This window comes from Hylobates moloch, unplaced genomic scaffold (assembly GCF_009828535.3).
Source record: "Hylobates moloch isolate HMO894 unplaced genomic scaffold, HMol_V3 SCAFFOLD_4, whole genome shotgun sequence".
NCBI classification, from domain to species: Eukaryota; Metazoa; Chordata; class Mammalia; order Primates; family Hylobatidae; genus Hylobates; species Hylobates moloch.
The window spans coordinates 40958379-41030467 of record NW_026652279.1 but is presented as its reverse complement, the minus strand read 5'-3'; the positions used below and the strand labels follow the sequence as shown (position 1 = coordinate 41030467).

General features: G+C 39.5%; 3 protein-coding genes across 5 annotated transcripts in view; 2 read left to right on the top strand and 1 right to left on the bottom strand.

Moving 5' to 3' along the window:
• Positions 1–16922, top strand: part of GTF2E1 (general transcription factor IIE subunit 1) — a 37958-nt gene extending 21036 nt beyond the window's left edge. For all 3 annotated transcript variants that reach the window (XM_032150073.2, XM_058437440.1, XM_058437441.1), the window contains exons 3-5: positions 4557–4758; positions 10249–10490; positions 14907–16922. In XM_032150073.2, coding sequence (XP_032005964.1) covers positions 4557–4758; positions 10249–10490; positions 14907–15334 — 872 coding nt within the window. In that variant the 3' untranslated portion in view covers positions 15335–16922. The remainder of the gene's footprint in view (positions 1–4556; positions 4759–10248; positions 10491–14906) is intronic.
• Positions 16923–25743: 8821 nt separating this feature from the next.
• LOC116467415 (nucleosome assembly protein 1-like 1) lies at positions 25744–40512 on the top strand. The gene is given in 3 exon segments (XM_058438152.1): positions 25744–25875; positions 39614–40042; positions 40045–40512. Coding segments are annotated over 3 exon segments (1005 nt in total). The 3' UTR covers positions 40489–40512.
• A 5504-nt stretch (positions 40513–46016) lies between these two features.
• LOC131383361 (uncharacterized) lies at positions 46017–56656 on the bottom strand. The gene is made up of 5 exons (XM_058438151.1): positions 56621–56656; positions 53345–53399; positions 48371–49380; positions 47202–48279; positions 46017–46388 (listed from the first exon to the last, which is right to left on the bottom strand). The coding sequence occupies exons 1-5, from the start codon at positions 56654–56656 to the stop codon at positions 46249–46251; spliced, it is 2319 nt and encodes a 772-aa protein (XP_058294134.1). The 3' UTR covers positions 46017–46248.
• Positions 56657–72089: the final 15433 nt, after the last annotated feature.

The window sequence follows — 72089 nt, the reverse complement described above, 5'->3', positions numbered from 1 at the left end:
GGCCATCTCAAGCCACTCAGGCAGATCAATATATGTAAATATTAGTTTTTGTGACCTCAGTGTCTTCCCTAACACCCTTCTGTGGCTTTCCTATTACTAAAGAATAAAGTAAAAATGAAGCTTATCATTCAAGACCAATTTATGGTCACCCCAGTTTATCTTGTTAATTCTGTTTTTTTTTATCATTCGTTTTGATAACTGTTTTCCTATCAGACTGAAATTGCAGTCAATAAAAAACAGAATTAACAAGATAAACTTATGGTGACCATAAGTTTGGTCACCCCAGTTTATCTTGTTAATTCTGTTTTTTATCATTCTTTTTGATAACTGTTTTCCTATCAGACTGAAATTGCAGTCTAGCATCATTTTTCAACCACCCTACTTCTCTTATGATGATCTAGAATGTCCTGTTTCCTTACCTGTTCATCTTCTTCTTCATCTTTTATCTTCTAAACTATCTCAAAAAGGTTTACCTTCTCGGTAAGCTTTTCCTAGTGTCCTCAGCTAGAAGTCACGTTCCTTCTTTGAACTCCAAAACATTTGTGTACTTTAGTTTTTGCACTGATCCCTGATTGTTTTATCTCCAGACATCTTTCTTCCCTACTAAAGCTTCTTGCTGACCGCTTCTGTCTGTGTATGCCACCACCACTCTTTCAGTAGCATGGGTGCTTGCTTGGTACATAGTATGTGCTGGGTTTCCGTGTCCTCCTGCCCCTTGCCACTTGCCCCTTCTGATTTCAGGAAAACTGATTTGCATTTTTACAATGCGTAGTGAAATGTATAAAAAATGCTGCTGGTATACTAAACTGGTCTTAAGTCATTTTCCATAAAATGTCAAATTTCTTACTTTTCTTGCATTTTTTAGGGTCCAAGAAGAAAAATAAGAAATTCTACATTTGGCTTTGACAGGCTTCTCATTTACAACTAACGTTTTTGTGATAAACACAGGAGGACTCAGATGTCAGGCTAGCTTTTCCTTTTGTAGTATTTGCTAGATGTGGTAATTATTGGGAGACTATTCTCCATGGGTCTCTCACATGTTATGCATGTCTTGGCAAGCAGAGATACAGACTGACTGCTTTTTTCCTGGACTATCATTTTCAAGAATGTTTATATAACGAGCAGCCTTGGAAGACAGAGATAGTATTTCTCTTCAGAGCAAAGAGCAGGTTTGCTTATGGTCCAGTATAAAAAGTGTCTCCTTCCAGAGCATGTTTATATAGAGTTTATAGTAAGTAAGGATAATGCCACCCTCCAGTGCAAAGAATGGGCATGCTTATGCCCATTATAAAATATTTGAGTTCCTTTTAAGCTCAGGCTCTTTTTCCTGTAACACAGCCCATTGCATGTATAATTGTTACCTGGCCCTTCTATCGCACCCCATGGAAATTGGGGCATGGGGAACTGGCTTAAATACTGACACTGGCTACTGCTATTTCCTTGAGTAGTAAAGTTCTTTGTCTCTGACCTAGGGTCTTGTGTCTTCTGCCAGTATCCATGAAACTGGCAGAATAACTTGTTAGCTTACAAGTAGGGTAAAATCTCAGACCCTTCACAGTTCTTAGTAATAATGTTAAAGCTGCTCTTTTCATACCTGCAAAGTCAGCCCTTCTGTAAGTAACTTGTTAAGTTTGGTTGAGATTAGAATTTAGGTGCCTTATGACTATACACTTTGTTTATTTTTCCCCCTATTCTTTTTCATGAAAATAAATTACTCGAGTTAAAGGACTGTCATTCTGAGATTGTCCTTCTGTGAAATAATGGTATTAGTAGTGTTCTCTTTCTCTCTTTTCCCCAAATAAAAGCACTCCTGTTTTATGAGGATGAGCTACACTGACAAGCGTGTTGATTTGTTTACTTAAAGCTGAAGTTTGGAGTACATATTGTCTTAAAATGAGAAATGGGGTATTTGGGAGGACATTTTTTTAAAATTCAGGTATAACATGACTTTTTAATGATAAATTAGATAAATAATAAAGCATGTTGCATAATGATAATGCTAAGGGAAAAGAAAATGAAAGAGGATAAGATTGTTTGGGTGGACAAGACAGTATTGAAATTTTAGATAATGTTGGCTACGGAAGGCCTTACGGTGGCTTCTGAGTAAAGAACTGAAGTAAGTTTGGAGATGAGCCATGTGATTTTCTGGAGGGAAGGCATCTGGGTAGAGGGCACAGCAGTGCAAAGGCTCTGCAGCAGAGTGTGCCTGATGGGAAGCATTGAGGAGGCCACTTTGTGATGCTTTGAAAACAGATAATGAGAGGGTTGGAGTATTGACCTTTGTCTTAGCTGTGTTTCTGTACTTTACCCCAGAGCATTTGCTTTTATGTTTATATATTAAGCACCTTTCCATTTGAGAAATGGGATTCCTTTCTTCAAAAACATATTTGAAAACTACAGAACTAGATAACTCATCTTCCAAACTATTCTTAGTTCTCGTTGACAGTCTCTGTAGGTCCTTATTTTTCAACAGTCAATTTAAGTCCCAGTCTCACATTGGTGTGTTTTTTAATTCAGCAGGTATTCGAGAGCTATATTCAACCCTACTTTATGTGATTTATTTTTAAGCCCCCACATGATTATATTCCTTGCTTCTGTTGAAGAGAAGAGGCTGAGACAGCTTGGAACAGTTGGAGAATAATATAAGATAACATTCTACCTAAAACCTTTCTAGCCAAGGTTGCTTCTTACCCTTTGTTACCAAATATAAAAGCTAGTTTTCAACTCTTGTTGGCCTTTTAATATTAGGACCATACATTTCCTTGAAACATCATCCTATCACTCTGGTTGCACCATTTCTCTTTCTCAAGGATTCCTTATTCCTTGAGTTTATGCCTTAACTGCTTCTTCTCACTCTCCTTAATCTCTTCGGATGCTCCTATCTAGTATATGGCTTCAGTTACCACCTATAGGTTGATTCTCATATCTAAATTTGTAGTCCAAACCCCTCTCTTGAGCTGAATTGTTAGCATTTGTAATAAGTTGGCTTTTTACATGTTCATTTTTATATTTAAAGCAATTTGATATCTTTTACCTAAAAAAAAAAAAAAACAAAAACTTGTTCTTCATCTCTTTACTTTGGTATAATAGTATTCTTGTCCAGTTGATTAAGTTATAATCTTTATGTTGGTGGCCATTAGTCAAAGACTATCAGGTACACACCTGTAGTAAACAAAGTTAGGTTTATTGATGCTTTCTGCAGCAAGGGAAGCCACATACCATGGGGAAACCATGAAATGTTGGTAAGATGATGTTGGACAGACTTAGAGAATGTGGGCTTTTGTTGGGTAATTTTGGGGAGGATTCAGGGAAGTGATGAAGGTTTCCTTTGGATTGGATGCTGTGAAGAAGTGGGGATAATTCTATGATTGGGTATCTTAATCTTATCTAGGAGATGACAAGAACAGGGTGACGCTAAAACTAAGTGGTAAAGAAGCAGCAGTCACTTGTGCAAGATGGGACTTTTTTGTGGTTTGCATGGAGTCCTTGCTTTTGTCTGTTCTCAGACACAATTCCACAGTGGCTTGGGTTTGCCTCACTTTCATCATAGTCTGATGTTGGTGATCTGTGAGATCTTGTTTGACAGAAAAATGCCACACTCTAGCTGTGAGTGCTGAGCCACCTCCTAGCTGTGAAGGGCTGCATTTCTCTCTCTTTCTCACTTATTTGGGATAAATGTAGATTAGGTGGCATTTAGACAATAGGAAGATGTATTTTAGGGTATTTGAACAAATAATTTACATGCTATTGGCTATGTGTGAGGGCCAGTAAAGAAAATTATTATACTGGTAATGTATCAGTAGGATCTAGTGTTATGTTGAAGTAGAGATCACTTGGTTGTTTATTCTTTATGTATCAATCATGCATGGGGCCTTTTATAGCTAAATGTTTGAGTACTTAACTATTTGCCAGACACTAAGTACTTACATGTTCCCTTTTAATCTTTCAAGTAAGCTGAGTCAGAAAGGAAGGATGCATATTCCTGTCTTTGGGAATAAGAACCAAACTGAAAATCCAGGTGTGGCTAGTGGTGTAGACTGTTAAGTAATGTTTAAGAGTGTGAGTTTTAGCATAATAGATTGAATTGATTAGATACAAATGGTTAATAAATTTTAAAAAATAGCCTGTGACAATGTTCAGGATGACCAGAAACTCTTGGTTTTCCCCATAATGTAGGCCCAAATGTGTAATGTGAAAAAAAAAAAAAAAGAGAAAAGCTGCCGGGAAAGGGTACAAGTTGTGGTGGTAAGCGCTAAAGAATTTGGCTTTAAGTTAAAATAAATACATGTTAGAAATATTGTGATTAAAAACTATGCTGAAGTTAGGGATGAAATTACTTTGAAATACATCAAAAAGGATAGATGGATAGATATGTGATGAATAGCAAAATGCTAATTGTAGAATCTAAATGGTGGTCGCATGGCTGTTCACTGTGAAATTCTTTCAACCTTTGTGTATATTTGAAAGTTTTAATAATAAGATATTGGGAGAGAGTGGAGGTATAAACTGTCTGCTAAAGTCTTCTCTCTGACCTGAGATACTTGTTTCCTCTGTAGGAACTTTCCGCTGTACTTTTTGCCATACAGAGGTAGAAGAGGATGAATCAGCAATGCCCAAAAAAGATGCACGCACACTTTTGGCAAGGTTTAATGAACAAATTGAGCCCATTTATGCATTGCTTCGGGAGACAGAGGATGTGAACTTGGCCTATGAAATACTTGAGCCAGAACCCACAGAAATCCCAGCCCTGAAACAGAGGTGAGTGTAGGCCCTGTGCTCTTACTAAGAATGCTTTACAACCTGTTTTTGTTTTAACTACCTGTACCTCGGAGAACAAGAGTGGGTAATTTACTAGGAGACTCAAGACTGTAATGTTACATAGGTTTTCACTTGTGCCACATTTGTCTTATTAACATGTGCCTGTGATGAAATTTGTTTGTTCTAAATGCAGAACACTGTGGACTTTAGGCAAAAATCTTTAAATATTTAGGTTTGACTTCAAGTACTCATTCTGCTTGGGCCTGCAGCAACTCAGCCAATTGTTAGCTCATCCTAAATTAGTTGTGCTGCTTGGGGATATTTGAATTTTCCTAGCCAGCTTCTGAAGGCTGAAGTCCTTTAAGGAATTCAGCATTTTCTTTTTTGTTTTTGAAGCATTTTAACCACCTTTCTTTCTAAGTTGTAATTGCAACTTCCTTGAAAGTAAAGTATAGCTGGTGTTACCTATGGGTTAATACTCCTAACAGTGGCTCCCTATTTTTATCAGTGTTCCCTAATGTTTGAATTTCAGAGGTAGCCTTAGTTTTGCCATGCCAGAAAAAGTGGTTTATATTCTTTCTTGAAAAGCATAAATGAAAATTGGGGTCAGGGAGTGCTCTCCTACTCTACCCTTTTTTTTTCTCTCCCTCTTCCCAGCATCAATTAAGGGATATCTTTATTTAACCTTCACTTCACCCACTCCCTTCCATAAAGCTCAACAATCAGGCTCTATTTGTATAGTTTTTAGGAGCATTCTTAGTATTTTATTTCCTGTGGTACTGATGTTACAGAATAGCCAGTCCTGAGTAAATTGGGCTTCTTTTAGATGGTTCAAAGCAATCCAATTCTACAGAAAATTTTGCATCTGTAAGAGTTATGGATTTTCTAATCCAGTACCATGCGTCAGTTAGGATGCCTTTGCCTATGATAACAGAATATCCAACTCTAGTTGGAATTAGAATCCAGTCTAGAAGTAGATTGAACAATAAGAAAATTTGTCTTGCATGACTAGAAGTCTTGAAGTAGTATAGTTCAAAACTGGTTAATTTCACAGCTCAATTATATCTTCAGGGATCTAGATTTGTTCCATCTTTATACTCTGCTGAACTCAGCCTGTTGATTATCCTCTTGGGACCATGAGGGGAGCTAGCCTAAGATGGCCATGTATTTCTAGGTGTCACATGCAGATGAAAATGTCCAAATGCAGAAAAAGGGACTGTCCCTTCCTTGTGTCCTATTTTAAAACTGAAGAAAGGTTTCCCAGAGGGCCCCCTAGGATACTCTTATTTATCCCCCGATGTCTCACTGGCTACAATTGTTTTATATGCATATTTCTAAACCAGCAGCTGGCAAAGGAAATGGGATCACATGACTGGTACTTAGACTAGTTAAGGTACCTTCTAGGAGTGGGGAAGGTCCCAGAGCTCTTTGGAGCAAATTGCCATTGGTATTTTAATAAAACCAATAAGCAAAGAAAGAAAGGAGCCACAGTTGATAGGAAACTAATAACATCTGTATCACAGATAGCCTTAACTTTTGGTACCGGTTATTTATTTCTTTTTGTATAAGAAAAGGAATTCCTCTTTTGAAAAAGAAATTTATTTCTTTTTTTATCTTTTTCAGTCCTTTTAAGTTATATTGTAGCTCTAACATACAAGCTTATGAGAGAAATTGATTTTACAAAAATACAAAATTTTCTAAGCTTATGGATTATTTCATGTTGAAGTATGCATCAGTGTACTATCTGATTGCTTCCTACACAATATACTATCTGAATTATTCTGATGTTTCCTCTCCTACCTGTAGTTATTTGTCCTGTTTATCAAGATGCTGCCGCACTACAATAGCATTCAGTCACCACCACCACTGGCTTCCTGTCTCTAATGTTCTCCACCTACCACAATCCAGCTCCCCTTCCAGGATCTTTATTTCGATATCCCCCACTCACTGCAGGCCTGAGATGAGTCTTAGTGGTACAGTGACACCAGAGGCCCAACGGCAGCTCTCTGTATCAAGTCACCTTCTTCTTACCAGGAATGGTGGTGACTCCAGGGATGAAGAAGAACCAGGAAGTAGAGGAAATAAACTGATCAGGAAAAAAGGATACCAAACAATCTGGTCATTAAGAAAAAAGGGAGGAAATGGAGGCAGAGAAGAAAGACAGAATGGGGTTCCTAGAGCTGCCAGCCAGACCAAAGTAAAATCGTTTCCATGTGGTCAGAAAAAAAACCATTAGGTTAGAAGATGTTACCCAGGTTATAATATCCCCACCAAAGCATTTGACAAATTCCACTGCTTGGATATAACATCCTGGAGGTGGTATTGATTTGGCCTTTCTGTACTATATGAGTATGAAGTTTTGAAATGGCCCATCCTGCCCCAAGGATGTAATAGTCCATCCTGCCTCAGTACAAGAGAAGAGGCACCAATAGAATGGTATGGGAGCTCAGAGATGATAGGTTTTTTTTTTTTTTAAATAAGTGGCAATATTATTAGTTTGATTACTGATCTGTAATGGGTTAAATTCTAGCTTGTCCCTAGATCAGAAACCAGGGGCTACCTCTGCAGAACTATCAGTAGGCCTAACCCAAGAGTTGATAGACAATTGTATCCTTTCAGCAAGTCAACCTATTGATGATATATAAAAATCTTCCTGTCTTTCTAGAGTGGAATTCCTTGCTAGTAACCTTCCCTTATTCATCATGTCTTAACACTTACCTTAAAGATTTTTAAAAATTTAGTTTTGAAATAATATTCCCCTCTTATCTCTAAGTAAGAGTTATATCTTTTAAAAGTTCTAAAATTTCTTAAATAATATACAAAGATTCAAATATGAATTGTCATTTTTGTCATCTTCAATTAAAATTGTTCCAAATTTTAAAATTTGACTTATGGTCAAATGTCTGCTGCCTCAAACTGGAATAAAACCCATCTTGAATTTCTATGACAGAATACTGAAAACAAAAGACTTTTTAAAAGTACTCTTGTGTTAACATTTATTTTAATTCTGTTCTTTTCTGTCTAGCTTTCTTGTTTTTCTCAAAGTACTCCTCATACCTTCATAAGATAGTCTTTGTAGTCAATGCTAAAGATAGAGAATAGAGAAAAACTCTGTGTTCAGGATTATATATAAAGAGAAACAGTAACCTCAGAGTGAGTGAGTCATTTAAGTCTGGATCAAGGAAAGATAAGGATGTGGTTGGCCCGATCAGAGAAGTATGCCTATTCTGTCTCTCCCAGGTGGGGTTAGCTAACTCAGGGAGAAACATTTTTGGAGGTGGCAGATATATAGAGCAGGCTCAGCACATCAAGATGGGGATGTTGGCTGAGGATAGAAGAGGCGTTGAAAGGAGTCAGAGAGACAAATGGGTGCGGGAGGAGAGGCCAGAATGTAGAGTAAGCACAGAAACATAAAAAACCAGATCAGACCAAGAGAGAAGAGAAAGAAAAGTGAATGCCGAAGGAGGCAAAAGTTCAAAAAGCCAACCTATACAAAGTAAGCAGCATCATATTACAGTGAAGGCAGCCACATAGCCTTTAAAAGACCACACAGAACAAATAGAAGATAGAGAATGACTAGGGACAGTTAATGGTTAAACTGAGATGAACAAGAAATGATACACAAAGTAACATCAATGAATGCAGAAAGAAATAGCAGAGAGAAACCAGTTATTTGCAATTGTAGCATAAGACTTCAGAATGTAGCAAAAAAAAAAAAAAAAAAAAATAGATGGATTGGATATATTTACAGAGAGATGCCTCATAGGCCTAGACTTAGAGTGGAGAGCAAATAACTGGTAGAAAGTAGGAGCAGTGAGGAGGCAAAAGAAGTGATTGAGACGTGGAACAGGTAGAACAGGCACCAGGAAGAAAAAGGCTGTGGGAGAAAGTGGTTTACAAAGTAGCCCTGGGCACAGAGGTGGAATAATGAAAAGAATGCAAACGCAGTACCTGGAAGGCATGGATTAAATGACTGGATCAGTGTGGGTTAGGCAACTGGAGATAACATTATTTTTTTGTTGTGCAAGTAGCAGGGCCCTATAGATATCCAGAGGCAGGACAGGATAGGTGGGATAAGCTAAGCCCAAGTTTACCTCCAGAGGATGGTCAGAAACACAGTGTAATTAGGGAAAGATGTGATAGGCTAATCAGATACATGACACAGACCTCAGCCAAGTATGAGTTAGAAAACCCCAATAGATAAGAATTGGACCCAGAAAGAAGTGAAGAGTAAGGGAGTAAGCAGAGATGAAGTAAGACAAAAGTGAAGGCAAAATAGTGAATGGCTTAGGAGGAAAGACTAATGAAGTATTTATTAGATTCAGAATGAGTCGGGGCTCCACACGGGATAATTCAGGATCCATGGAAAAGAGTGAGAAAAACGGACAAAAAATAAAGGAGAAACATGAGGCCAGGTCAGTCATGGACACTGAAAGAAACACCCAAAAGGTTTGGAGTGAGCAGGCAGTTCAAGAAACATGAAGATGGTTACAGGATAAAAAATAGCTGGACAGAGAGGGAGGTGGAGAAGCATACATAGAAGTTGAAGTGGAAAGCATCAGTAGCAGGCAGAGAAAGGCATGAGCTCAGACAGAGAATTAGGCATATTCAAAAGAATTTGGAACAGATTGAGAGTGAAACAGGCAGGTAAAATGGGGAACCATCAGAAATACTGAAAACTTGGCCTAACACAGAGGTGGGGGGGAACATAAGTGACTAGAAGATAAGGAAATGATCAGACTTGGAACAGGCTAACAGACAAAGAAGATCATGGGTGGTAAAAGTAAAAAGCAAAATAAAATAGACTGAGAAAAACAGACCATTGTTACTGCAGAGTAGAATCAGTGGTTGGAGATGGATACAGAGTATCAGCACAGATGTGGAGATAGAAACATACAACTCCATAGAAAAGCAGCTAGTCTGTGCAGAGGGTTATACCTTACTGCTTGAGTGGTGGGAGAAGAACATTGGTTGAGGTCAGGCTTTGTAGAATAGTTTTCTAGCTTTTTCCATGATCAGCACACAAAAGAAAGGAAAAAGCACACAGAACCACTTTGAATTATTCTGGGTTGAGCTGAGATAACATTTTTAAAAATACAGTGTGTTTTGTTTTTGTTTTTTAAACAAAATACTGGGAGAGATTTTTGTCAGACTAGTGGCTTTAAGTAGATGATGTCACCATATCACTTTCTCCTTCTCCAAGTATTAATAGATTTATTGAAACATCTTAAATCTATAAAACCTCAGTCATTTACACCAGAGGATCCCATGTTTGAGGAACTTAAATATAAATATGATGTGTTTTTCTAACATATGCATCTTTTACCCTGAGGTATAGAAGCACTTTCTTGGAATTGTTAAAGCATGTGTGCATGATTGCTAGATAGCATTTACATGTAGTATTTCAGTAATTGCCTCCCTAGCTGCCCTTCTTTTCCAACACCAAGACATTAATTTTTCTTCTTCCTATACTCCTCTATTTTTATATAGCAAGGACCATGCAGCAACTACTGCTGGAGCTGCTAGCCTAGCAGGTGGGCACCACCGGGAAGCATGGGCCACCAAAGGTCCTTCCTATGAAGACTTATACACTCAGAATGTTGTCATTAATATGGATGACCAAGAAGATCTTCATCGAGCCTCACTGGAAGGGAAATCTGCCAAAGAGAGGCCCATTTGGTTGAGAGAAAGCACTGTCCAAGGGGCATATAGTTCTGAAGATATGAAAGAAGGTAAGAGTAGAAGTCAGTAAAATGGATGTGTCTTGGGTTCAGTAGAACATGAACTTGGCTTAGTGGGAAACTGCCTGGGCAATTCTGGATCTGTTCTACAGAACAATTAATTGTATTATATTAGGAAGTAAGAAATTGAGCAATAAGATAAAAGCCAACTGGTATACTTGCATTGCCCTTCAACTTAGTGAAAATAACAAATAGCCTTTTAAATTTTCATTTTTAGATTTGAAAAATTGTCATCTTTTTATCTTAATTTCTTGGAAACATGCTATCTATTGTTTTCAAGGTAGCCATACTCACTTTTCCTTTAATCTTATATTACCCTGACTTATATGCATTTAATGTTTCTGAATTGGGAGCCAAAACTATACACTACCCCAAACTTTATGTTGTCTCTTCATAAATACCAAGAAGTGTGTGCTACCTGAAATATATACAAAGAGACCACATGAATAAAGGATTGAGCATTCTCACAGTCCAAGATGGTTAGCAGAACTTTGTTCTAGAGGATTTTGGAAATTTCTGAGCCCTAAAGGGTTAAGAATTGCATACTAATCTTCAGAAGTTAGAGAACTGCAAGATTTTACTTTTTAAGTTTTAGTCTAAGTTACTGCTTTCAAGACTTTGAGTGATAATGGTTTAGGAGTATGTAGAAAATGGGAGGCAAAAATGGATGACGATGACGCAAGCTAGAAAGTAGAGAGGAGGGGTGTCTCTATTTCTGGCTGAATTTTATCAGTGTAACAATCTATGTGCCACTACTCCCAAGTTAATATATCGTTACTAACTTATCACCTGAGTTTGGTGATATGTTAGTGCCAAAGAATAATCAGTAACTGAAAACCACTTGTTTTTTGGCCTTTCTCCTAGCCTCTTTTCCCTTCATAATTAGCATTTAGTATATGTGTATACTAGAAATTGTGAAGGTAATGTGGAGTTTGGTAGTGATGGTAAAGCAGGTAATACCTCTACTGTGATTCTCTTTGATATATTAATTTTAATAAGAAAAAGTTTTCCAAGGCAACTGTACTTTACCCTCCTTCTTCCTCACTGATTAACCTGCCATGTTGGTATTTTTTGATGGAGTCTCGCTCTGTTGCCTAGGTTGGAGTACAGTGGTGCGATCTCGGCTCACTGAAACCTCTGCTTTCCGTGTTCTAGTGATTCTCTTGCCTCAGCCTCCTGAGTAGCTGGAATTGGGTGCAAGCCACCATGGCCAGCTAATTTTTGTATTTTTAGTAGAGATGGGGTTTTGCCATGTTGTCCAGGCTGTTCTCAAACTCCTGACCTCAAGTGATCTGCCCGCCTCGGCCTCCCAAAGTGCTGGGATTACAGGCATGAGCCACTGTGCCCAGCCTGTTGTGTTATTTAGATTGAAGTTGTTTTAGATTATACAGTAGTTAGGCTATACTACTATTTAATAAATTTGTTTTCCCCAACTTGGCTTCTTGCCGGTTCTTAAAGCAGCCTTCTTTTCTTTGAACTTAGGAAGAAAACTGAATAAAATAAAATTATTATTAACCAACATTATATATTAAGCTCATAAGTTTAACATTCTAGTTTACAGTTCCTAGAATGATAGAATATGAATCGTATGGGCCTTAAATAAGTTATCTGGTCTACTTAAGTTTTGTAAATATTTATTTCTACATAAAATAGGATAGTATGTTGTCATGTCTAAATTTGTCTTAAGTTTCTTGATAGTAGAGCAGACTCTATCCAGTGAATGTATGAAGTGGGTCTTACACTTGATTTTCTTCAAACTTCAAGTCATGTTAATATCTTTCACAATTGTATCGGCTTCAGTCATGTTCTCATTACTATACTGAAGAAAGTTCTAATTCCTTTTGATTCTGTTTTCCTTAAACAGTTCTCTTTTCTACTGCTGCCACCTCCTACAGTTTTTGTTTATTTTTGTCTTTTTCTGGACCATCTCTAATTGTGATATACTTTACTTGAGACATAATGACCAGAATGATACATGTTGTTCATGCATGGATTCACCATTGATTTGAGTTTTATTTCCAGTATCTTTCTGGTTTTTACTTGAGATTTTGTTTGTTGCTTTGGTTCTGGAAGCATTTTAAGACCAAAAACTTCTAGAAACATGTAGAGGTACTTTTTAGGTTCTTCTGTGCCTTGAATCCAATAGCTTGGATCATATCTTTCAGTATATTTTAGATTATTTTTCTGTAGGCTGATTTTCTTGCACTTGCTGAAATAGAAATAGATCTGCTACTTTTCTGCCCACGTATACAACCTTCAGCTCTTCTTATATTTTTTTCCTGCAACTTGGCCTTTCAGTACCCACAATTGCTTAGCATCAATTCCGTGAATACAGTTTCCCAGTATACATCTTCCTTGTAATTTATAACTCTGTTGAAAAAGACTGTTCCTAGAACCACTGTTTCTACTTTACCATCCAGAAATTTGCTCATTTATCCTTGTTTTTTGTTTTCTGACTTCATCTGTAACAGAGTAATTCTTTTTTTCTCCAAACCTCTCAAGACCCTTGTCAGAAATCTGTTACATGTGACTTAATTTAGTTTACAAAACTAATTTTCTTTTTCCCTAATTTTATATTTAAACATTAATCAAAATACTGTGTTGATATTATTGAACTATTTGGAACATTCTTTTAGAAGCAATTATTGTCTTAAAGGCTTGCATGCATTCATTACCTTCTTTTCTTTCTGTTGTAATGCTGCATTGGCAGTAAGCTCTAGGGAGGAGGTTCAGCCTTTGACAATATTTTGAAGTAGTTAAATTTGATTTTAACTCTCATTTTGACAGTCGTGTTATCAAAAGCCTCTTTTCTCTGACCTAAACTTTTAACTTGTCTGCTTCTGTTTCCCTTTTTGTCTCTTATCTGCCTAGTATCTCATTTTAGGAGTTCTATGCTTTCTAAAATGTCCAGGGATTTAGCTAATTCATTTTAATGTGTTAATGAGAAGATGCTTTCACTTTATCCATAGTCAGAATTGACCATTTCTGAGTCTTCTCTTGATGATGATGATGCCGATGATGATGATGATGCCGATGATGATGATGATGATAGATAACACTATTCTAAGTGCCAGGCCCATTTTAGACACTTCACAGATATTCACTTAATCCCCACAGTAATCTGGTGAAGTAAATACTATTTTCCCCCTTTCTGTACTTGAGAACATTGAAGCGGAGAGATGAAATAACTTGGCCAAAATCATACAGCTAAATAGTGTTAGGATTTGAATCAGGGAGTCAGGTTCCAAACAATACTTTAAATCTTTTTATATATTTTAAATGGCAGTATGTTTGGTAGTATTATCAGAATGCAGAATGCAGATGGTTTTCTTAAATATTTCATCCGCAGTATATCAGGTAAGATATGTACACAAAATGATAGGAGGTGTGTGGTGAGAGAAGCTTCATTCCTAAAATTAGATTCCTTTTTTAATAAAGAGTTTGAAGTATGCTTAGTTTGCTTCATGAAAATAAAACTCACATTTATTCACTCATTTGTCAAATGTTTATTCAGTGCCTAACAGAGTGGCAGGTACTATCTAGGTAAATGGGATATATCCATGAATAAACAAGACAAATATCTGTTCTGGTAGAACCTACATCCTTGGAAACGGGGTGACAAAGACAATAGATGTAAGTTATTCATTATGTTAGGAAATAAGTGCTATGGGGGAAAAATAGAGCATTGGGAATGTAGGGATGGGATACATTTAAAAGGTAACATTTGAATAAAGACATGAAAGATGGAAGGAAATTAGCTGTGTGAGTACCTAAAGGAAAAATATTCCAGGCAGCGGGAACAGGCAGTGCAAAGGCCCTGAGGTAGGAGTGTGTCTGATATGTACGAGGAATACCACAGAGGCTACTGTGGCTAGACAAGAATGAGCAGGGGAAAGAAGTAAGAGGTAGATGATCAGGAAGGATTCCAGATGATTTGGGACCCTATAGGCCATTGCAAAGCTTTTGGCTTTTACCTTGAGTGAGATAAAGAGCCATGTTTTGATTTTCTATTATGCCAGCTACTGTAGTCGATTCTTCATAGACATTATCTTACATGTTTTTGTCCAGAACCTTAGAAAGTAGATGCTTTTATCACCTCATTTTATAGAAAAAGGTATTGAAGTTTAGAGATTAAATAACTTGCCCAAGATGCTTGCATATAGAAGAACCAGGATTCAAATCTATGCTATAATACTCTTAAAGCCGGTGTACTTGACCATTATGCTACTTAAGCTCCAGTTTGTAAGAAATACTTTGAATATTTTATGGATAGCAGCTCAAAAATGGAACCAGTGAAGTCTGTTATTTTATCGTATTATTTAAATATATGTTAAAATATTGTTTATATGTTATAAAGAAATGCCATTTATATTTAAGGATATTGACTTTCTGAGTTTTACTCCCCAGGGGGCGTAGATATGGACGCATTTCAGGAGCGTGAGGAAGGCCGTGCTGGGCCTGATGACAACGAAGAGGTCATGCGAGCACTGCTCATTCATGAGAAAAAGACTTCCTCTGCCATGGCTGGTTCAGTGGGAGCAGCTGCTCCAGTGACCACTGCCAATGGCAGTGACTCGGAAAGCGAGACCAGTGAGTCAGATGATGATTCTCCACCCCGTCCGGCAGCTGTGGCTATGCATAAACGAGAAGAGGATGAAGAGGAAGATGACGAGTTTGAAGAAGTAGCAGATGACCCAATTGTCATGGTGGCTGGCCGTCCGTTCTCCTACAGTGAAGTGAGCCAACGGCCAGAGCTAGTGGCCCAGATGACACCAGAAGAAAAGGAAGCATATATAGCAATGGGACAACGCATGTTTGAGGACCTCTTTGAGTGAGCTTTCCCTACTTCTTTCTCCTTTCTCTAATGCTCAGTTCAAAAAGAAATGTCTCATTTTTGAAGAAAAGTATTTAAGTGGCTTTCTGCCCCTCTTGATGTAAACAACTGTCGATCCTTGTGCAAAGAATGATGGTAGAGAGTTTGACTTTTATGCCAGAAACTTTCCCAGCAAGGTAGGGTGCTGGGAATCCTACCCTTCCTTGCTGTCACTACAGTATTTATATTTTACTGTATTTTCTTTTTTTTTTTTGAGACGAAGTCTCACTCTTGTCCGCCAGGCTGCAGTGCAATGGTGCGATCTCGGCTCACTGCAACCTCTGCCTCCTGGGTTCAAGCGATTCTTCTGCCTCAGCCTCCTGAGTAGCTGGGATTACAGGCGCCCGCCACCACGCCTGGCTAATTTTTTGTATTTTTAGTAGAGCCAGGGTTTCCCCGTGTTAGCCAGGATGATCTCGATCTCCTGACCTCGTGATCCACCCGCCTCGGCCTCCCAAAGTGCTGTATTTTCTTATCTAATTTTTTTCTTGCCTTATTAAGACATAATTTTCTCCCTTCTGAAATGAGTGAGGGAAGTTCATAAGGTAAATCCTTCCCATCCATCTGTTCACTACAATGGGTTACAATAATTCACTGATCACATCCATTTTATCTGTTCTAGCCAGGCATTCCAAATAATTTCTTATACTGCTGCCCACCAAAGCAGCTTGCCAACAGTCAAATCATTGATTGGGGGAAAAATCCTGAAACTTGCTTAGAATTTGAGCATTTCCTCAAAATTAAGATGGGGCAATATGTAAGGGGAGGTGGGAGTGTGTGTGGAAGGGGGATAGATATACTTGAGTCTCATGATTAATGTCTAAACCAGAATTTGTGTCTTTAGAACTGACCAGACTGGTAGATTTTATTGTATTGCTTAATGTCTTTTGGTTTGGATTTAGGATGATAGAAAACAGAAAGTATAATTGGTAAACCCTTAGGAAGAAATTAGAAAAACATGGACATAAGACAAGAAGTCTGTGTAAAGGGTTGAAGAGTGACAAGCATTGGGAACAGTGCCTTAGAACTGTGTCAGTTAGTCTGATTTGGAAATCCTTTACATAAAGCTGAGACTGGTTCTGGTTTTGTTCCCTTTGGGTACAGACCTCTTGTCAGTGCTATAAATTGTTTAATGAGGCCATTCCAGCAGAAATAACAGAATAATTGATTACTCTTCTCTCTCTCTGTCACTCTCCCTCTTTCTAAACATCATTGAAGGCTGTCTCTCTTTTAATTCTTGTCAGACATGGTATTTTAGGGTGAATCCAGTATACCATTGAGCATTGTAACCTCAAGAAACAGTTTATTTTGGGTTCTGATATGTAGCATGGTATTTTCCCTAAGGCAGAACTTTAAAAATAAAGAACTTTCACACAAGGGTCTATAACAATTGTATATCTTACAATATTTTTCGTTGCATTGTAATTTTTAAGTATTTATCATTTTATAGTACACGTGTAAAGAATATATGAGCCTTGTATGGAGTGATGTTTCATTTACCTGGGTTGTATTAATGACTGAATGTTGACAATAAATCTGTTTTATACTGACTGAAGTTTATTCATTTTAAGCTCTGTAACATCTTGGGGCATATTAAAATGAATATTCTTCCCATTAAAAAAAGGACTTTTTTATTAGTCATATTTCAAATAATAGATGCATCATATGGGATCTAAACTTTTTGTGCAATAAGATGCCTTGTACCTTGTATATGTAAAGTGTTCAACTTTTACACTTGATCTTAGCCAAAAGGCCAAGAAGCAATGGTATTCAGCTTTTAAACATTGTTTTTTAAACTTTTATAGTTCTAGAAGTTAATTTAAATAAAATGGTAATCAGATGTTAATTTTTAAAATGTAGTTAATTTTTTAAACTATTTTTTGTAAGTGTGTTCGTGTATATGTAGAATTCATGTTATGGAAAAATGTCACAAGTGAATATGGAGGTAAGAATAAAGGTATTCATTGCAGCAGTATTTGAAATAGAATAGAAAGATAGATATACTCACTAAATCTGTATTTAGTCCTAAGTACTCAGGAGGCCAAGGCAGAGGATTGTTTGAGCCAGGAGTTCAAGGCTAGCCTGGGTAACATAATGAGATCTCATCCCTCCCCAAAAAAGAATGTATTGAGAGGAAAAGATATCCATAATGTGTTAAATATAGGATTCAGTTTTTCTAGGGGTGTGTGTGTGTGAAGAAGAAAGTAGCTAACATATAGTGAACTGTGTGCCAGACACTATTTTAAGTGCTTTATATATGTTAACTCATTCAATCTTTTATAATCTGTGAGGTAGGTATGCATATATAAATATATAAATTAGGGATGAGAATTACAGTGATCTTAATATATTATGAAAAAGATATTTTTATTTTGAAAAAGAATCAAACAGACATTTAATGAAAGAAATAGTAGAGTGTCAAAAGCAAGGTCTTTTTAGGTTGATGCTAGGATTTTGGGGTGAGTAGGCCCTCAAGTAAAATGAAAAAATCCAGAGTTTATCATTTTCTTGGATAAACATCTCTAAATTTATACTCAAAATCAATGGGAAGATATAATTTAATAGGTAACTACCCCCCTTTCAGTGACATCTAATAAAACTCAATAGAATTTATATTACTTTATCAGATAGGTTTGTCTCTTGAGTGGCACAATAATCTGGTGAGGAGAGACAGTCAGTGACAGAAGGACCAAAAATGGGAGCCCTGCCGATTAGCCTCTGAAGCTCTAGTAAGGGCAGGCTCACACCCAAGGTTGGTAGTTACATGTAGTCACTGTGTCTCTTGACCCCAGGAAAGCTAGAGTCATCACCACACACAACCCATAAACGATAATGGAGGAACTTGCTTTCCCTGAATGTGGTTGACTATGTTCGTGTATCTCTAGTGTCAGCTGAACAAGTGTCCCAACTTTCCCACTGTCCTTTAATATTTAAGTAGAACTTTTTATCCTAACATGTTGGACTACTTCTTCTAGTATCATTTCTTTTGGGAGATGACAGTTCTTTTTTGCAGGTGGTAAGGGACCAGGGAGAGTAGGCAGGGAGCTTGTATCCTCTGGCTTTGCCTTTCTGCTTCCCTGGCTTTTCCATCTCTCCTCTATACCACCTGTCCTTTATTCCCCCTAGTACCATCAACACAAGTTTGTGTAGCAGGTCTTCCCTGAAGTTTTTACGGTAGTGAGCAAAGGGAGCGGGGCAATGAGAGAGAGATTTTTGTTTCTGTGTTCCTTTTATTTTTAGTTGACACAATAATTGTACATATTTGTGGGATGCAGAGTGATTACGTCTTCCAACTTTTAGGCTCAGGGGTATATGACGTGCAGCTTTCTTATATAGGTAAATTGCGTGTCACAGCGTTTGGTGTACAGATTATTTTGCCACCCAGGTAATAAGCATTGTATCAGATAGGTAGTTTTTCAGTCCTCACCCTCCTCCCGCTGTCCACCCTCAAGAAGGCTCTGGTGTCTGTTGTTCCCTTCTTTGTGTCTACGTGTATTCAGTGTTTAGTTACCACTTATAAGTGAGAACATGGGGTGTTTGGTCTTCTATTCTTGCATTAATTTGCCTGGGATAATGGCCTCCAGCTCCATCCATGTTGCTGCAAAAGGCAGGATCTCATTCTTTGTTATGGCTGTGTAGTGTTCCATGGTGTATATGTACCACATTTTCTTTATCCAGTCCACCAGTGATGGGCATGTGTTTTTATGGTAGAATGACTTACATTTCATTGGGTATATACCCAGTAATGGGATTGCTGTGTTAAATGGTAGCTGTATTTGGGGTGTGTTTTTTTTTTGAAACAATCTCACTCTTGCCCAGGCTGGAGTGCAGTGGCATGATCTCAGCTCACTCCGCCTCTCAGGTTCAAGCAATTCTCATGCCTCAGCCTCCTGAGTAGCTGGGATTACAAGCGTGTGCCCCCACACCTGGCTACTTTCTGTTTTTTGGTTTTTTTAAAGACAGAATTTCGTTCTTGTCGCCCAGGCTGGAGTGCAATGGCGCGATCTCGGCTCACTGCAACCTCCACCTCCCAGGTTCAAGCAATTCTTCTGCCTCAGCCTCCCAAGTAGCTGGGATTACAGGTGCGCACCACCACACCCAGCTAATTTTTATATTTTTAGTAGAGAAGGGGTTTTGCCATGTTGGCCAGGCTAGCCTTGAACTCCTGACCGCAGGTGATCCACCTGCCTTGGCCTCCCAAAGTGCTGGGATTACAGATGTGAGCCACTGCTTGGTCAATTTCTATATTTTTTGTAGAGACAGGGTTTCACCTTGTTGACCTGGCTGGTCTCTGACCTCAGGTGATCTGCCTGCCTTGGCCTCCCAAAGTGTGCTGGGATTACAGGTGTGAGCCACCATGCCTGGCCCAATAACTCTGTTTTAAGCTCTTTGAGAAATTTCCAGACTGCATTCCACAGTGGCTGAACTAGTTTACATTCCCACCAGCAATGTATAAGCATTACTTTTTCTCTGCAACCTTGCCAGCATCTGCTATTTTTTGACTTTTTAATAATAGCCATTCTGACTAGTGTGAGATGTCTCATTGTGGTTTTGATTTGCATTTCTCTAATGATTAGTGATACTGAACATTTTTTCATATGCTTGTTGGCCACATGTATGTCTTCTTTTGAGAAGTGTCTGTTTATATTTTTTTTGCCCATTTTTTAAATGGAGTTGTTCATTTTTTGCTTGTTGATTTAAGTTCCTTATCGATTCTGGATATTAGACCTTTGTTGAATGCAGTTTGCAAATATTTTCTCCTGTTCTGTAGGTTGTTTGCTCTGTTGATAGTTTCATTTGCTGTGTAGAAGCTCTTAAGTTTAATTAGGTCCCATTTGTCAGTTTTTGTTTTTATTGCAATTGTTTTTGAATCTTCATTATAAAATTTTTGCCAGGGCCTATGTCCAGAATGGTATTTCCTAGGTTTTCTTCTAGGGTTTTTGTAGTTTTAGGTTTTATATTTAAGTCTTTCATTCATCTTCAGTTGATTTTTGTATATGATGAAAGGAAGGGGTCCAGTTTCAGCCTTCTGCATATGGCTAGCCAGTTATCCTAGCACCACTATATTGAATAGGGAGTCCTTTCCCCATTGCCTGTTTTTGTTGACTTTGTCGAAGATTGGATGACTGTAGGTGTGTGCCTTTATTTCTGAGTTTCCTATTTTCTGTTCCATTAGTCTATGTGTCTGTTTTTATACCAGTACCATGCTATTTTGGTTACTGTAGTGTCGCAGTATAGTTTGAAGTCGGGTAGTGTGATGCCTCTGGCTTTGTTCTTTTTGCTTAGGATTGCTTTGGCTATTTGGGCTCTTTTTTGGTCTTCTCATATGCTACAGTAATTCAAACCAGGTGAAGGATATTTTAATTAAGGGATTAATGTAGGTGGCAGGTTTAGAATTGAGGTTGTAGCAAATCACAACAAAAGCGTGAGTTAATTTGGTTTCTCTTTACTCATCTTGCCAAGTTACTTTGTTTCTAGTCATCTGAATGAGTGAGGGAGAAATAATTGATTCATTTCATAACTTGTTGGTATTATCTGAGACAACTGAACACTGAATGGAAACAAGTTTGGGAAGAACAGTTCATTTTCTTTTCTAGCAGTTGGCTTGATGGCTAGATTTCCAGCCAGGACCACAATTGAAAGACTTACATATATACTTTCTTATTCTTTTTATTCTTGAGTTTAAAAGTAGAAAATAACAATCAAAAAACAAATATGAAAATCTTTAGAATTTAGAAATTGGTGTAATTTCACCTTTGTTTTGTTTCCACTAATGCTACTTTATGTCATCTCTAGCAGAGCTGAGCTACTATCACTTTATTTTTTTTTAATATCTAAAAATGAGGAAGATTTCCAGAAAAGAACTGGCACTATAGTAAATTTACTGTCAATTTTGTTGGCTCTTTCTGCTACAAAAGAAGCAAAATAAACAGTGAACAAGATAAGTACCGGTCCTTTTAAAACATCTAATGCAAAAATGGGTTGGGAAGGGGAAAGAGTTATGAAATTTTACTTCTTCCTTTGAAGAGCTAAAGGAATGAACCTATTTTGGCATGTCCTCAGGGCAGGAACAAGTACCTTAGCTTCTCTTCAGAAAGAGCTTTGTGACCTTCTGAGTATCAGAGGTGGCCTTTCCTATTCTAGTTGCAAAGCAGGTAGGCCTAGTACACAATCCAGTTTCAACAGTCAACCCATGTTTCTCATAATGCAGAAGTGCATAATGGCCTACCTAATGTAAATAAGTCTGAGCAATTAGTCTGGAAAGAAGGCTGGTGCCAGGTCTGAAAATGCCTTGAATCATTGGGGCATACAGGATGGTTGTACAGTTTTTTGTTGTTAATGTTTTAATTATTTAAAAATTCATTCAATAGGAAACATATATAGTAAAAAAGGAAAACTCCCCAGCCCACTGCTGTCTTACTACACTGAGGTAATCATTGTTGATAGTTGAATGTGTATCCTCCCAGACCTTTTCTAGGCCTTTAGAAACCACACATACATACTACAGTGCTTTTTACACAAAGGGAATCATATCATACACATTACCATTTGGTTTTGAAATATCTTGGAGAGCTTTCCATTCAGTATATTTAGATCTTCATTTTAAAAAATAAAATAGAATTTTATAGTTGTATAATGGTTTATGTAAAACTTCCTTTATTGATGGGCATTTAGATAGTGTCCAGTTTTTCACTATTACATGCTGTAATCAATTACTGATTTTCATTCTCTTTGAGTATTTCTACAGAATAGAATCATAAAAAAGAAATAGCCAAACAAAGGGCATGTCTATTTTAAACTCTGATATATACTGCTAAACTGCTCTTCAAAAAGATTGCTGGATAATTTTAAGCAGAAGAGTAATTTGTAGTATTGATACTGGATTGGAGTTTAAACCTAGAGATTATTAAGGCCATTTCAATAGTCTTGGTAAGTAATTTGATCAAAAGGCCTGAGCAAGTCAGTGGGGATGAGAAAGTGGGGACAAATTTAAGAAACTCTGGGGAAGTAAAATTAATGAGATTTGGTGACTGGATAGGGCAGTGTCTTGGATGATTCTCGGGTGTCAAGCTGGTTAGTAATTCCATTAACACCATTACAAATATAGGAGGAGAAGCAGGTTTTCCTCCTGTTCCAGACTCAGTAAATGTCACCACCATTTTACTTACAAGCTCAAGCCAAAAGTCTTAATAGTTGACTTTTTTTAATCCCACATCCAACTTACCAGCAAGTCCTGTTAGACTCAAAATATAATCTGATTTCGAAAGTAGACGTGACAGGACTTGCTAATAAATTGAAACTATACTCTAAATCTGACTTCATTGCTTCCACCACCTCCACCCTACTCCCAGCCACATGAACTCTCACCTTGACTACTCCAGCAACCTCCCAGCTAGTCTCCCTGCTTCCATGCTTATCCCCCTCTCTCACACACATGCATTTTAACCGTTTCCCACACACAAAGGGAACTTTTAAATGTAAATTAGATTATCTTACTCCCCTTAAAACCCTTAATTGATTTTTCTTAGACTAACATCCAAACATACTCTATTCACTAGGCTTTACATGGTCTAGCCCCTGGCTACCTACATCTGCTAGTCTACTTTCTAACCATATTGACATTCGCTGTGTTTCTCAAATATGCCAGCCTTTTTCCTGCATTAGGTCTTTGCCCTAGTGGTATACTTCACTCTTGCCCCTGTTATTTCATTCTCAGCTTCAGTACCACCTCACAGAAGTCAGTCTTCTCCTTTCTCTAAAGGAATTGCTTCCATTCACTATCATATTTTTGTTTTATTTTCTTCATAGAAAAATTATTTGAAATGAACTTGTTTATTTCTTACTTGATTGTTTATGTCTATCAACCCCTCAAAAGACTGTAAGCTCCTTGGGGGCATATAGAATTAATTCTGGCACATAGTAGGGTCTCAATAAATGTTGAATGGATAGATGGACAGAATTGGCACTAGGGAGAACATAGCCTTTTCTCCACCAGGGCTTATCATTTTGTTCCTGCCTGAATGGCAAGTCAGTTGATTATGTTCTTAATCAGTTAATTATGTTCATTTGTGGAACATGTTACCTAGGGCTTTGTCTCCAGGACCATCAGTAGGGGATGCTGGGATATAGTTCTAGGGCATAGCCAATGAGATGTTTAGAGGCTTTAATTCTAGTAGCCATTAGCTTTAGTGTTTTTAGAAAAGGGAATTAAGTGAGTACTTTGTCTAGGGTTGCAGTGTTCAATAAGGTAGTTGCTAGCATGCACTTGAAATGTATCTAGTCCAAATTGAGGTAGGCCATAAATATATAATATATGCTGAATTTTGAAGACTCAGCATGAGAAGAAAGAATGTAACATATCTTAATTTTTTATATAGAATATATATTGAAAAGAATAGCATAGAATCAATTGAATTAAAGAAATATGTTAAAAATAATTTTACCTTTTTTTTTTTTTACTTCTTTTAATATGACTGAACATGTAAGTCTACATAAACGGCTCACATTTGTAACTTAAATTCTATTTCTATTGGACAGCACTGGTCTAGGGCATCTTCTTCAGGTGCTAGCGTTACACAAATAACCTTATGTATTGTACTTAATGATTATTCGCATTTTTCCTCATATACAAGTTTTTTACCTGAATGCTGTGCCCACCCTCCTCTCCTCTCCCACCCTCTACCTGAAAGGTAGGTTTTACTTTGTTTGTAGGCTCTTTGTTTTGGGAACGAATGGGTTTTGTTTCTGCTTTATTTTTTCCCAGTGGGGAGGTGGGTTGGGGGTGGTTGGGGTAATGTGTTTTGTTTGTTGCTTTTTTCTTGAAGTAGGATAGAATGGAAGGAAACTGCAGTAATGGTGAAAAGGAACTGAAGTTTTTAATTACTGAGACCAATGGTGTGATATTGACAAAGCTCTGACTTCTGGGTAACTGAGGAACCTGAGCACCCTGTGAAGCTATGCCAGAGATGGAGGAGCTAAGAGCCAGTCCTAAATCAGAGGAGAGTTGGAAGTCCAATGTGTTGATCTAGATGCATGTATTAATAGATATTGTATGTTAAATTGCTCATATGTTTATTATCTATCCTCCTCCGCCCCACTAGAATGTACGCTCCATGAGAGCAGAAGCTTTATCTTTCTTGCTCCCTGTGGTATTCTGGCTCAATGCCTGGCACATAGTCATTAATACCTATTTGTTGAATGAATAAAAAATTAAGTGGCAACTTCTTCAGGCCATGAGTAAACTATGGACCTTATATAAAGGGCTGCTATTTTCCATTTCTGTCATTATTTCTATACCTGATATCTGTGATGCTATTTTGTATTAATTTTTTTGTCCAGAACTTCCTGTTTGGAATGCTTGCGGATGGTAAGTGCTGATCTGTGTAGCAAAGGGCATTTTCCCAGCACCTGGTGAAGCCACTTAACCAAAAATGCATCTAGCCCAAGACTTGCACATTAATTTGTTCACTTAGTCTACCTTAAGATCACTCTTTAAAGAGGACATTTGTAAAGAACAAAGATTGTGCTGTTTGTTTTTAAATCTAGGAGTTTTATTTTCATAAAAAATGGTGGTTCTGTGGTTGCCTTCATGATATCAAAGACCCAGGTTCCTTTTCTCTTTATGCTTAGCCTGCTTTGGCAAATGCTTGTTGCTTCATAATGCCTGATCCACCTTCACCTTCAGGTACAAAAAAAGGAGGGTCTTGGGGGATAAATGTGTATGCCAGCTGAATCAGTATTCCCCCACTTTTTTTGTGTGTGTGGTGGAATTCACTTGACATAAAATTAACCATTTTAAAGTGAACGATTCAGTGGCAATTAGTATATTCATGGTATTGTATAACCCCCACCTCTATTCAGTTGCAAAACACTTTGATCACCCCAAAAGAAAACCCAGTATCTGTAAAACATTTACTCCTCATTCTCCCTTCCCCCCCCAACCCTTGGCAACCACTAGTCTTCTTTCTGTCTCTGTGTTTACTTATTATGAATATTCCATGTAAATGGGGTCATATGGTATGTGATCTTTTATGTCTGGCTTTTTCACTTAACATGTTTTTGAGGTTTTTACATGTTGCAGCATGTATCAGTATTTTGTTCCTTTTTATGGCTGAGTAGTATCCCATTATATGTATATACTACAATTTGTTTATCCATTTAGCTATTGATGAATTTAGGTTGTTTCTATATTTTGGCTATTGTGGATAGCGCTGCTATGAATGTTTCTATAAGTATTTGTTTGAGTACCTGTGTTCAATTTTGGGGAGTATGTACCTAGGAATTGCTGGGTCATATGTTCTGTGTTTCTGTGCTATTTCTTTTTAAAGTAATACTTCTTCCTGTACTATCTGCAATAATTACTGTTATCCAATGGGGAGTAGTACAAGACGTCTCTTGTGGGATGTGGGAATCAACAGAGAATACCAGAACTCTAGGGTCTGTGACCAGAGATTTCCTGGCATTAACTACAGAGGAGAGATTAATAGGAAATATGCATATGAGGTAAGAATTCAGGAATTCCAGACCCCCACCCCCAACCCCCTGGGAAGGAATTAGGTTACCTAAGTCACCCTCTACATTTTTTCCCGGGATTCAGTCTCTGAGTCATACGATGGATTCATCCTAGCCTTCTAGTGCCTTAATCTGGAACTGTGATCTGTATGCATCAATTCTCTGTCATAGTCAAGCCTTCAAGTACAGGATCGGCAGTGGGCTAATAGCTTCATTTGGTTAAGCATGAATGTGAGGCCCTTCTGTTTGAACATGCTTGGAACTGTACCTATATCGGGGTGGTAGTGATGGCAGTTGTTAGCATCCAGAGGATGGATCCAGAGTGAAATTGCCTCTCACAGTATTTGTGCAGTATAGAGTCAGCATTAATCAGCCCTATTCTACCAGCTTCAAAAATTGGACCAGCCCTATTCTACCAGCTTTTCATTTCAGGGTAGTGACCTACCTGGGAGGTCTAAAGAATGATTCTGACAATGTTCCAAGAGAATCTTTTCCTGCTGCTATGTGCCTGTGTGCAGGTATTATGTGTATGTAGGAGGGTGGAAAAAAGGCAAGACAGGGTGGGCCTTTATGTTTAGTGTGTGGGTGGGGAGGACCTACCGTGTGGTATATGTCAGTCACATTTCACATTTCTGACAGGCTGTAACTTCTAGTAAATTTAGTGATAATTTCTTTGCTGCTTTTTTCACTGAGACTCATTAAGCTATAAAATTATCACAATGTTACGGGCATCTGTGTCCATGTTTCCAGCATCATTTGGGCGTCTGGCTGCTTCCTACTGATGTAGCCTTCTTACCCCTCTCACCTCCTCCCCTGCCCCTACCAACAGTTGGGAACAAAACACTCGCCAAGCAAAGAACTAACTGAAAGAAGGTGACAGTGGCTGCTTTTCCCTCCTACGCTATTTCTCAAAAAAGCATTTTGGGCCACTTTGGGAATTCTTAACAATGTCCTCACTGCCCTCCCCTTATTTGACTCGCAGATGTCTTTCCACACCACCTCCCCATCCCCCAAAATGCTCTTGGTAAGTCCCTTTCTAAACTTGCCTTTCTCCTTGAGTGATACTCTACCTAGGCTACGCCTTGGATCCTCCCTTGATTTTCTTCCCTCCTCTTTCCTGTATCCTCTTCTCCGCAATCATCAGTTCTGGAACAAGCCTCTTAAGCCTACTTCCTATGGTGAACATGAGTGGTTTTCATTTGCTTCCCCACAGTTTTTATTCCTTCCCCACTCTCCATCCATGTGATTCAGCTGGGATTGACACCCATCACAGTGACTGGATATGGGCTCCAGGACAATCAAGTTACCTAAGGGTTTTTGTTGAAATGGGAAAAAAAAAAAGCCACTCTTTTTTCTACAAGGATTACTAAGACAGAGACTAGAGGTGGAGAGAGACAGATTTCCAATCATGACACTTGAGCTCCTAAATTCTGCCACATTTGTAGCCATTCTTACCCTTACAATGATTTCCTGTTATGTGAATCAATACATTTTATTTTATTCTTGGGCCAATTTGAGATGGGTTTTTATCCCTTACAATTAAACGAACTGACCAAGACAAGACCTGTCAGCCTGCTGTTATCTCCACTTCTGTAGTTCCCTCTGGGCCCTATTCGATTGGAGATAGCATTTTGCCCATATCCTTAACCTTCTCAACTCCTGCCACCGACTCACTTCAGTATTAAAATTCCATACATACACTAGGGCTTTTTAGTCCATCAAGAGGCTTTCCTGTCTAATTCGGTCTTTACATAAAGCTTTGAGGAAGATAGAGGAGGCATTTTTATCCCTTTTCTTCTGCTGAGGAAACAAGTTGAAAGAAGTTTATGCTGATTTACCCATTTCAAGCTATTTGTAGTCACTGCTGGGACTCAAACCTGATTTTCTTAACTGCACATCTAGAGTTTCTCTTCTTTTCTTTTCCTTCTCTGTTTCTTGTTTTTTTGAGATGGGGTCTCACTATGTTGGCCAGGTTGGGCTTGAACTGCTGGCCTCAAGCAATCCTCCCACGTCAGCCTCCCAAAGTGCTAGGATTACAGGCATGAGCCATTGATCCTGGTCTTAGAGTTCTTTCTTTTATAAATTGTGTTGCCTCCCCTGGGTAGAAACACAGCTCTAATGTAAACTTACACTGTCTTCTCCCATGGAAATCTATTTTTAACACCTGTAAGGCCCTGTGGGACAGAAGGCCTTTGTTTCACTATCTCTTTGAGATTGCTGTCCTCCATTTTTCACTATTTGAATAACATTTCATCTGTGTGTACCATCTACTACAGTCTTTGTTTCTGTTATAGGTTCCTTCTCAAGGACTTATCCTAGTTTAAAAATATGACTTTTGCCCAAATTTGATTTGGGTCCTACTGCCCGTTGGAGAACCCCTTGACTTCTTCGATCCTTCAACAACCCAAGACCTCCCACAAAGCCAGTCAAATCGTTCATCATTTCTACTCTTCCTGATCTGCTTCTTATGATCCCACTCCTGGGCTGGGAAGTGCAACAGCAAAGAGACTAACGCATGCACTATTGGCCTTACTGCCTATTTTCATCTGGGCCCTTTCTGCTGTGCAGATCTCTAGGTGGCTACATTCTTATAGTAGCTGCTTCTCAACCTTTGCCAATCTGTTCGTGTCTTGCTTTCTCTATTTGATGTCTGAAACCAGATTGCCTTCATAGAACTTCTATAATAAACATTATTGTTTGCCTACTTAGCATCTATTGCTTCCTTCCTTATAATATCTGATTTTTATTAAGGGATCCCCTTACCAAGGAAGTACATGTGTTTTAAGAGAAGCTAACGCTATAGTCATATCCACAGCTGGTCCTGATTGAGCCAAGGGTAATTAGTAGTAATTGGGGCTGTTCCTAAATATTCTGGTTCTCCTTGGTGCATAGTAGAATTGTATTTACCAGCTTGTTGAAGTGAGGAGTGACCATATGACCTGCTTTGGCCAGTAAAATGTGAATAGAAACAATATATGTCACTTCTAGGCAAACGCCTTTAAAAGCCAGTGTGTGATTCACCAGACCCCCTTCCCTCTGCTGCAATGATTGCTAAAGCCTGTGTCAAGGTGAAGCCTCCATTAGCCTCCGTCCTAGAGTGACTATAATGGTAGAGCGCCCCCTGCTGACCACACTGGCATGTAGTGAGAGCAATAAAATTTTAGCTGTATTAAATAGCCACTGAGATTTGGGGGTTGACTGCCATTGCAGTTTAAGTCCTAACCGGAATAGTAATCACATCCTCTAGCCTGTACCTGGGTCAGGAAACTAGCCTAAGCCAAGGAATAGGTTGAAAAAAAGCTTGTGACTCAGCTGGTACACTGAAATGAGAAGGGAGATTTGCTGGGGCTTTGAGGAAAGAAGTAAGTTACTTTTAAGAAAGCCATCAGAAGAGACGAATCCTCTCTTTCTCTGCATGTTGTGTGTAAACGTGAAGCCTGGAGTTATTGTCATCTTGCTACCTGCCTGAGGATAAAGCCAATGCAGGGGGAGAGCAGTACAAAAAGAATCACAGAGAAATGAAGCCAAAGCCCTCATTGAATCACAACCAATCATTACTCTACTTCTGGACTTTTTCATTTAGGAAAACCAATAAATTTCCTTTACTGTTTAAGTCTTTTGAGTTTTCTGTTACCTGCCTCCAAAAGCATCTTAACAGTTGCAACTTCCTTTCTCAGTTCTTATTTCCACTTCCCACTCTTCCATTTAGTCTAAATAATAACTATTTGTTTAGAGAAGACTTACTCTGTAGCTGGCACTATGCTAAGTGCTTTTCAGAAGGAGATTATCATTCCATTTCAGAGTAGCAAAATGTGTGAGCTCCTTGAGAGCAAGATATATGTATTTTTAAATTTGTAGTTTTTGTAGAGATGAGGTGTTGCTAGGGCTGGTCTCGAGCTCCTGGCTTCAAGCAGTCCTCCCACCTCGGCCTCCCAAGATGTTGGGATTACAGGCATGAGCCACCATGCCCTACTTGTAAGAATCTTATTTGTACCTATTTGTTTTCACTGCAATTATGATATAGTATAAAGCCAGTAGTGAGCAAATATTAACTGAACAAATGTAAGTTGACCTTTATCCTTAAAGGGCTTACTGTATTGTTGTATATTCAAGTGTTAGAAACCTGCAAGATTCAAGACCAATACAAGACAGTATATGCTGTTACTAAATTGAAGATCCAAAGGGCATGGTACTAATAGTAAAGGCTATGAAAGAAACATATTGTCATTATCATGATTGCCTGAAGGTTGGGAGCAAAAACTTTTTGGAAAAGGTCAAATTTGATCAAAAAAGAGGGATCAGAATTGAATAGTACAGCAGATTGGGGGAGTGGATATCACCTAAAGTCAGGGCAATAACAAGCAATAAATAGCATGGTGTCAAAAAGGAACTTGGTGCATTGAAGAGTATGCAGTATATCCAACTGAAGTGCTCAATGTTAGACCTTTTATTTCATTTTTCTAATCACAAGAGACAATAGAAAGCCATTTTCCTTTGAATTGCTTCAGGTAGGCTTGATATAAAAGAGGTATTGTGGCCACTACTCTGACTATATGCTCAAACCCCTTGCACACAGTAGTTAACGATGTTTGTAAACTTGCAAATGCATCCATCCATGTACTATTCCTCCCCAGAGAGAGTAGAAGTTTCCAAGGGCTTGTGTGCCAAGCATTCTGCTTCTTTCCTGGCTCTCTTAACTCAATGCTAGACACATACTGGTGCACAGTAGTCCCTCAGTTAAGTACTTACTAAATTGATTTAAATTATCTGGTTTGGGGAAAGAAGTTATGCGCCTAGTGAGCCTGGTTTCTAAGCACATTAACACTTCATCAAACCTCTGTCAGATCAGATTCTCAATAGGATATCTTAAATACATGCTATTAAAATACCTAAATAGAAGTTCCATCTGTTTGAATAGACTGAGCCTGATGAATCAGCCAGAGAGGTGGGAGGCTGATCCAGCCAGACATGAACCCATCAGGTGGGGAACAGGCAGCTAGCTCTCCCTCCTTTTGCTACCCCGCTAGTGCTCACATTAGAACGTACAGATTTATAAAGCGAAAACACGATCAACCAGTTAGCAAAATGCAAAGACTGGAGCAAGCTGTGGGGCATTGTTTGTGGGCTCGCTAACAGACGTCCGGCTGGAACCCCTCAACCCAGCTGTAGATCATGCCGAAGGCCTTGTTAGAGTCGGAGAAAGAGGAGCCCTGGGACCTGCCCTTTTCACAAATTGTGGGCCACTGGAGTCTACATTTTGTTTTCATGCCATTGTAAAAAAAAAATTTAAAAAGACACAAAAAAACAGGACTTATTTTGGAAACTGTCACCAGTGAAGTCATCAAGGACTTAAAGACATAAAATACAAAGACAGAAAAATGTCGAGGAAGCTGCATCCTTTGATATTTGCCCAGCAAAATTTTGCACAAACATCCATCCTTAATGAGAGTCATCAAGCCCAAATTTCCAAATGGTCTTGGCTGCCAGAATTCTAGTTACAATCAGCTTCTCCCCTTTCCCGTTTTCTCTTAAATACCGTGGTTGTGGGTTGCATTTTTTGATGCTGTGATTAAAGAAGGAAAATGATTTCAGGGTCACTTTTCACACCAAAATACATGTTTCAAAATGTTCTTTTCTAAACTTTGCTCTGATTGGTAGCATTTAGTACACAAGGCCTTGCACACAATAGGTGCTCAGTAAATAATTTGTTCAATTAAATTGAATCAGACTTCATTTTTCTAAACTAAGAAAAAAATTGAATGTGCTTTCTTATTACCACCACTGGTCTGATTTCTCTTCTGCCGTGCTGTCAACTTGCCTTTCCGTATCTGTAGCCTTAACCCAGCCCCCACCACAAACACATGCAAACACAGTCCCACGCTATCCCATTCAGGTGTTTCTATTGCTCCTTTATGGGTCTGCTTATGGTATTTACTTTGTTAAATGAGAGAGGAAGTGAAAAGAATAATGTCTAAGAGTCAAAAGACCTGGATTCTCCTCCTACTTATGTCATTTACTTTGAATCTTAGGTAAGTGACTATGCGCTCAGATTCCTCATCTCCGAAGTAATAATAATAATATATATGCCTGACCTACTTCCCAGGATTGTTGTGAATATCAAATGAGCTAATATATGTGAAAACCCTTTGAGAACAGAAAAGGCTTTTTAAATAACTGTTCTTATAAGAACCTCACCCCAGTTCATGCACCCAGTAAAGCATCAAGAAGGTCTTCCATACTGTGTTTCCCTGGGAAATGGGTTCCTTCTCACCTCCTTTCTCCAGGAGAGGCTAACTGGCTGACTTCCTGGCACACATTTACTCTGATGAATACACTGAGGTCCAGGGTTGGGCCCTCAGCTTTACAGCATCAGAAACTGGATCTTGGCAGAGCCTCTGAGTTGATCAGACTAAGAGTTGCTGACTCAAACTAATCCACAAGAGACTGATATATAACCAGAATGCCAGTTTATTAATTTTCAGTGGGAAACATTTGGCCTGATCTGCCCCTTTTCTCCCTGTAGGCCAGTTGCAAGGGAAGAGAGATCATCTGAAAGTTGCTCAGTGAACAAGGAACTTTGACAAAGGGAGTTAACATTATTCAAATGTTTGATAACATAGGGTTCTGCTCAACTGGAGCCTCTGTCTCCTCAACAGGAATCTGCTCCAGATGATCTAGATGTTTCAGGCACTGTGGCAGAAGCCCCCATTCCTGAACCATGCACACAAGAGCCAGTGTACCATGTGTGCCCTTTTCCCCACATTCCCTCTGTTGACCAACACATTGCTCTTTATATATGTTAATCCTTTTGAGACTTCTTGCAGTGCACCCATGGTTCCCAAAGCCAGTCTGCTGACCCGGAAGAAGTTGGTTGCCACAAAAACACCTGGGGTACATGTAAAGAAATAACGGGCTTGTATAGCTCTACTGGAAATTCTAATAATTAGATCTGTGGAGGGGTCTAGGAATCTGAATGTTTATAGGCATCCCAAGTGACTCTGATCATCAGCCAGGTTGGGGAACCACTGATATAAAAGTCTTATTGGCTAAGAATCTATTCTACCACTTTAAGATGACTTTGCATATTCTGATCAGATCCATTACAGACTGATTGTATAGATTAACTCTCAGAACAAAACATTATTTCCTAGTTCTCAAAGGCCAATCGCTGTTGTATCCTTGAGCTTGCTTGCTTCATTCTTTCTTTCCTTCCCTCTTTCCTTCTTTTCCTTCCTCCCCTGCCCCTCTCCCTTACATAAATATTTATAAATACATAATGCATAAGAAAGCTTACCAAGAGGAGGCTGTAGCAGTTGACACTCCAAGAGCCAAAACCAAAAGCTGCTGTTAGGTGATAATAGACTTGGAGGATTAGGATATATAAGCCTGGTGCACAGACAGCTCTAAGGCCAGCCGGTAATACCAAGGCCTGACATTGAACAATCTTGAGATAATTTCTCTGTGGTAAGCAACCCTGGGCCTTGGCATACTTCCTGAGTTGATGTCCTGTAGGAAACAACATTATGCTCCCAAGTGACCTTGAGGGAAACTCCAAGAACCATGTTTCCGTCCCACTCATGACAAAGCAGACAGCCGTCTTTCCTCTCAAATATGGCTCCATGTCGCTAGCACCTGGCAGTGCCTTGCTTCCAGCAGAGCACCAAAATCAGGAGAGCAAAGTGAGAGTCAAATCTAAGGAGGGGTGCCAATGTGTGATGGGCATCTCTTTAAACCAGGCTCTGTGCTCCCATACTATATATCCTATGCACCACAAAAATCACTGAAACAGGTTTCGGTATCTCCATTTTCCAGTTGAAGGAATTGAGGCTCAAAGGGATTAAGTAACTTGCTAAATAAAGGTCATGCAAGCAGTAAGTGGTGGAATTGGGATTTGAATCCAAGCTCACTCCGTTCCAAATTCTATGTCCTTTCTATAATCCCATGCTGCTGAGTAAACAGGGAGGTTGGAAGTAGGAGTTTTGAACATAAGCTTCATTTTCTACGCATACTAATTTATAGATAATTTTTATAATTTCTCTATACAGAATGACATATATAAATACGTTTTTTTCAAATATTCCATAACAACTATCACATTCCTACATATAAAATATACTAGCATCTAAATCTGCATTTGGTTAATCCTGATTCTTTTCTCAGGGGGAAAAAGGCGGCTATAATTAGGGATAGGATTGGGAGTCAGGATACCTAGTTAATAGTCCTGGCTCTGCCTTTCGCTCATTGTGTACATTAGGAAATTCCTTTTTTCTTCCTGAGCCTCATTTTCATCATCCGTCAAAGGAAGGGTTGGATTAGATCTTTTACATGCTAGGATTCTAAAAATCTAGTAACACTGTTACCATGTTTCTTAATTGTTTTAGATTAAAGCACAGAAATTGAACAGTAGAAAAAGAAATCTGAACACATTTATTAGAAGGCTATTTAATAATAACTAATTTTATTGAGCACTGTTTGTATGCCAGGGACTGTACTAACTAGTTTGTGTTACTTATTTTGATTACTTCTTATCACATCAACTCTATTCTTATTTATCCAACTGTTAGGAATAGAGAGGTAAGTAATTTGCCCAAGATCGCATGGCTGGTAAGTGGAGAAGCCAATGCTGAAATCCAGGCCCAACCTAGGGCCAGCTCCTAAATATAGTCCTAGCCTCCACTCTTGCTTTACAGCTCCCACTCTGATGACTGTGTAGGACATTTATCAAAGTTGCATTTGAGATTATCTGATCTTGGGACATGAGGATAAAGGAGAGCATTTATCAGCCCATGTAAGGGAATTTCCTAGAGACTATTGTTATGATTATCTCCCTTGGGAAAGGGAGCTGTAAAAGTTATGTAGAATATGTTCAGTTTCAGAGAGTCAACTGCATCAGAGAAAACATTATACTGGTCAGCAGGCCCTGGACATAAAATTACTTCTATTCCTTAATATTATTAGTAAGCTTTGTTTTCCTAACACCAAGGTCATAAAAGTTAGGCCCCAGTTTCTCTGCCTGGGTCTAAGTAGGAGGAAATAAATCAAGAAGGAGAAGAACTTTTTTTGCTCTTACTGATCCTGTGGAGGTGAAGGCAAGTGGGAGGAAGGAATGGTTGCTGGCGGGTAGATCAAGAACTATCAAAGGCTGAGTCCTGTACAGATGGGGATGCCGTATTTGATATCCACCCTATTCAAATGATGCCTTGATAGCCACCTATTGCTTCTGATCTCCCTGGACAGGGAAGTTGGGTGGCAAGGCTGAGCCATGGTCTACGACGAACTGTAAAAACATTATGAACCATTTCCATCCCCAAAGGATAATACCTGGACAAAACTACAAGAATGTCCAATCTTGGGACCAGGGATGGAATAGAGATAGAGCTACCAGCAATGTCACTACTTCTTTCTGTTTTCTTCCTTGCTCACTACCCACATTAAGTAGGACTCTTTTTCTTTTTTGTGTGCTTTGTATTACATGTCATGCAGGTGGGTTGGAGAGAAGTGAAAAAGGCTGTCTATAAATTGCCGTAGCTAATTTAGAAGTCATTTTGCATCGTGTACCCAAGCCTACACTTTCAATAATGTCAGAAAAGTTTGCTTTACTTTTGCAATGCATCGATAGGTTAAAAGGCATTTTTATTAAACCTACAGGTGACACAAACCTGGAAAGTATACTTATAGCTACAGAGCTAAATCAGAATTCAAAATTGTCTAGACAGTCTGGAGTTTCTTGTCTAACTCAATAAGATGGAATATATAAGAAATAATTGCAGAATTCTATATTTAGGGTAAAAAGAAAACCATCATATAAGTTCAGTATGGAGATGATTACCCGAAGATCATTTGTTCATATGAAAGGACTGGGGACTTTAATTATCCACAAATTGAATATTTTCCAACATTATGATGTGTCTGCTGGAAAAAAACAACCCAATCTTTGACTGCATGAAGGGAAGTGAAGGAGCGATTATAGGAAGCCCTGGTCCTAGTGCAGTGGGCTGTGGTCAGACCACACTGAAGTACTGGGTTCTGTGGTAGGTACCACAATTCTTGGGGGATTTTGACCAACTGGAAGAAAAGTAATGGGTTGGTAAGGGTCAGGAAATCAGGAATAGTTGACATAAATTATCACGTTTAGCCTAGAGAAGAAAAAATAGTCAACCAAAGGAATACCATATCCTTGTCTGCAAATATTTAAAACGCTCTTGTGTGACAGGCAGAATAAATTTGTTCTGCCCTGTCAAGATGTAGAGATAAAGGGCAGAAGTTAAAGAAGGCAGATTTCAGTACAACATAAGTAAGAGCTTTTCAATACCTGAGCCGTTGTCCTAAAGAAAGAGAGAACTCCTAGCATCTAGAGGTACTATAGCTATGGCTATCTTGAAGGAGACCTTTACACTGGGCAGAGGTGGAGTGTGAAGAAGCACCACTGTCTGTTTTGCCAGGACTGGATTCATTGCTCTTATTTCACTGATATTTCATATATATTCTTGGGCCTCAACTTGGAAGCCATCAATTTTGGTTGAAGAACCAGGCCTGAGGATTCATAGCCCATGACTTTCTGAGCAGGGACTACCACTTTGGAATGCCTGAGCTTATAATACAGCCCCTTCCTTAGGAATTCTCTGAACAGTGAAACTCACTCTCTTGTGCTTATCCATTTGCCTAATAACAGAAGGGCTCACTTTGCTTCTTGAGCATATGTTAGGCACTTTAAAAAAAATGTTTGTTTATTTTTTTGAGACAGAGTTTCACTCACTCTGTCACCCAGGCTGGAGTGCAGTGAGTGCTGCGATCTCGGCTCACTGCAAACTTTGTCTACCAGGTTCAAGCAATTCTCCTGCCTCAGCCTCCTGAGTAGCTGGGATTACAGGCATACACCACTACACCCGGCTAATTTTTGTATTTTTAGAAGAGGCAGGGTTTCACCATGTTAGCCAGGCTGATCTCAAACTCCTGACCCCAAGTGACTTGCCCGCCTTGGCCTCCCAAAGTGCTGACATTACAGGCATGAACCACCACAACTGGCCATGTATTGTTTCTGCTATAGAAATATTTTATTACTCCATAGATTGTACTTTTATTTTTTGAATTTCATTTGTGAATATTTAGACACTTTTTTCTGCTTTTAAACACAATGAACAGACCTTTGATAATATAACAATTTTAATAATAATTAGAATTGTTACATGAAAAGAAATAAAAGTTTCTGCTCTGAGTCTTGGCTGTGCTGTTAACAATAGTGCCAGGAAGCCAGGTGCGTGGCTCACGCCTGTAATCCCAGCACTTTGGGAGGCCAAGGCAGGCAGATTATGAGGTCAGGAGTTTGAGACCAGCCTGGTCAGCATGGTGAAACCCTGTTTCTGCTAAAATTACAAAAAAAAAAAAAAAATTATCCGGGCATGGTGGTGTGTGCCTGTACTCCCAGCTACTTGGGAGACTGAGACAGGAGAATCACTTGAACCCAGGAGGCGGAGGTTGCGTTGAGCTGAGATCATGCCACTACACTCCAGCCTGGTGACAGAGCGAGACTCCATCTCAAAAAAACAAAAAACAAAAAACAAACAAACAATAATGCCAGGAGACTTCACCCTGCAAGGTACATCTATTCAGCCCCTTAGAGAGTCGCTATCATGCCCCAATCCATCTTTATCCTACTGGGAAAGGCAGGTGGTCTCATTCTTAAAATCCATCATCCAGGAGCTTAGGAGAAATAAAATCTAAATTTCTTTTCAGGAGATGTAAGAGGTTGGAAAAACTGATCCTTTGGTTTTTCACACACTACTCAACACAACACTTCTGACACTGGATGTGTGAATTATTTTCCCCATACACCAAATAATTTTCCACTGGACATGGGGGTGGAGGGTCCTACAATTCAGTTCTGACACATCTACCTAGAGTTAGAGTCAGATCTCACAGGTTGAGGGCTCAGCCTCTCAAGACTCCCTCTCACTTTAGATGCCAACTGCGAGTCCCAGGTTGCAGCCTGTACTCCTGACTGACTGGCTATAAATTAGGGTTCCCATAACCCCCCTCCTCAGGTTTTATTAATTTATTAAAGTGGCTCACTTTATAAGTGAGGGAATAAATAAGGGAAACATATTTACCCATTTACCCATTTATTGTAAAGGGTTTTATAAAGGATACAGAAGAACAGTCAGATGGAGAGATGCCTAGGGCAAGGCATGTGGGAAGACCACCCTCCAGGCACCTTTATCTAGTCAGCTCTCCAGTGGCTCCCTGAACTCACTTCTCTTGGGTTTTTATGGAGGCTTCATTACATAGGCATGATTGATGATATCACTGGCCATTGGTGATTAACTCAACTGTTAGCCCCTCTCCCCTCCTGGGAGGTCGCATGGTGGAACTAAATGTTCCAACCCTCTATTTACGGGATTGGTTCCCCTGGCAAACCAATAGAGACGGGGTTTTGCCATGCTGCCCAGGCTGGTCTCAAACTCCTGAGCTCAAGTGATCCTCCCGCCCCGGCTTCCCAAAGTGCTGGGATTATAGGCATGAGCCACTGTGCTCGGCCATCTTCTCATTTTTATAACAGTCCAATTCCCTAAGATAAACCCATGATTAAGTTTCTAGTTTCAATATCTTACAACCAAATAAGTGTAGTAGTTAAGAGTTCTGACTTTAATGTCAGATAGACCAGGGTTCATGTACAGAGTACCCACTGAGAAGTTACTTACTTTCTTTAGCTTCCTTATATGTAAATTCACAGACTTGTAAAGAGGATTAAGTGAGATAGAATATGTAATGTGCTTAGCACAGTGCCAGGCCCAGAGTCAATGCTCAGGAAATGTTAGAGCTCATTAATATGTATTATAATCAAATAAAATATGAGAAGATTAAAATAGAAAGAAGAAAAAAAAAATCACCCATAGTTCCACCACCTGAACTGATTTTTAACTATTTTCATTTTGTCTTTTATCTGTGTGTAAGAGAAAGAAATGTTATATATGATTCTGAGAGGCAGTCCTGGTAGCTAGAATGCCGTTTGTTTGCCAAGTCATCATAGGTGGTGGGGATAAAATCTGGAGGTGGAAGCTGGGGTGTGTGAGTGCAGAACTGCTCTGCATAATGAAGGAAAAGGCAAATGAGATTCCCTAAGGGAGAAATAGTTTAATCCCTAGGTTAGATCTTTTAAGCACTCCCTAAAGACAGAGAAGGAAGCCATTAAATCTTCTGAGTATTAGAACTACCCCTGTTAGACTAGATCACCTTTGTGATATCTTTTATACCAGTTCCCAATTTGCTGAGAGTACCAAGTCCCTGAGAGCTGAGCCTGAGATACTTGTGCTGTGGGCCCTTTATCAATCATTCTATCTCCTTCAAGTCATTCTTTTCTGACCCATTCCTCCTAGGGCAGCCATGGTGGTCTCTTCCATGTTTCGCTATCTCAGGTCAGGCTCTTTTGAAAGTGAGCGTACACATGAGCCATCTTAAATCACATTAGTCAGTAGTGCTGTGGATGCCTTATTAGTAGGGAATCTGGATCAGGAAGACTGCTTTCCTATGGGCTTGGGTAAAAGCCACTAGAACCCAAGGAGACAATACTTGTCCAAACTGATTTATAACCAAAAGCTAATGTTACTGAGTGATAACCCAGGGAAAAAAATTATTTACTACTAAAATCTAGGAGCCAATATTTTAATTTAATAATTTACTTTTCTTTGTTTATTTCTATTCACAAGTTGAATATTTTACATTGGTTTGAAAGTTATCACTTCTCTATGCTGCTCTCTATCAGCCTCTATTTGATAAGCGATTTGAGATTATTAATGCAATTTATGAACCTACGGAAGAAGAATGTAAATGGAAACCGGATGAAGAAGACGAGATTTCGGAGGAGTTGAAAGAAAAGGCCAAGATTGAAGAAGAGAAGAAGGATGAAGAAAAAGAAGAGCCCATAGGAATTCCTGAATTTTGGTTAACTATTTTTAAGAATGTTGACTTGCTTAGTGATATGCTTCAGGAACATGATGAACCTATTCTGAAGCACATGAAATACATTAAAGTGAAGTTCTCGGATGCTGGCCAGCCTATGAGTTTTGTCTTAGAATTTCACTTTGAACCCAGTGAATATTTTACAAATGAAGTGCCAACAAAGGCATATAAGATGAGGTCAGAACCAGATGATTCTGATCCCTTTTTTTTTTTGATGGACTAGAAATTATGGGTTGTACAGGGTGCCAGATAGATTGGAAAAAAGGAAACAATGTCACTTTGAGAAACATTAAGAAGAAGCAGAAACACAAGGGACGTGGGACAGTTTGTACTGTGACTAAAACAGTTTCCAATGACTCTTGCTTTAATTTTTTTGCCCCTCCTGAAGTTCCTGAGGGTGGAGATCTGGATGACACTGCTGAAGCTATCCATGCTGCAAACTTCAAAATCGATCACTTTTTACCTGAGCGTATAATCCCAAGATTAGTGCTATATTTTACTGGAGAAGCTATTGAAGATGATGATAATGGTTATGATGAAGAAGGCAAAGAAGCTGATGAGGAAGGGGAAGAAGAAGGAGATGAGGAAAATGATCCAGACTATGAACCAAAGAAAGATCAAAACCCAGCAGGGTGCAAGCAGCAGTGAAGCAGTATGTGGCCTTGAGGATAACCTGCACTGTGATAGCCTAAACACAAATCTTATTTACTTACAGCCTTATGTTTTTGTATTCTCTTGGTAGACTAGGTAATTTTTTTTAAAGGACAGGAAACTGATATTTTAAAGACCAATTTGTCCTATCTAGCATTTTAACTAGTTTTTCCACCAGATATGTTGAATGTACAAATTCTGTCATGCATGTTCATTAATTGCTACGTAATTTGGAATATTTTCATGTAGCTCTTGGAGTGCAGCTGTGAAAATTAACAACTGCTAAATGAAATACTTTTTTTTCATAATTTTTTTCCTTGAAGAACCAAGTGTTTTTTTCAGCTGGTTGTTGAATAGGGTTAAGTCCACTTGGATTAGTTGTGCCTTTCATTAATATGTTACAGAAATACAGTGACTTATATTGACAATTCATTGTTTTAAAATAAAATTGGCAAGACAACTATATGGTTAAGAACTTCCAGTATGACCACATCCAATAACTGTTTTAGATTGTTAATGGATTATTGTGTTATAGGTGACATAGTTAACTGTAAAGTAACCTGATTCAGGATAGTTACTGGTACCACAGTGAGGTGAATAAAACAGGATTTTCAGACGTTACCCTCAATTTAACTGTACTTTTAAATTTAAACTCCATTAAATAAGCATCTTTTCTTTGTGGTAAAGTCTAACTTCTGCTTCCCTGGAAAGGATGAATTTACGTAATTTGACAGGCCTATTTTCAAGTTATTTGCTGTTTGTTTGCTTGTTTTTGTTTTTGCAGCCTAAAATAAAAATTTCAAATACAATTTTAATTCTTACAAGATAATGTCTTGATTTTGTACCAATTCAGGTAGAAGCAGAGGCCTAGCTGGAATTAAGGGTTATACACAGTTTTTACCACATTACTGAAGAAAAGGGTAACAGCTTTGGAAAGAGATACTATACTAATAAGCAAGTGTGGAAGAGGAAGAGGAAGAAGAAGAAGAGGAGGAGGAGGAGGAAGAAGAAGAAGGAGAAGAAGAGGAAGAAGAAGGAGAAGAGGAAGAAGAAGAAGAAGAGGAAGAAGAAGAAGAAGAAGAAGAAGAAGAAGAAGAAGAAGAAGAAGAAGAAGAAGAAGAAGAAAGAAGAAGAAAATCTTAAGTTATTTGATGCTTTTTGTAAAAAAAAAAATTAAAGTTCATTTTCTTTGGGTTAGAGCTAGAGAAAAGGCCCTAAGCTTCTGTGGTTTCTTCTAATTCTTATTGCTTAAAGTATGAATATGTCACTTACCCATGCTTCTGTTTACTATGTATTAAAATGGGTAGTACTGTTTACCTAACTACCTCATGGATGTGTTAAGGCATATTGAGTTAAATCTCATAAAATGTTTCTCAATCTTGTTAAAAGCTCAAAATTTTGGGCTTATTTGTAATGCCAGTGTGACACTGAGCATTTTGTTCATACCACACTTTGATAACTAAATTGGAAAACAAAGGTTAAGTACCTCTGTTCTGGACCTGGGCAGGCAACACTCTTTTAGATCTTTGTGTCGCTCCCTATTTTTATAGAAGTGGATGGATGCACTATTTCACAAAGTCTAAGAATTATTTGGGGGTATTTTTGATGACTGTATAAGAGTAAATACTACTTGGATAGCACTATAGCATTGTGGTCATGAGATTAAAGTGGAAATAAGACTATTTCTGATAAAAATATGCCATTAAATTTCAGACTGTAGAGCCACATTTATAATACCTCAGGCTAATTACTGTTAAATTTGGGGTTGAACTTTTTTTTGAGGACAGCAAGCGTGGACTATTGGGTTGTCATTTAGAGGAAGGTCTAGATTTCCTGCTGTTAATAAAATTACATTGAATTCATTTTTAAAGGTGATGAAAACTTCCTTTTTGAGAAGTTAGTGTTAAGGTCTTGGAATGTGAACACATTGTTTGTAGTGCTATCCATTCCTCTCCTGAGATTTTTAACCTGCCACCGGAAATCCTTAACCAATTATGATAGCTTTTTTCTCTTTATTTTCAAAATGATTTCCTTTGCTTTGATTAGACACTGTGCTTTTTTTTTTTTTTGTAATCATAGTTCATCTGAATTCAGTTTTTTCTAACTTTAAAGCTAGAATCTCATTTCCAATGAACCGAAGTAGCAAAATCATCTTTTCATTCTTTTAGGAAATAGCTATTGCCAAAGTGAAGGTGTAGATAATACCTAGTCTTGTTATATAATGGGGACGTTGTTTGCAGAAGAATTTTCTTTATAAAATTGAAGTTTCAAGGGATGTCAGTGTTTATGCTGTTTTTCCAGTTCCAAAATGATTCCATTCCATACTAGAAATTTGAAGTATGTAACTTGAAATCCTTAATAAAATTAGGATTTAATTATATAAAAACAGAAAGTTATCACTTCTCCATTAAGTAAATCTGGACCCTAAAGATTGAAGATCCTGTGTATTGCCAGAATCATAACTCGATTAGAAAGATTAAGAGGTAAAAAGAATGAAATGGAATAGGCCCTCTCTATTTCTATGGCTAACCTTTGGGAAAATAATTTTATAGAAACAGAAGCTTCTTCATTAGCCACCTATGGATAGATTTTAGGCTGAGTCTAATTCACAGTGATTGCCCCTCTCTAGAACCATGGGGGAACTAGTCACTCAGTTTGATAGAGATTGTTAGGAAAGGGGGAAAAACAATCTGGAAATCTTAGATAAAAATCACTAGAGAAGATGTTAGAGAATGTCCTACAAATAAATACTACATGTAAATGTTCTTTAAGCATTTGGTAGAAAGTTGGCCAAGATGACCCCTAGAAGGTGCACAAACTAAATTGGGGTGGGAATGGGGGTGAGGACAGGTAAGATTTGGAAGCAGCAAGAGCTTCCCAGGCAGTCAGGACCTCTTGGGGAATGCAACTGGAAACAGGGGCAGTGTAAGAGGAAAAGAGCTCAGCACTACGAGTCCAGAGTGTCAAGCCCAAAGAGTCCAAAAGCTGAGGTTCTGGCTTTGCCAAGATACCAACATGGAAGGTAGGAGTGCATAGAGATGACTGGGGAATCCCAGGTAACCAAAAGATTCAGGCTCAGAGGAGCCATTAGGGCTTCAAGGGAAGCTTTCCTGTACACATTTCAGGTTTATTTGGCTCCTATATTAACTAGTACTTTTTAGCTTCAAGTAAAAAACAATCTAAAAAAAAGCGTGACTTAAGTAAAATGGAAATGCGCCTTTCTCTCAAGCAATGTAAAGTTGAGCAGTTGTTAGTCCAGACCTCTTATAGAAGCACCACAATGTCAGAGAATCCCACCCTTATTCTTTCAGATGCCAATATCCTCAGCATCTAATTTTCATCTTCAGTATTGCTTCATGGTCACAGTTAGTTACTGCAGCTCCAACCATCACATCCACCATACAGGGAGGAAGAAGGAGGAAGAGAGGAAAGCAAACTATACTTATCAACTAAGTCAGCCAGTCCCCTTTAAAGAGCATTCTCTTCAGTACTCCACCCTGTGATTTCCGCTTACATCCTTTCATCAATTCTGTTTGATATGACCAATCCTAACTAAAAAAGAAGCTGTGGAAATACAGTTTTTAAACTTAGCACTGAGTTGCCTTCAATAAAATTGGAGTTATCTTCATAAGATAAAGGGAATTGTGGGCATTAAATAGGCAATTAGAAATCTCTGCCACAACCTCCTAACCAAAGAATGGCTGAAAAGTTATTTCCAACTCCCAGTTATGTGTTGGGTGAGGCTCTAGATGTATTGATGTTCTTGGGATGCTTTTTCATGGATTCCAGGGAAGGGCAAGGCAGTTTATAGACAGCTTATTCCAACACTGGGTTTGAACTAAGTTGTATTAAGGAAAAATAATGATAATAAAAAAGGGATGCTTACAGGAACAGTCTAAAGGAACTGAACTAATATGGTTTGACTCTTGTCCCCACCCAAATCTCATTTTGTAGCTCCCATGTGTTGTGAGAGAAACCTGGTGGGAGACAATTGAATCATGGAGATGGGTCTTTCCTGTGCTGTTCTCATGGTGGTGAATAAGTCTCTTGAGATCTGGTGGTTTTAAAAATGGGAGTTTCCCCACACAAGCTCTCTCTTTGCCTGCTGCCATCCATATAAGATGTGACTTGCTTCTCCTTGCCTTCCACCATGATTGTGAGGCTTCCCCAGCCACATGGACCTATAAGACCATTAAACCTCTTTCCTTTGTAAATTGCCTAGTCTCAGGTATGTCTTTATCAGCAGCATGAAAGCAGACTAATACATGCATCATAATGGTTACAGTGTTGGGTGAGGTGATGGGATCATGACTTTTCTAGTTTTCTGTTATGTATTTGTATTATTTCAAATGTTCTTGTATTCTTTTAATTTCCTATTGAATTCTTTTTCCTATTTTAAGACTCCCTGGAGAAGGAGGGCATTTGGGCCAGCCTACTTAAAGTGAGACATATGCCCAATGTGCAAATTAGGCCAAAAGGCCACAAAATGTGTTTAGGAAACAAACCAGGGCATGTGAGATTGCACTTGCATAAACATGTTGTGTGTGTGTAATATTGATCTCCATCTCACAAGGGAGCAATAATGAGTGGCAAAGGCTCCTGGGAGGGAAAATTAGAGGATGAGAAAGCTACTCCATGAAAGTTATTGAAGAGCAGGTGGCACGTTTGGAGGCCTGTGGTAGAAAGACCTGGGTTCTAGGCCTTTTCCCACTCTTCCCCTTAAACAGCTGGATGATCCTGGGGAAATTAACCTATTTAGTCTTGGATTTTTAGCCCATAAAATGAGAAAAGAGAATAAGATGATAATTAAAATCCTTTGAAATAGAAATAATTTTATTTTCCCTAATTGTTGAGCCAAAAGAGAAAATGATGAAATATTTTGGGAAGTGAGGCTAAGGGGGAATGAAAATAGACAAGTAGCCTAACATGTGAAGATGTTTCACCAAGAGTAAAAAACCTAGAATAACATTAAAGTAAGAAAACAATTTGGGGGCAATTTTAGGTGCATAGTAGCTATGCAGAACCTCTTTAGATTGGGAGATTCACCCAACTGATGAATCAAACTCTGTTGTTGAATTGAACATCCTGATTGCAATTCTAGCACCAGGAGGGGATTCCTCATGTGCATCTGGTTGTAGCCACCCAACTAAAATTCCCACAAAAAGGAATTAATTTGATAACTATCTAAGTCAATGAAGTAGACTAATTCCCATTAGCAAAGTTTCTGACGCAATTATTTTTAAATAGCATTAATTCCACAATTCTTTTAACCTTGTCATATAGCTTTCCCTAATGCCTGTTGCTCCAACCCCAAGTCCTTTCATTTTTAAACCTCTACAAGTCTTTCCCTCCTTAAATTTAGGAACATCCCCTGATCAATTTATATTCCTTTTCAAATTGCTTTTTAATTGAAGTATATGTACTTTTTCTAGCGGTCCTGCCGCAGGGGTTATTCAGGGATGCACCGAGAAGTAGTGAGAAGAATGATGAAAGAAAGACACAGAGAAGCGGGATGAGGAGGGACGGTCCCCTGATAGGGAAGCGCCAACAAGCTCTGGTTTATTCAGTGCTTTTATACATGCCAGGGGTTAAAAATCCAGACAATAATTATTTTTGTCTTCCTTTGATGCGGCCTCTGCAGTCTGTCTTATGCTGACTATTAACTATGAAAAGCCATTCACAGCACTTCACTGATCTGGTAAGAACAGGAAGCTACCCATAACAGGATCTTCAGCGGTCAGGTCTTGGCCATGACACCTACTTTCCTGTCTGCAGGCTTTGCCAATGGGTGGGAATGCGAATTTGGCTCCCCACAGTTCCCCCTTTTCTTTCTAAAAGAAGCCGTTGATGATTTATCCGGAGCTGGGTGATGGCAGAGAAGGCTCCTCGGAGACAGACTGGGAAAACACAAAGAATTAATAAAACAATACCTGCAAGGGTGGCTAGACTGATTATTATAGCGGACAAATGAGATGTAGGGGATAACTTATGGAGAATAGACAAAATGCTATCAGCAACATCCTTTGGATTCACGATATCTAAATGTGCTTGTTGCATCTTTTGTATTTCATTATGTAGTGAGGCAACATCTAAAGAGAAGTTGTTAGCTGACCACACTCCATGAAGGTGTGCTTGCACTTCTTCCCAGCTCCATTGAGATTGATTATACTCATGAGCTGTTATACAAATCCATTCATAGTCAGCATGACATTTTAGGGGGAGTATAGTAGATAAGGTCTCTACTCTCATGCCTAGAAATTCAACAGCCTCTTCTAATGCATTTAATTTTGCATTGATTTTTAAATCAATTCGTTCTTGAGTTCCTAAAGCAGTACTAGTATTTTTTGCAAGATTGTTTACAAAGTGAGCAGTTTGAATAGATTTTGTGATAGCCACAGCTGCAGTTGCTGCAGTAGCTACAGCAGTAACAAGTGCTATGATTCCTGCAATGAGAAGTCCTAAAAATCGTTTTGTTCGGGTGAGAGACTCAACAACTATTTGTAGTGCAGCAAAACCAGGATCAGTATACCAGGTCTCATTAAGATTAACAGGCAGCATCACAAAAGGAGGCTGCTGTAAAATAGCCAAAGTTAAGTTGAAATTGTCTCTAGTAACACAGTTGGTAAGGTTACAATGCAGGCAATGAATAATGTATTCTTTTTCACCTTGATGGGGAATGCTATGAGCTAAATGTGGGGACACTAACTTACCCATGTGGACTTGTACAGTAATATTAAAAGGTCCAGAAAGGAACACATAGGGAGCACGCACACAGGCACGCAACCCAGTTCGAACTCGCTTGGGAGTGGTCTGTTCTGGAGTGGTCTGTTCTGGATAGAGGAATTCTACCACTCCTAAAGCAGCGGCGGCTCGCCAAATGTGTTCTTGTACTCGTCCCTTCTGAGTGGTAATAATAGGCATCGTCCAATCTCCAGTAGCGACATTACGCGCCCCAGAAATGGGAGGAAGGTAAGCATATGGACGAGACCAGTCAGTAAGATTAATGTCATAATGAGGAATTTGATGTTGAGTTCCAGGTAGATAGGCACAACTTTGCCATACAGGATATTTGGAGACAACATGTTGTCCAGGCCTGACAACAGGACATAGGGGAAGAACATGAGGCGGATGTTGGCTGTTTGGGGCGACCGCCTCAGTGGAAAATCCCCAGAATGAAAGCTGCCACTGCACAATAGTATGTAACGCTGTAGGCAGATATCCTGCCACACGTCGAATTTCATGCCCAAGAGTAAGGCAGCCAGCCTTTGGAGTAAAGGAAAGGCAAATAGGCAGTGTAGCAGTGGATCCTGTATAATTATATATGGTAGAAACAGGGATAATGAAGTCTCCATCTAAGCCCCCAAATAAGTCTGTGTTATTGGTATATACAGGCACATTAGCGTCATTCCATGTAACAGGACGCAAAAGAGGGGGTTCAGGCACATAAGCCCAGTAAATTTTCCCTTCAGTGGGCAATACCTGGAAGCTCAGGTGAGCCAGCATGGCCAGGAACAAATTTTCAGGAGTGAAGGGCTTGCCTTCAGTAGTAAGCATATCTTGTGCGGTAACTACAAGACGCTTTATTTGACCCCAAGTTGGAAAGGGAGAGTTATGTGTTTCCAAGGCAAGACGGCGAGGGCGCTGACAACGGCGAGGAGCTCCGTGACGAACTCCCGGAGGGCTGCTCGGGGGAGTGTGCAGACCGAGGTTTCTCATCCGGCTCACCAGAAATCCGTTCCGCATGCCGGACGAGCCTCTCCGGAATCCACCGAGGTCCGCCATCAGACCCTTCAGGAAAAACACAAACACTCCCTCGTCCCCATATTAGCACAGGGTCAGGTCCATGCCATTGTCCAGTCAGTGGGTCCTTCCACCCCACAAGAGCTTTTGTAGATGCCTCCGGATGCCAAAACCGCTCGGCAGCAGAGCGTCCTGCGGCATCCAGGCGCAAAAAATTCAACACATATAAAGCATGATGCAAATAATTCGCAGGTGTGCGGGGGTAAAGTTCCCCCTTTTTAATTTTTTCAAGTTGATGTTTAATGGTGGAGTGTGCACGTTCAACAATACCCTGACCCTGTGGGTTATAAGGGATGCCAGTGCAACGTGAAATATTAAATTGTGCAAGGAAAGAGTGAAAAGCTTTAGCAACATAGGCTGGTGCATTATCTGTCTTGAGTTGCCGGGGAATTCCCAACATTTGCAAACAATAGAGTAAGTGAGCTTTAACATCTTTAACAGCCTCCCCAGAGAGTGCGGAGGCTAAAAGAAAACCTGAAAAGGTATCTACACAAACATGGATATAACTAGATTTACCAAAAGGAGGGTAGTGAGTAACATCCATCTGCCACAAATGCAGGGGCTGCAAGCCTCGAGGATTAACTCCATAATGGGGAACAGGTTGCAGTTGAGGGCAGGTGGAGCAATGCTTTACAATAGCACGAGCAGCTTCACGAGTGATTTTGAACTGCAATCGTAAACTGTGAGCATTTTGATGATGTATGGCATGGGAATTAGCTGCTCGCTGGACAGCATTTTCCGTGAGGAAACAAAGTTTATCAGCAGCTGCATTTCTGGCAGACAACAGTCCAGGCAACAGAGAATGACTCCGGATATGTCCTACAAAATAGGCAGCGGTACGCTGTTGACAACATGATTGTAGAAGCGAAAGTAACTGGTAAAGTTCATCATCAAGCAAGGAAGAAATAGTAGCAGATTCGATATGAGTGCTACTGCGAAAAACCCACTCACTGTCAGTATAGATGTTAGAGGGCTCAGAGGGGAACATTTGTAAGGCTTGGCACACGGCAAAAAGTTCAACTCGCTGCGGAGAAGAATAAGTAGCGGGAAATCGAAAAGGACGGTTGTCAGCGATGACGGCTGCAACACCTGTTTTTGAACCATCAGTGAACAAAAGGTGAGCATGGGCTAATGGTTGATGACAATGATGAAGAGGAAGAATAAATGAAGTACGCTGAAAAAAGGTTAACAATTTATGTTTAGGGTAATGAGTTGACAATTGCCCAGTAAAATTGCTAAGTGCTATTTGCCAAGGAAGGTTGAATTGATAAAGAGAAACAATTTGCTGTTGAGTAAAGGGAACAGTGAGGGTATCAGGGTCTTTTCCATATATCTGATGAGATCTCTTGCGGTCGGCCATGATAAGTTGACTGACTAAGTCTGCATAAGGCTGGATAGTCTTATGACGGGTGGAGGGCAGATGTAACCACTCTAAGGGGGAGTGTTGCCAAAACACTGCTGTGGGATATAAGTGAGGGGTAAGAATTAACAGAAGCAGAGGTTGAGTGTAATCTATGCGAGAAACATGAGCTTGCTGAATTGCGGACTCTACAAGTTGTAAGGCTAGTTTTGCTTCTGGAGTAAGAGTTTGGGGAGAAGTGGGATCACTGCTTCCTCTTAGAATATTGAACAAGGGTAATAAGTCAGCAGTAGTAAGAGACAGAAAAGGTCGAACCCAGTTTATGTCTCCAAGCAATTTTTGAAAATCATTGAGTGTTTGTAATTTGGAGAGGTTAAGTTGTATCTTTTGAGGAGAAACAGTGGTTTCTGCAATTTTTTGACCAAGATAAATAAGAGGAAATGTTTGTTGGATTTTTTCCTCTGCTATTTGCAGACCAAAGGTAGGCAAATGCTGCTGTAAAAATAATAAAGCTTGTTGCAATTCTGCGAAAACCTCTCCTGCAATTAAAATGTCATCCATGTAATGTAAGCAATAGATGTGAGGAAACTGAGCCCTAAAAGATTGTAAAGCCATGGCCACATATTTTTGACATAAAGTAGGGCTAACCATGCCTTGAGGCAAGACCTTCCACTGATACCTAGCCATTGGCTGTTGAAAATTAATAGAGGGTAGGCTAAAAGCAAATCGAACTTTATCACTTGAATGGAGAGGAATTGTAAAGAAGCAATCCTTAAGATCTATGACAAAAGCTGGCCAATTTTTTGGTATAGCTGTAGCAGAAGGAAGGCCAGGTTGCAATGCCCCCATGGGTAACATAGTGACATTTACAGCCCTCAAATCCTGTAATAATCTCCATTTTCCAGATTTCTTTTTAATAACAAATATTGGTGTATTCCAAGGGCTAGTAGATGGTTCAGTATGACCAGCAAGGAGCTGCTCCTGAATTAATTGAGTGGCTGCCAATAATTTCTCCTGAGTTAAAGGCCACTGATCCACCCAAACAGGTTCATTAGATTTCCACTGAATAGCATCTGCAGTTAAGGAGGCAGCTAGGATCAGTGGCCTTGGGGAAAACCCAAACCATGTCGATCATTTTTTGGTGTAACTTGTACTGGAGCAAGAATGCCAGTGTTATGTTTTCCTAATCCCTGGTTGGGGAGCAGTCCCTGCTGGAGCAACTGTTGAGACACAATGGGGTTGGGACTAAACAAATAAACACCCATTTGTTGTAACACATCACGTCCCCATAAATTACAAGGTAAGTGGGGTAACACATAGGGTTGAAATTTTCCTTGGTGACCTTCTTGATCAGTCCAAGTTAATACTTGTGTATTTTGCTGGGGGTTTTGAGACATTCCAATGCCTTGTAGATGAGTTATAGAGGCAGTAAGAGGCCATGAAGCAGGCCAAAATTGTAAACTGAATACAGAAACATCTGCTCCAGTATCAATTAAGCCTGAAAAAGTCTTTCCTTCTATTTGAAGTTGCAGGGTAGGTCTCTCGGCATCAACAGCCTGCAGCCAATAGATATCAGAGGAACCAAAACCGTGACTACCGCGCGCAGTAGAGGAAGCTGTTTGCCCTATTTGAGAAACATAGGGTAGAAGTAGAAGTTGGGCCACACGCTGACCTTTAGATACAGTGACCACAGCTTGAGAGGTGGAAGCCATAACTTGAAGCTCCCCAGTATAGTCAGAGTCAATTATTCCAGGATAGACAATTAACCCCTTAAAGAGGACACTGCTTCTTCCAATAATCAACCCAACAGTCTCCTTAGGGAGAGGCCCAAACACTTCTGTAGGAATGCGCTGTGGACCCATTTCAGGTGTTAGTACGTAGCCGGAGGTGGCACACAAGTCCAATCCTGCTGACCCTGGGGTGGCTCGCGAAAGGGATTGGAGGGACTCATGGAGGTCACTGGAGGGACTGTCTGAAGGGCCCCTATTGTTTGTCGGGCCCGAGGAGAGGCCCACTTCTGGTTTCCCTGAGGGGAAAGAGGGTTGCCTTGAGAATCAGTACAAGACCTACATTCATTCATCCAATGAAACCCACGTTGGCATCGAGGGCACAAAGAAGTAGGTCGAGCCTTAGGTGACTTCCCTGAACTTGCGGGCATGTGGCGGCATTGGTTCTTAAAATGTCCTGGTTTACCACAATTAAAACAAGTTTGATTACCTCCTTTGTTTTGAAGCCGCTTATTTTGGCCCCTACCCTGCATCTGCAAATAAATCTGAGAAACAGGAACTCCTTTCATAGCTGCAGCATAAGCCACACCTTGATTAAAAGCAGGACCAATTTCAGAACATAAACGAATATAATCTTCCAGAGTCCCATTTTTCTTGTATGGGCGAATAGCGGCTTGACAAGTGCCATTCGCATTTTCAAAAGCAAGTTGCCTTACAATAACAGTACCTGCCTCAGAGTCACTGATCACTCGGCCCACTGCCTGTAATAACCGAGACACAAAGTTCTGATAAGGCTCGTCAGGTCCCTGGCGAATTTTTGTAAGTTCCTCTGTGCGTTTGGAAGATGGCAATTTCTTCCAGGCAGAGAGGGCAATATTGGATACTTGATCATAAATCCATCTTTCCCAACCAATTTGATTAGCAGTATCTGAAAAGTTAGCTAAGCCAGTGAGCATTTCATAAGTAACCTGATTACCCGCCATGCGATTACGGCGAGAAATTTCCTCAGCTTTTTCCAAAAATTCAGTTTTCCACAACAAGTAATCACCCCCGTCTAGGCAGGCTTTTGCTATACCCTTCCAATCATTAGGAGGTAAAGCATCCTCTGCCAAAGTTTCTACCATGGCTAAAGTAAAGGGTGCTGTAGTCCCATATTGAACCACAGCAGCCTTAAGATCTTTCAAAGTCTTAAAAGGCAGAGGCTCATGATATTGCTGTTGATTCTGTGGACTAAGTCTAACAGGGAAAGCATGAAATCCCTCAAGAGTTTTCCCCGACATACGAGCTTGATGAAGAGCCCCTTCAAGGGGAGACATAACAGTTGCAGGCAAGGTGCTCAATTTTAAGGGAGGCAAGCAAGCATTAGGAGCCTCAGGGGGCTTTTTAATAAAGGTAGCTGCAAAAGCACGTACCAGGGCTTCCTGTTCCTCTTCAGAGACAGGGATGGGCAAAGTAGGTGAAACAGGCGAAGCAGGAGAAAAAGACATACTCTCTTCTCTAGATAATTTCATTCCCAAGGGTTGAGGCTGTGTACAAGTTACAGGAGTCTCCTCGGGGGCCGATGGAGGAGGAGGAGGCAAATCCTCAGGAGGAGATGAAAAAGGCTTGTATGCCTCAGGACATGGGACTAGGCATTCTTGGACCAGATTAAAAAGCCCAAAGGTGTCTACAGGAATTCCATCAGGGCCATGCAGAGTATAATGCTTCCGCAGGCCTTCCCCCACCTTTGACCAGGTATCCATGTTAATAGTACCTTCCTCAGGGAACCAAGGACATGCCTCTTGTACTGTCTCCAAGAATTTTTCTAACTGCTTAGTTTTTATAGAAGCCCCACGGGCATGCATCATAGATTGCAACACTTGAATGTAAAGAGCTCGTTCTTTAGAACCAGAATGTCCCATTTTTACTCCTAATGTATGACTATGCGCCCACAACTGTTTATACTCACAACTTCTGCAGAACTTACCAGAACTGGGCGTTCTTTTCACAGTATTTCTCGGGTCGCTGTTCGGGCGCCACCTCTAGCGGTCCTGCCGCAGGGGTTATTCAGGGATGCACCGAGAAGTAGTGAGAAGAATGATGAAAGAAAGACAGAGAGAAGCGGGATTAGGAGGGACGGTCCCCTGATAGGGAAGTGCCAACAAGCTCTGGTTTATTCAGTGCTTTTATACATGCCAGGGGTTAAAAATCCAGGCAATAATTATTTTTGTCTTCCTTTGATGCGGCCTCTGCAGTCTGTCTTATGCTAACTATTAACTATGAAAAGCCATTCACAGCGCTTCACTGATCTGGTAAGAACAGGAAGCTACCCATAACAGGATCTTCAGCGGTCAGGTCTTTGCCATGACACCTACTTTCCTGCCTGCAGGCTTTGCCAATGCATGGGAATGTGAATTTGGCTCCCCACAACTTTTAAGTGGAAAATTCAGAGTGTGTGTGTGTCTGTGTGTGGGCACACATGCACATGCAAGAGACTGCTATGGTTCTTCTCAAACATTTTTCTGGAAAATATCTTATAATATAACATACTGCTCTAATGAGATTGTTTTTTCAAATGCAAATAATGCCCTGAATTCCAAAGAAGAAATGGAGTTTCTTTCCCTGCACTATCAGACGAATTACAATTATTTTGTTACAATAGCTCTTCCTTGAGCAAAACCTTGCTCATTCTTCCTGCCTTCAGCAACTTGAGGATAAGGAGATAAGTCTGTTTCCTGGGTTGGTGGGTAAGCCAATGAGCAGAATCTTAAGGAAGAGGAAGAAGAATAGTGGAAATTTAGCCCAATTTCAGTGGAAATCCAGGCTTCTTTCCTTCAACTGTGGCCTCAATGCATCCTCCACTCTTTGATCTCTGTAAGCCTCAGCCTTCACATTTCTTTGATAAATTCAGGATTCTAAAACTTCTGGTCCAAGTTCCTGCTTTCATTTTCAGCAAATGGCACTGGCATCATTCCTCACGAGTCTGCTCTTTCAAAATCTTCCTTCACTGTAACATAGAGAGAGAAAACTGTTCTCATTCTTCTTCCCTTATTTTATCCTGTTGATCCAGATAAATAGGTACCTCTTTGTCTAAAGTTAATTCTTGCAATTTATACTCCTCCAAAATCCTGGGAGAACTTATCTCCAGATAAACCTGAATGAGTTGGGCTATCTAGCTCTTCATTCAAGGCCAGATTAGGTACATAATTGGAGAATAAAAACAAAACAAAACAAAACAAACAAAAACCCTGAAACAAAAATGAGCAGTCTAGGTCTTCACTAAAGTTTCTTAAGGAGATGCGGAAGGAATATACAAACCTTCCTTGAAATATATTGTTGATTTTCCTTTCTAACTCCTACTTTCTTGCCTGTATATCTTCCCTCTACTTCCCACTACCCAGTCTTTTCTGCTGGAAGTGAAATTAATTATCTTAAGCCATTTGGCTGCTATCACCTTTTCTAGTGACCCTCCCTCCTCCTCATCACATGGCACAACTAAGGCTCAACAATTAGCTGCCCAAGAAAATTTTATTTTTCTTTAGAGCTCAGGCAATTAGGTGATATACATTATTCAACATTACAAAACAAGGATAAGAATTATACTTCATAGAGTTGTTGTGAGAATTAAAAGAGATAATATATGCCAAGCTTTTAGAATAGTGACTGGCACTAGGTAATAACTCAATACATTTTAGTTCCTATCATCTTTAGCTATTTTTCCCAGCACATAACAACTACGTTTGCTTCTCTAGCAGTTTTTATTTTGCATTTGCTCCTGCTTTCTGTCCAAAACGACCTACGTTTTTGGATCATTTCCAACTATTATTTTCTTTTTTAAAAAAATGCTAAGCTTCTCAGAAAGATAAGCTATCCTTTATGCCTATTTCCTCCTCAAGTCTCTGATTTCTAAGAGTTCAAAAGAAGTGAAAAGAACTTGAAAAGAACATAAGCACATATTCCAATACACACTATAGCTTTACAGTGCTCTGTTATTACCAGAAGGATGATGAAAAGAAGGGAATATCAGGCTATGTGGAGTGGGCCAGAAAGACTTTAGCAGAGTTTGGAACAAGAGGAAAATAATTTTTGGCAGAGAATGGGGAAAGGCATTCAGATGGGCAAGAACTGTGGTTTGGAGCAAAAATGTAGAAATGTGTTCAGAGAACAGGAAGAGTTTTAAAACAAAGCATAATGTCTGAAATAGAGTAATGAAATGTAAAGTTATTGAACAGTACTGTTTATGATAAATAAAGAGGTAACTGGTAGAGAGCTTAAAGTGAATTCAAAAGTGTCTAGATTTAATGGAGGGAGTAAGAGTAAGATTATACAATTCAGGCTTATAATTATAATAATAATAATTATTATTATTTTGAGACAGGGTCTCACTTTGTCACCCAGGCTGGAGTGCAGTGGCATGATCTCAGCTCGCTGCAGTCTCGACCTCCCGGGTTCAAGCGATTCTCCTGCCTCAGCCACCCAAGTAACTGGGACTCCAGGCGCACACCACTAAGCCCGGCTAACATTTTTTTGTATTTTTTTGTGGAGACGGGGTTTCATCATGTTGCCCAGGTTGGTCTCGAACTCCTGAGCTCAAGTGATCCGCCTACCTTGGCCACCTGAAGTGCTAGGATTACAAGTGTGAACCACTGCACCCGGCTAGACTTATAATTATTAATAATGACTATGTCGGTCTTATTTTTAGAGGGCTTACTACTATGTGCGAAACATTGCGCAAGAACCTCCCGAGTGGTTTTCCTGCATTTCCTCTTGTTCTGCTAATTCTTTCCCAACATAACAGCCACAGTAATTTTCTAAAAATGCAAATCTGATCATGTTATTGACTCCTCCACATCTTTCTTAAAACCCTTCACCAGCTTCCCTTTGCTCTTAAGATAAAGATCAAAATCCTAACATATCCCTACTAGGCCCTACTGTATCTGGCTCCAGCCTCTTCAGCTTCAATTCTTGCTCTCTTTTTGTCCCTTAAAACAAGCACTGCCGTCTCCTGGCTTGGTGCTTCTCACGTGTTCTTTCTTAATCCTGGACAGATCCTTCCTACACCTCTGGGTCTGGTTTACACTGCCTCATCCTCCACATCTCCGAGAAACTTTGTCAGGAAAGCCTAGGCAACCTCTCCTATTGCTTCCTTCACAGTGTGGACAGCTATGGCGGTACACCAAGAGGATGTCCCTTCAAGACCTTGCCATTCAGCCGAAAGGAGTGCAGACGAACTGCTTCCAGTTGTTAGTGTCTCAGGGCCTACCTCAGCCACACTCTTCTGGAGCAGCCCCAGTGTCATGGCTGGACGTAGTAAGGGGACTAGCATCTGATCATTTCTATCCAATCTGGGATTCCTCTATTAGGCAATCTTTGTTTCCAAGTCTCTCTTGAATTGGCCAAGACTTTGACAAGAGCATTGCAGTCTGACACTCATTCCTGCCCAATCCTGCTTCTTCCACCCTTAATTTTTCTCGGACATTAACCCCCAATGAATCTTGTATGCTTCTGACTCTTCCTCTGAATCTACCTCTGCAGAACCCAATGACACATAGCATTTATCATGATTTCAATCTATAAATTTATTTATGTAATACCTAGTAAATATTGACACCACACTGCAAATTTATGAGGAGAGACCACATCAACAACCCAAAGTTGTATCCTTAGTTATCTTCCAAAATGCTTGATACATAGAATATCTCAAAAAATATTTGTGGAAAAAAAATGAAGAACTTTTACATGAACTATCTCACTAATTCTTTGAGAAATATACTATCATCGTGCCATTTTAAAGGTAGGGAAACTGAAGGAGAGATATTAACTTGCCCAAATTTGAATCCAGGTGTGTCTAATTTCCAAGATCTTCTTCTGAATCTCTACTTAATTTTCTTCCTGAGCAGGTGAACAAGAGGTTCAGAATGGCTCATCAGCTAGGACCCTTGGGTTTTTACCTTGCTAGGTTTTTCTTTTATCAAACATTGTGAGCTTGATTTGGAAAAGGATCTTAATTCATTTCTGTATTTCTAATAGTGCCTGGCACATAAAAGTGTTTGCTCAGTGTGTAGTGTACTGGATGAGCAGTGGAGGACAGAAATGATGCTTGAAGTAGATGATTCTTGCTGGTCTCTACAGACTCTACCGCTTCTCAAGAGGAACTGATGTCCAGGACAGCTGGAGTACAGCTTTATTTGATAACAACTCCTCTCCTCCATATCTAAGGCTATATGGCAGCTTTTCTCTGTAAAGAATTTCCATTTGTGCTGCAAAAAGAAATCAGTGGACCTGAGAACCAATCATTTTCCTCTTGCCTTCAGAGTTATGATGCACTTGATGCTGCTAGGAATGAATTATTGCAGCAGAGCTTGGAAGGAATGTTAAAGAAAGATTTAGCCTATTTATTTTGTAAAGGGAAGAAATTGAGGTTCAGAGATATAAAGCAAGCCAAGATGGAACTGGAACGAGATCTCATGTCTCTCCTTTACTGACTTCCAGCCTACAGAAGAAATTAAGAATCTTCATTTTACTTCCTAGCAGTAAGGCTAAACTTTGCCTCAGAGAGAGTCATGCAGCCTACCTCTTGCTGGGATGTGACCCAGGGAAAGAGGTATGGGCTGTGGCAGGCATAGAAGATTCTAGAATCACAGTACTGTGCAAGAATCAGTATTTCCTAGACAAGCACAACTTCTGATAATAAGATACACTCACTGGAAAGATAAGAGTAATTGCTTGACTACAGGGTTACCTAATCTAGTTTGGATCTTATTGTTGGAAAGTCTGATCAGATTTGAGTTCTCCTGTATGACTTTCTCAAATCTTTAGTGGTTCTAGCCTAAAGCAATCACCACTCTCTTCCAAGGAGTGCTTACCACTGCTCTGACATTGAGTCTGTTTCTTTGTGAATATTTGTACCTTCCTGGTGTTATTTTTATCTTATACATTTAAAAGGAGGCAAAAATAGGCATATGTCCTGCCAGAGGTCATACCACTTCAATATTAGGACCAGTCTGTCTTCATTTACAAGGGTCAAGGCAATTCTCAGGCTAAGAGAGATGGACCAGGCAGCCCCAGTTCTCTCCTGGCCACTGGTCCTCCCTGGTACCTGTCAGCCTGCCAGGAGCTAGTGCTGTAACTCTGTCTTAGTGCCCATGATCCTCCTGGTTGGCTAGGAGGCCCTGCTGGGTTTGGAGAGGGTCAGGGCACAAGGCCAGACAAGATGAGAGGCCACAGAGAAGATGTGAAGAAAAAAAAATCCTGCAAAATGCATCAAAACAGTACTGAAAGTAAACCCTGGCTGTGGACTGAGGATTGGCAAGAAAGTGAAGTAGCCCTCTTCAAGGTCAGAGCAGCGTGAACATTCTCAAGCTGGAAGCTGAAATCAATTTTTCTTCCCTTTCAGTCTGGCAGCTGCATATGGTGGGTACATCAGGAGCTAGAACACTAAGAATCAGCCCTGGCAACAGTAACACTAGGAAAAGGCAAAAGGGCCCACAGACAAAGGACTGGGGCCAAAAGAGGCATTGATCCTTGTTGTTAGGCCCCTTGCTAACACGGCAGAGCTGGTCCATGGCCTATGAAAGGCATCATGGGAGTATCGATTCTTGGGGGTTCCTAGTTTTATCATAATTAGTTTTTCAGGAAATTGTTTTTTAAAATAATTCTTTAAAATATTTATATGTCCTCGTAGCTAAGGCCATGTTTTGATGAGAGTGGGAATAAGAAGAGACTCTTCCTCTGTTATGAGGCTTAAAATTCAGGACAGGGGAGCTGCTGCACTTCTCATCAGTCAGTTCTTGCCAAGACAGGTCCAGAGATTTTGGATCAATGGAGCACAGAGGAAGGGAGGTGGGGAATATAGGGAAATCAAGCTCCTTTTCTGTCTCTTCTGCCTCACTGCTCTGTGGAGTGCATAAGGGTGAAGGTAATTTAAGGAAGGAAAAGGAAGCAAGGGAAAACACTGTCCAGTGAACAAAAATATCACAGAATAAGAATTTTTAGAGATAGAAGAAAATCCATATTTTGAAAATTTAAATGTGATAGATTCTCACACATTTATAGCTTATATAGATCTGGAAATGAACAAGTAAACTGAGAAGGAAAAGGAGGAGAGAATACATTGTCCAGAACAAGGTCGGCTGTAGGCAGATCTGACAGCCTTCGCAATGGAGAAGACAGAGGAGATGTGGTGGAGCCTTACAGTCTTCCCTTTGCACATTTGAAGTCAACTAACATTTGTTGAGCACCTATTAGGTGCCAGGTATTGTGCTGGACCCTGGACATTTAGAAGCTAATAAGTTATACCATTATAACATTTTAGAGAATAAGGTAGCTCTGTTCATAGACAACCTCAAAACAAGGCATAATGTGACAGATTCAATAGAGGTAGAAGCTGTATGCTACAGGAAGACAGAAGAGGCTAAGGGTGATTCTGTCTAGTAGATCACAGAATCCTTCAAGGAGTAGGGGTCATTTGATCTAAAAATTGAAGGATGATTTTCTTTTCTTTTTCTTTGCTCTGTAAGTTGATGTTTTATTTGAATAGGTAAATTCATTAACTTAAGAACATTAAATCTCTTCACTTTGCACTAAAACAACAGCAGCACAATATGTTTGATGAATTCCTGGGGATATTATCATCCTGTATCAGAGCTCAGGTTCACCTTTGATTGTTCCAATAGCAGCGCAAAGGGTCTTTTTTTAAAAAAAAAATTTTGCTCTAAGTTCTGGGATACATATGCAGAACATGCAGGTTTGTTACATAGATATACATGTGCCATGGTGTTTTGCTGCACCTATCAACTGGTCATCTAGGTTTTAAGCCCCACATGCATGCATTAGGTATTTGTCCTAATGCTCTCCCTCCCCTTGCCCCTGCCCCCCCAACATGCCCCGGTGTGTGATATTCCCCTCCCTGTGTCCATGTGTTCTCATTGTTCAACTCCCACTTATGAGTGAGAACATGTGGTGTTTGGTCTTCTGTTCCTGTGTTAGTTTGTGCAAGCGGTCTTATGAAAACAAGAGAATGCAGAGTCCAGAGAAAACCTAACAAGCTACAATACGAAATAGAAACTTCTCCAAGGAAAATGACAACTCATTATTTAAGAAAAGCAACATTGCCCTTTCCCCAAAAATATGCAGCTACTGCATCCTTGTGATTGTAGATCAGACCATATTTATAACCCACTGTTATAGTGAAATCCACAATTTTACTATATGTGAAATTGCTTAAGACCATAGGAAGTATTAAAGTCAGAGACTGGATCACATCATTCAGCTGTTTTTATCAGAGGTCAGCAAACTTTCTGTAAAAACCCAGATAGCAAATATTTTCAGCTTTGCAGGCCACATGCTCTTTGTTGCAACTATTTGACTCTGCCATTATAGCATGAAAGCAGCCACAGACAAGATGTAAATGAATGAAAGTGGCTGTGTTCTAATAAAGCTTTATTTACAAAAACAGCTGGATTTGATCCTAGAGCCATAGTGTTCCCAGCCCTGCTTTTACTCATCACTTTAAAGTGACTCTTCCCCATTCCTGCTATGCTCTCACTTCCGCAACATGAAGGGCAGTGGAGGTATCCATTAAGAGCATAGCTCCCCTTTCCAACCCCACATTAGTATTTTCCAATCAATAGTTAATTTCCTTTTTATATTTAAGAATCAAAACATTCTATCCTGGCTGGGTGCAGTGGCTCACGCCTGTAATCCCAGCACTTTGGGAGGCTGAGGCGGGAGGATCACTTGAGGTCAGGAGTTGGAGACCAGCCTGGCAAACATGGTGAAATCCTGTCTCTACTAAAAATACAAAAATTAGCTGGGCATGGTGGTGCATGCCTGTAATCCCATCTACTTGGGAGGCTGAGGCAAGAGAATCACTTGAACCTGGAAGGTGAAAGTTGCAGTGAGGTGAGATAACGCCACTGCACTCCAGCCTAGATGACAGAGTGAGACTCCATCAAAAAAAAAAAAAAAATTCTATCCTTACTATTTTACATAAATGTATACCTCCATTTTTTTTTCTACATCTATCCAGGCATATCTCAGTCGTCACATGGATTAATCTTTCCTTATCCTTAGCAACTACTGTGGCTGAGCTGCTCTGGAAACAGAATTTCCAGAGCTCCATTCTGAAATGTCGCACAGATTGCTAGTTGTTTACCTCAATATCTATTCTTCTCTTTCCATAGTTATATAACTCTCAATATTTATCTAGGCACACAGCCACCCAGAACATAGACATTTCCCACTCTCTTTGCAGCTAAGATTAAGTTCTAGCTAATGTGACATAAGCAGAAAGATTGTGCAGCACCTTCCAGGAAACAGTTTGAAAATGCATTCGCTGAGTGCCTTCTCCCCTTCTTCTTCATCTCTTTCTCCATTATGCAACCTGGAAAAGGGAGGTGATGACTGAACTCTAGCTGCCATCTTGGACCATGAATATGGACTTTGTCATAAGGATGTCAAAACAGAGAGCTGGAGGAAGCATTAATATTAAGGATTGTGGATTCTCATGCTAGCCCTGGACCACCTTACTTTTTATCTGATAGAAAAATAAACTGCTCTGTTTAATTCACTGTTATTTACAGTCATATCTATTCCAAATGAATACATTCAGTTACTTTAAAATTTTTATTTTTTTTTTTTTTGAGACAGAGCCTCGCTCTGTCGCCCAGGCTAGAGTGCAGTGGTATGATCTTGGCACACTGCAACCTCTGCCTCCTGGGTTCAAGCAATTCTCCTGCCTCAGTCTGTGGAGTAGCTGGGACTACAGGCATGCGCCACCACACCTGGCTAATTTTTGTATTTTTAGTAGAGATGGGGTTTCACCATGTTGGCCAGGCTGGTCTTAAACTCCTGACCTCTTGATCCACCCGTCTTGGCCTCCCAAGTGCTGAGATTACAGGCGTGAGCCACTGCACCCAGCCCTTTAACATTTTAAATAAGGATTTTTTTTTAAACAAAGGCTGAGATGGGCTTCATTACAGTTCTTAAAATAATGACTATTTTAGAAAACAGTAATTATCTTACATTTTAAAATCATTGGATATTTATGTTTGTTAAATGTGGCAGAATAGAGCACAAGAGTTGTCTTTCTGAATTTATTGGGCTTTTGTACTATAGCTTTAAAATGTTCATTGCTTCTTATGAATTCAAATAACAAATAGAGGCAACTGAGAAACATTTACTATGTTAAGTAAGCCTGGGATGTGCAGCCTGCCTGGTTCTCTTAGCAACAGTTGTTGAAGCAACAGGGCAAAGGTTGTGCTATATAACCAGGTTAACCGGACACCGTCGGGTTGCTGAACGGAGCAGTTCCTCTCAGAAGGGCTGAAAGTGGGCAGGCAACATAAATACACCTACAATTCATTCATTGCCTATTTACACTCTAGGCTTGCAATCATCTGCAGCAATCCCCCTATCCACACCCTACAACCAGCAGTCAAGCTTGAAATGTTTGGCTAGCTTCTTGTGGATTATAGGCTATGTGATAGCACCAGGAGTTCCCATAGGTAACAGTTTACATTCTTGATTCTTTGGAGAGGAACTTGCTGTTGGTCACCAATCACACTGCCTGAGTTTTCACACTGCTGTAGGAGTTCCCCATGAGGGGAGGCCCTACAGAACAATCCTTTCCTGCTCATTACCCCAGTTCTGGGCAGCATAATTTGTCTTTTTTTTTTCTTTACACTCAGCATGGGCATACCATGCCATGTTGATTTGTAAGACACAGGACAGATGCAAAAAGGATTACCTACAAGGCTGTAAAATGGCCCGGTGTTTCTCTATCTGCTGCTAGCTGGGCAACCTGGAAGCAAATATTGTTCTTTTCTTCTTGCACTTTACCTTAGAAAATAAAAAGTAATAAACCACAATTCTTTACTTTCATTGCTCAGAAATGCTTTAAGGCAGTGGCCACAAGTTTCCTGAAAGACTTGTCTTTCAAGGGCCCAAGATATCCCAGCCCCTGGTTTTTTGTCTTTCCAGGCTTAGCTCCACATACTCTACACTACTGTATTCTCATACTAGAATGAGATGCTACTGCCCTTCATCCTGCTAACAGGCCACACCCAGAGCCATTTTGATTGGACCTATTATATAACACCATATTCCTGGTATCAGTTTCAGGTTTAGTTAAGTTCCTTGGGTTGCAAGGAACAGAGACAAAGGGGGTGAGGGGGTAGCTATTCTAAGGATATACTTGAACTATAGTCAAGCCTGAAAATCTGGTGAGAGCCAAAGCAATTTAGAAAATAACTGCTTTTTTGAATTTTCTCAGGGACATATGGCTTCTCTAAATAATATCAACTCTGTGACTTTCTTGTTTCTCCTGATTGCTTTTTCTTCATTCATTCACAAATATTTATTGATGTGCAGGGTACTGCCCTATGTACCAAGAATGAAGTGTTGAAAAAAAATAGACAAAATCATGGAGTTCAGACTTTAATAGAAAGAGACAGGCAACAAACAGATGATAAATATATAATGCCAAGCAGCAATAAATGCTGTGGAGAAAAATAAAGCAGGGAAAGAAAACAGGGAATAGTAGGATGCTATTTTAGATAGGATAATCAGAGAAAGTCTCTCCAAAAAGGTAAAATTTGAGCACAGACCTGAATGAATTGAGAGAGGAAGCCACAGGGCAGCGGTGTTCCTGGTAGAGAAAGCAGCAAGTGCAAAGACCCTAAGGCAAGAATATGCTTGTTGTGTTAGGATCAACACCAAAATCCGTTGGGGATGGAGTGCTGAGAGCAGAGGGAAAATTCATGGATAATACAGTCAGGAAGGTATCCAGGGATCCGATTAAGTAAGGCCTCGTAGGGTCTGGTAAAAACAGTCATATGTTAAATTTGAATTATTTATTAACATGAGGCAGGATTGAAAAATTAAAAGCATGTGATCTGGGACCAGATTCACTTAGGTTAATCTCTTGGTTCTGCCAGTTTCTAGCTGTGAGATATTTTGCCTCAGTTTCTTCTTCTGCAAAGTGAATATATTAATAGCTTCTGTCTCATGGGGTTGTTGAAACTATTAAATGAGTTATTTACAAATAAAAGCATGTAGAACAGTGGTTAGAAAGCTATGCCTAGTGGGCCAATCCTGTTCATTATTTATTTTTTATGGCCAGAAGGATGCTAAGAATGTTTTTTTGTTTTACATTTATAAATGGATTAAAAATAAAAAGCCCTGTCTTAATTTATTTATTAATTTTTTTTAATCAGGCAGCCTCCCAAGCCAGAATAGGCTCAGAGACTCTCAAAATACTAGTTCTTGACTTATGAAAATTATCAAATTCAAATTTCAGTGTCCGAAAATAAAAGTTTTTTTTTTGATACACAGACATACTAATTCATTTACATGTTGTCTATGGATATTTTCATACTATAACAGCAGAGTCGAGTAGTTGTGACCAAGGCTATAAGGCCTACAAAACGTCAGATATTTACTATCTAGCCATTTTTAGAAAATGTTTGTTGACCTCTGATATAGAACATCGACAGGTTTGAAAACACTCGATACTTGTCAGCTGTAAGCTTTAGTAGATAGTTCAGTTACTGCTCAGTCTCTACTCTTTTCTAAAGGTACATTTCACACAGTCCACACTGGCCTCAATTCTGTGTCATTGCTTTGCATTGTGCTCACCATGGCTTCCCAATCGCAGCATGATCTGGCTTCTGTCTCCTTCTCTGATCTCATCTTTCCCTCTTGCTCACTCTGCTCCAGTTGCCCTGGCTGTCTGTCAGTTCTGGGAATCTGCTGAGAATTTCATTCCTTGGGGTCTTTGCAATTGCTTCTCCTTATGTTTGGAACATTCTTTCCCCAACTATACACAAATCTGAATCTCTATCATTCTTCGGATCTCAGTTTAAATACCACATCTCAGATAGCCCTTCCCAAACCGCCTTATATAGAGTGTCCCTCCCCTTTGCTATTCCTTATCCAAATACTTTATTTACTTCATTCATGGCAATAATAATCATCTGTTGTTCTTTCATTTATTTATTTGTTTCATTGCTTTTTGTCCTCTTTCCCACAAGAATGTTAGTTCCTTGAAGACAGGGACTTTATATTTTTAATTCTTTGTTATAATATAGCACTGCACTCCATAAGTATTTGTTGGATGAATGAATGATATTTTTGCTTCAACTCTCATGGCGAAGTACACTAATTCTCTTGTTTGTTTATTTGTTTTTCTCATACTGTCATACCAAGGAAAATGATTTATCTTTTTCTCAAGGCTATGTCACAGGTCACTGGCTGGGCTATTGTTTGGCTGACTTTGGTCAGATAGCCTTCCCTGGTCTAATGAACTATGGCCAGGAGTTGGGAATGAGATGGCATCACAAGGGACAAATTGGCTCCTTTCAGCAGGACCTGTGGACAGATAGCACAAAGTGGGGTGCAATCAGGAAATAGCTTTGTACTTTCCCTTTACTGCCTGTACTCTCTGCTGTTACATCTTCCTCTGCTCTCAGATGAAATCTTGGGTAGAGCTCATATCTTATATGCTTACAATTAGACAATAAAATCTGTCTCCTCTGGTCACTTGATTTCCTAAAACAGCCTTAGTTCAATAATTAATATATCTAGTCCACTGTAATAGTAAAAATTTTGAAATTTATTCAAAGTTACATCTTTTCCTTTTCCCCAATTTGGACCTGCTTCAACTGGAAGCTTGCTGTGCAGTTGGGTGTGGATGGGAGCACGTAGGTTGTTTCCTTTCCTTCTGCCCCACTCACTAGGTTCTCTCTGGCTCCTTTAATATTGAAGTACAGGAAGGCAGCAGAGGTGTGGGATAACAAAAGTCTGACTAGCACCACTTTAGTGGTCTTAATTTCCTCTAGCTATGGCAGAGATGCAAGCAAAGCATCTAGTGGTACTGTTGTGACCTCCTCAAACATTCCCCTGGGGGGGGTCACTCAACCGTACGCTCCTCCCCTGACTGCATCTTCTGTACCCATTGATACTTCTGAGCCTCTTTCTGCTGAAGATTGTCTTATCCCCCTCTGAAAATCCTCCTGGGCACTCTCCTAGCCAGTTCCAGGCCAGCAGCCTTTCTTCTGTGTTTCTCACAACTGATCCATGGCACACAAGCACCTTAGCCCTATTGTTAGCAGTGACCTAGTTACCTACCAACAAGACAGTGCTCTGTCTTGCTAGCTCAGGTTACTTCAGGCAGCCTTTAACCCTTTAGATTTCTCATGGTTGACCTGGAGACACATACTGAATTCTCTGATGCTGTCCTTAACACTCCTGTCACTGGGCTTGGAGTACTATGGGGGGCTCCATGTTGGGGCAAAGTGGGCACAATGGAGAAGGAAAATGACACCATGGTTCCACAATTCACTCTAGAATAAACTTTTTTTTTTAATCGCCAAAAACTTTCTCAGCATGTTCAACCTTACTTTTATAGGCAGGGGATGAGTGAACAACTAATGGTCATAAAGCTGTAAGCCCTGCTCTGAGGAGCTTCACCGCACTTTTGAATAGGGGATGGGTTGCCATTCGTTATCTTAGGGTTCTCAGTCGAAAAGAGACAGAATCTCCCCTACTTTTTTTTTGAGACAGGGCCTCATTCTGTTGCCCAGGCTGGAGTGCAGTAGTGAGATCCTGGCTCAATGCAGCCTCAACTTCCTATACTCAAGTGATACTCCCACCTCAGTCTCCCAAGTGGCTGGGAGCACAAACACACATGACACCATGCCCCATTAATTTATTTTTATTTTTAGTAGACACAAGGTCTCACTATGTTGCCCATGCTGGGATTGAACTCTAGGCTCAAGTGACCCTTCCTTCTGCCTCAGCTTCCCAAAGTGCTGGGGTTACAGGCATAAGCTATCAAGCCTGACTCTTTTTAAACATTCTATTTCATGTCTGGTACACTCTGAAATATTACATGTCTCATGCATAAAACACTCATTTTAAATCATGTATGTAATGGTTTTTATTAATTCTATAGACTGCATCATAGACTTTTCAGTTCTGGAGGGTTTACAAAGGCCCATGGCCAAAAGGTTTTAACTTCATTTATGAGCTAACTTTGGGTCTATATTAAAGACATCATGAGCAAAAAAAAAAAGAAAAAAAAAGAAAATTTTTGTAATAGGTTCAGGTGTTCTGAATAGGGTGGTATAGTTTTATTGCATGGTAGATTCTACTTCTATCCCTTGAGGCACCATTTTGCAACACAGCTTATAAAGGCAGCAGAAGGTAGTTCTGCGTTTATTACTTATGTGTTGGTGGAGTGAGAAAGAACAATTTCTAATTTCTGCCAGTAAAATTCTTTTCTGTTCCTGTCTGTTGAGCTTGTTCTGGCAGTATTCATATTCTCCCTCCCCCTTTCTCCCCCTAGCCTTAACAGAGATACATTTGTGCTCATGCTGGATTGATGTAGGAAAAGTGAAAAAACTCTTCTTTTTTAAGAATCATTAATTTCTCCTAGAATTCACAAATTACGATTGAGTAGCCTACATGTCTAATTGTCTTCTCTGCTATAAAATGGAGAAAGCTTATGAAGACAGATGAAGAGTTAAATGCTTCGTGGCATTTTATCAACAGGCTGTGTCTCTTTAGCCCTCACTAATTATTTTTTCTCTACTCCTTTATTCATTGATCACCCTTTTCTATGCTTGTTCTTTTTTGAGTATGGGTGATACTGCTCTGGATCAGAGGAGGTGCCTGATATATGTTAATAAATGAATGACTGCTTTTCTAGTAGTATCTACCTATATAAGTTTCCATGGGTACTATAACATTCAAAGGGCCTCATGTGAGGGCTGCTTGATCAGAGAGCTGACCAGATGTATGGATTTGAAGTCAAGTGGCCATAAAACTGGAGGGATAATCATAAAGGGGAGGTCTCTTTTCTAGTTGATGCTAATTGTCTATACACTCAACCTAAACAGAAATAGTTTGATCCGCACTTTATGCTCCCAAGGGTGACCTTAACTGGCTAAGAGAAGAATAATGGTAGACTCTTACACACTCTGGCTTAAAAAAAAAAAAACCATAAAAAGAGCATGGGTCATATTTTACATCACTCCCAGTTAATGCCTGAATGAACCATTGATATAGCTCTTAGGAACTCCACCCACCAACAAAGCTGTTAATATTTAGTTTTCTTTTATAGCTAATAAGGAGTTTTGTGGAAGATGATCTTTGGGAGCCCTGAGGTATCCTCATACAGAGAACTGGCTCCCTTACATTAGAGATCACACTTTTCAGTCTGAAAGAGGAGCTGTGGTAGTTCACCATGCATGCCTCTCTTTCCTTTACAAGCTCCGTCTCTGCCTTATCTTTTTAAGCTGCATGTACTTAATTGCAGTAAAAACTGCCATTTATTGATCTTTTACTATATACAAGCCACTGTGCTAAGTACTTTACATACATTATCACATTTAATCTTCCAATATTCCATCTTAAATCCTGAATTATGCTCTTTCTTTTTTCTATTCACTGTGGGGAGTTCATCTATTCCAAAGGCTTCAGCTATCACCATCATACTTAATCTCAAAATCTGGATATGTCTACATCTCCAGGTCCATATCACCAAAAGCTCAGTCGGTGTTTTCCCATGGATGACTTGCCATCACCAGTCTTGACTTCAACATCTCAGAAACTCTTCTTCTTTATTACTTCTGCCTTATTTCCTTGTGTATTAAATTGTCATATTTGCCATAAGCCAGATTTAAATCTTGCAGTTATTTTGATTAATATATAGGTATCTATATATGATATAGATACATATTGTTCTAAATATATATATATGATGTATATACATATAGATATATGGAGAAAGAAGCAGACAGAGAGAGGGAGAGAGAGAGAGAGAGAGAGAACAAGTCCTGATGATTTTTCTTGCCTCTGTCCCTTCATCATAATGCTACTTCAGGCCTCCTCACTTCACATACGAATTACTTCAACTGACACTAGGGGCCTCCATGATTCTAGATCCTCTGCTCTTTGATGCTTTTCACCACCACCCTTGGCTGCTCTTCTACACACCCTTTGAGGTGTTGCCATTGAGGCCCATTGAGTTGAATCCACATCCTTATTTTGGCTGTACTTATTTAACTCTATCCATGCCATCTCTGTTTCTTTCTTTTTTTTTCATATGGACTGGATGTGGTGGCTCATGCCTGTAATTCCAGCACTTGGGGAGGCTGAGGTGGGCAGATCACCTGAGGTCGGGTGTTCAAGACCAGCCTGATCAACATGGAGAAACCCTGTCTCTACTAAAAATACAAAAGGCGTGATGGCGCATGCCTGTAATCCCTGCTATTCAGGAGGCTGAGGCAGGAGAATCGCTTGAACCCAGGAGGCGGAGGTTGCAGTGAGCCAAGATCATGCCATTGCATTGCAGCCTGGGCAACGAGAGCAAAACAAACAAACAAACAAAAAAACCAAAAAACAAACAAACAAAAAAGGTTGTCTCTGCCCTAATCAAGCCCAGAGTCATCTGTTACCTTCACCTGGAGGCCTCTCTTCATAAGTTTCCCTTCACCTACAGTTTTCTCCCTCTTACTTTTTTGGATGAAAAATCCATTCAGAGTTGAATTATTTTCTTGAGGTCAAATTGCAGGCAGTTGACCTGGATTTAAACCTATTCTAATCCTCAAGACTGTGCTTGCTTTCCTCAGTGACAATTACTTGTTTCAGAATAAGATGAACATAGGATGAAATTCATAGATGGAAACTCAAATTACATTTGTATAGAGTTCGCCTAATAATAAAATACCACTAGCTCAGGCCAGCATCAGCTCCTGAAGACTGTCTCTCTTGTGCTGGACCCCAGTCATGGCAAATGAAGACATTTTGACATCTCCAGCCAAATTAATCTGCAAAATATGGCTCAATTTTTAATAGCTTTCCATCTATGGTCCCTTAAAGAAAACTTCAAATTCAAAGAAAATGATAGTAAGATGCCTACAGTTTATTTCAGCCACTGAAATTCTCTACTAAACTTCAGATTCAATCATAGGAGCATTGCCCCTAGTTGTCCTAGGTTTGTACTTTAAACTGCACCCAAAGTTCCAGAATCAGTTTTTTAACGATTCTAAAAAAGGATGATATAGCATATGTTCAAGCTGAGCAAGTTACTAGGATGCCAATAGTATGTTTCTGTAAACTTTTGATTGTGAATTTCCTAGGCAGATAGGACTTCTCTGGCTAGTTTTGTGTTTAACTAAGGACATGCCCTTTAGTTCAAATGAATATCAAAAATTATTAGACTCTGATCTGAAGTATTTCTTAAGGGTATTCATAGTGCAGATATATGGATTTGTGATCTGGCTGGTAACTTGCTGAATAACCAACGAATGTCTTTTCTCCATCTCAGTTTCCTTCTCTAATAAAGGAAGGCAAAAATGGCCTCTTTCCATTCTCCCAGGGGTATCAAAGGATTTAGGATGTTGGTGAACATTATTAAAAGAGAGGTTATATTTAATTAAATGTAACGCTCACAAATATAATCACATCATGGCAATAGCTGAGTTTTATTACAGGTCCATACGATGAACAGTTTTTGTTACTCATTAGTCAGCCTCATTGTTTGTCATCACCACATTGATTTCAGTCCAAAAAGCCAGAATTCTCAGAAACAAATATTAAATTTGATTCAAGCTGACAGCACTCATGGCCTTGAAAATCTTTAGGTAGAATTAGGAACCAGACAGTTGTCAAAATTTGCCTCTGGCATCTTCTACACTTTTCTAAGATTTTAGTGTTTTGGTTCCAGAGGCTGGTTGCTAATAGTAGCAGAAGATACGTCAACCTGATTCCAAACTCTCCAAGCCACAATGAAAAGCTAATCATCTGTGGCGATCACAGTAACTTCTTTCCACTGCCTTCCCAGTAAAAGAAAACCACACATTATACCACAAACTGATACTACAGACAACTCATGCTTTTATTAATTCAGCACCTACTGTGTATAAAACATTCTTTCTAATTATGGGAGGAAGGGAGAAAGTTTCAATGATGAATAAGACACAATTTCTATCCCAAAGGAATTTATAATCCAACACGAATATGTTGTATTTTCAATATAATAATTTATATTTCATATCTAATAATGGAGTTATTTTTCTACCTTTCTTTCTTTTTATACATCCAATAGTGTAAAAAGCTTCAGATGAGTGGCTCAAAAGCTTAAGTCTTCCGACTGGCTCTGCTGTTGACCAGCTTGTTTGACTTTAGTAAGTTACTTTACTTACCTGGGCTCCAGTGTTTTTAATCTGTAAATTCTGAGCTTTAAAATTCTACTCACTCCTCTAACATTTATCAGCTATTGTTGCAGTACCTACTACATACCTACTACATGCAAGGCAATGGTCTAGTTACTTGGGATGCCTTAGTTATTGAAACAGACACATATGCCTGCCCTCCTCTTCCCTCACATTCTATAGTGAAGGAAGACAAACAATGAACAGTAAACACAATAATAAATAAGTAAAATAATTTATCAGAAGGTTACAGTGCTATGGAATAATGTGCACAATGTAAGAGGGAATCAGAAGTGTGGGATGGGGCGGAGTTCCAATTTTATATAGAATGGTCAGGTGGGACTAAGGAGATGTCATTCAAGAAAAGACTTGACAATGCCCTGTCCAGTGCCCTCTAAAAAGTATGTTTTTTTCTGTACGGTATGAGGGAAAAATATTAAAGAAGTGCTGGAGCAAACACCACAGAAATAGTGTTACCGAATCAAACTGGGGTCCACTCACCCAGCACAGTAA

What these genes read in the sequence shown, in the direction of transcription:
- LOC131383361 (XM_058438151.1), bottom strand. Translation starts at nt 56,656, where the DNA reads ATGACACTGGGGCTGCTCCAGAAGAGTGTGGCTGAG. An exon ending in TCCAGAAGAGTGTGGCTGAG is followed by an intron (nt 53,400 to 56,620) that starts GTAGGCCCTGAG and finishes CAGGACCGCTAG; the next exon opens with AGGTGGCGCCCGAACAGCGA. An exon ending in TACTGTACAAGTCCACATGG is followed by an intron (nt 46,389 to 47,201) that starts GTAAGTTAGTGT and finishes GTGTTTTCCCAG; the next exon opens with TCTGTCTCCGAGGAGCCTTC.